Here is a 72,089-nt window from a genome sequence, read left to right as displayed (position 1 = left end):
TTTTTTTGTCTGCCCTGCTGAAGAAGAAACTTTCAGTTATGAATACTAGTGATAAACAAAATACCATTAAACCTAAATACGTCCTCAAATGTAGCCTAAAGCTAAGATTTCTGTGAGTGTTTAGCAAAATGTGTTTACAGTGCTAGATACAAAATGTAAAGTGACCATTATTCTGTTAAAATAATCTGGGACAAAATAAAGGCCAGATACTGTGGAAAATGTTTTAAGAGCCCATATTGAATTAATTTTAACTCAAACTAATTAACTAATTTACTTATAAATTATCAGAAAATTTATTCTAGACTCACCCATAGTTATGAAACCATATTAAAGTTTTCAAGTGAGTCAAGCTATATGTGAACGAAGCTGGACCCCAAAACATCCCTCACAACTCCATTAAAATGGATATGTGCAAAAATAAAGGATAAAACAGTTGTCCCAGAACTTACCTACAGCTGCTTTTCTGCTAGAGATCTTCACTGGAAGTATTCCTCCCTCTGACCCCATTTACCAGATCAGCATGGACTGATCAATAGGTTTGGCCCCTAATATTTTATATTACCACCCAAGGCATTGAAGTCAATAGTGGTGGTGGGGGGGAGTGTTTGACCTACCCAATGCCAATCAGGCATCATATGGGGATGGGGAGGCTAAACATCAATGCTGACAGTGTCCAGCAGGGGGCAGTAAGAGCACAAGGGAGAGATACTTCCTGTTGTCAGTGCTGGACCCAGACCCAGATCTAGCACAGCTCACAGCATCACCAACCTGCATTTGCAGAAAAAGTCCTGCACAGCCCCTGGCTGTAGCATGCCCAGTAAGGATGGAATATTCAAGGAATTTAGCTGCTAAAAATCAAGTCTCTACTGATCATGTGCAAAGTAAGATTTTTTTTCAAAGTCTCATAACTTTGCCAGATTTGAGCAGATTTCCCCAAGGATGGCAAAAAGGCACATCCCTGACACACAGTCCATCCCCTTGGCAAAGTGAATACTACCAGGCCGTATTTATAATTATGTAAAGATATGTAGTATCAACCTTAAATCATTTTTTAAAAAAGCTAACTTTCATTGGCATATTCCCCAGCACTCTGGGGCAGTTCAAAGCAGCCAGTGTGCACTGGCTACTTAAGGTGGGTTTAGAGCTGTTTTCCATCACCAAAGCAGCACAGAGCAGTCCAAGCGTACTGATGAACAAGGCCCTTAATTTGCATTTAATTGATCAATTTATTGTCTTACAGGGCTGTGATAGTGAGACCCCTTTCCCCTGTGAGAAGGGGAAAGCAGGGATGAGCATGGCACGGAGAATCTAGTACTTGGGTCCCAATGTACTTTACGAGTTATTTTGCTCCTGCCTCAGTCCCTGTGGCCAGGCCAGGCACCAGCTACATTCACCTGTCTTTCTTTTTATATTAGCTTTTGTTTCATTTGCATTATGTTCCTGTCTATCTGTGCTTTTTCTTTTAAAGTTTATTACCCAGCACCACATTCCCAAGACCATGGTAGTTGTAATTATTTGAACTACCATTAAAATTAGGCTCAAAATATGAACCAGGGGTGCAAGCTCACCTCCTCAGTACAGCTCACTGGGGTGTCTCCACTGCTTGAACAGTATTGTCCCCAATTTCTTGTTACTTGGCTATTAGTTGAGCAATGGGCACCAGTTGCTCTATTTTCTGCTATTCACAATTAATGGACATGGGGGTCTGGGTGCAAAGAGATTATTCACCAGTGACTCTCATTCAGGGTTGTCTGTCACATATCTTCTGTTACATTCTCCTTAGTCTGCACACATGGCCATAGGACATAGGTCCCAATCTGAGTCAGAGAGGTTCGGTTTGGACAAAATTCATCCAGGCTCCCCGGCATGGTGTTGTCTCCACATAAAAGTTGTGGTATCCCAAAGTTGTGATGACCCCAAGCAGTATCACTTCCTTCACTCTCTGTTTAATGACGAGTCTGGCCCAACTTCCCTCCTTTGTGGTCAGGTTTATTTGTGCCACACACTCACAAAACCATCTGTTCTTGATTCATTTAAAGCAGGCTGTGTTTATTTCATCTCCGTGTGTGGCCATTTTCACAATGGGATGCTGCTGCTTATAGGTCCCATTCTCTATTGTACCCATACTGTCAACATAAACCAATTCTTCAGAACCCAAAATTGGCACAGTCAAATTATTAATTTCATGTGGTGCCCAAGGTCCAGGATCTTCTAGCCTTGCAAATTGCAAATTTTCCTCTGCAATGTTATGAAATCCTTTTTTCCACTAGTGTTGTCCAGGTAAGTGTACTGATTCACCTGATCACTCCTTCTGTATTATCCCTTCTATTCCCTGCATCAGATGCAAAACAAGTTTGGCACCATATATGCTGCATGCAATTGCCTGAGAGCCATTAATATTATTCAACAGATTACAGTACTTACAGATATATCAATGAGTTTAGTGAGTAAATGTTAAGGTTTAATTTTTTAATGACTGCAGAATTGTATAGGGCGACCCCAATGCCTGTGCCATCCAGTATGGTTGCCACAGTGTCCCTTCTGACTCTACGGTTTCTGTAAAGCACCATTTTCAACTGATTCTATGGTAGAGATACTTGAGGTTGGGGCACGGGATGTTGAGTGTTATTTATTATTTGTCACTAAAACAGATGGGTTGTATTTACATGCATGCCCACCAGCCATTCTGGGCCTAATAAAGTAGAAATGATTTGCCTTAGAAAAACCCCAGACTTGTTTATATGTGACAACACTCCAGAGTCTCATTTAAAAGCCCCAGACTCATTTATATGCTACCATCTTTAAAGGGGTCTTTTTGGAATGTATTATAGACCCATAAACTCTCAAAGCATACAGCTCCTTCCCCTTGGCCCACAGATATCGTTCAAATGAATCCCTTGTAGTTCTCCAACTGCCACCAATACTGCCCCAGTGTCTGAACAAGACAATTTTTTTAGAAAGGTGGATTGATTTTCTTTAGTCTTAGACAGTGGTCTGTATATGTTTTTTGTTTTTTTTACTGTACAATTGAAGTCTGTTTCATTTTTTCGGTGGTCATGGGACCAGGGAATTAGTGATTGGAGTATTTTTAAACTTCATCTGAAGAAGTGGGTATTCACCCACGAAAGCTCATGCTGCAAAACGTCTGTTAGTCTATAAGGTGCCACAGGATTCTTTGTTGCTTTTACAGATCCAGACTAACACGGCTACCCCTCTGATACTTTAAACTTCATGACTAACTCTGCACTGTCCACACTAAGACATACAATGTTGTAAGCCTCCACCACTTCATGGTTGCAAATTTGTAAGACAAAAAGGGAAGAAGCCATTTCTTGCTTCTTTCTTTACTTACTTATATGAGCTTCGAGTTGGCTTGTTTGAGCCCATCTTTACTTTTTACTTTCCAGGTTTACCAAGCATACAGAAGGGCAAAGTCAATTTAAAATTACTCATGGACTGTACCACTTTGCCTTTCTGAAAGGGTGGTAGGGAGCCTGATAGTGGATTATGACTTTAGATCCCACTTGATCCTTGGTAAGGTCACCTTTAGCATTGACCCATATCTTGCTTTTATGCACTGTTGCCTTGTTGGTCACCACACTTCTTACAGTTTTATTAAAATTGACTATAGAAATGTATTGACATATTCCTAGCAAGAACCACCATGTTTGTTATTCTGTTTTACATAGCCTGAACTCTAGTGCAGTCAGAGTCTTTTTTTATCCTATGGGAAAATAGGTTTGATTCTTCCTTAGAATACTATTTGAGTCATGTTGTTAATATTTTTTTCCACTTTCAAACAGTTTTCTTATTCTATATAAAGTGATACATCTTGTGTAAAGCTATGCCTCCAACTGTATTACTGTAAAAATGGTTTTTAAATCTTCCAAGCCACAGCACCTAACAAAAAGTCATCTTTCTGAAGGGTGTTGCAAGTGGACAGATAAGGCAACAGAACTGACTGTCAATTACTAATGGAAAGAGTTCAAACAAATTCTGTTTTGCCTGTTCTTGTACCTACTGTACCTACTGACTCTGTTATTCCAGGAGTCACTGGAGCACATAATAAGGAGATATCTGATGTGTTGGACTTCGCTGCCTTAGGAGCTGTTTTGACGGGTTGTTTTCCAGTTGCAGTTCAAAATATCATTTGAGATTTAACAGAATGACAGTGACCATAGATGTTCTTTGCTATTTTGAAGATATTTCAAGTGCTTCATTTTTTTTTAAATCTATAATGTAGGACAGAGCTGAAGGTGCACTAGCTAGCAATCACTGCCTAGGATGCACTTTTCTGATGCTATGTAGGACACTGAAATCAGTGTTTGGGTAAGCCAAACGGACAACATTTGTCCATGCTATCCCTTTTGCTTGCTTCTTGAGACTATGATCTAGATGATACCCTCTGAATTTATCCTTGGAAGGGATTAAAAGAGTAGGAAACCCACAAGAGCTATCCAGAAAGAAGGCAGCTGATCCTAAGTGGCAGTATCTCTCTTCCGTCCAACTTTATGGAAATCCATCTGTATACATTTTGGAGGGGCATAGCTAGAAAGGGACTGTGTGGAACTGATCAGATCCTTCCATTAACAGCATCTCCTTGGAAGCCCATAGGAAAATATGTGCAAGCATTAATGCTGACTATGGCTTAATTCAAATTCCTTTGGTTTAGAAATTGCTTTGGTCTAAGGCATTGCAGTAACTCTGTTCCTCCGCAGACACCCTAGATTATGTTGTATTTTCCTACAGAATTTAGGAAATTTCTGAGGCCTGGTCTACATTACAAATTTAGGTCATTATAGGCTGCGTTAAGTCAATCTAATAATGTATATGTGTACACTACCGAGTCCCTTCCGCCAACCTAAGTGGCCATTAAAGTCAACTTCTGTCCTCCACCTCCACGAAGGTGTAGTGCTTGATTGAACATCCACAGGTCAACATGGGGATAGTGTAGACACTCCGTTATGTAATTCGAATGAATTGGCCTCAAAGAGGTGTCTCCGCTGTGACCACTCTGGAGAGTACTTTCAACTCCACTGTACATCAGCCAGGTACACAGGAAACAGCCCCTCCCCTGTTAAAGCCCTGGGAACTTTTGAATTTTCATTTCCTGTTTGATCAGCAATGAGAGCTTGCCAGCACAGCTGATCATGTAGACTCAAGGTTGCAAACGTGCTCCAGCATGGAGTACACAGGAGGTGGTGGATCTTATTGCTGTGTGGGAAGAAGAGTTTGTGCAGGCAGAGCTCCGATCCAGCAGAATAAACTTTGACATTTATATCAAAAGCATGTGGTGTATGGGGGAGAATGGCTGCACCAGGGACATGCAGCAGTGTCACATGAAAATAAATGAGCTTTGACAAGCATACCAAGAAGATAAGGGAGGCAAACAGTCATTCTAGTTCTTCCCCACAGACATGCCGCTTTTATGAGGATCTGCATGCGATTCTTGGCAGCGACCCCACCACCACTCCAAAATGTTCCATGGATAACTCTCAGGAGCCCCGGGCAACCTCGAGCAACAATAAGGTGGATGTTATTGAAGAGGAGGAGGAGAATGTGAGGCAGGCAAATGGATGATCCATTCTCCCCAACAGCCAAGAATTATTTTTAACCTTGGAGCCCATCCCTTCACAGGACCAGTTGGCAGCAGTGTGATGCTGGGGAAGGCACCTCTGGTGAGTACACATTTCCAATCAAACTGTAGTGGTTACATGCTATTATTTTTTACGTATAATCTGAACAAAAAAAGTAGGTGTAATGGGTATCAGTGGCCACTCCAGCTATGCAGAGAGTGCTCTCCAAAAAAGACTGTTTATGTGCACAGGGGTGGCCCAGGAATCCTCCATGGAGATCTCTAGGAAGCTATCAGAACTGGACAATACAGGAGAATGAGTCAAACAGTGGATGTTTCTGAAGACTTTTTCACTGATATCTCCCATTGATTTCCATGGGATTCAGACACACCTTGCTGGGTGACTTCATGATGTACTTCTCTTTTTCCCAATTGGATTGTTAACCCTGATATCCTAGAGCTTCAGTTTATAGTTCTTTCTGAGGATTTTCAGGTGCTAGAGAGAGCCTGTATTTGCTAGATTGGTAAGAGGATATACATAATATATACATATATCTCCCCTCGCCTTGGGAATTAGGTTGGATCCTTAGGTAGGAATGGTTCCAGAAGGCGTAGGCTTCATCTGCTGGGCAGTCCCAGCAATGTGTGGGCTTTCCAGGGCCTGCACTTGGTAGCTCAGCTAGTCATGCAGGCTCCTGATCTGGCTCCCCACTGGCTATTTGTGTCTCTCAACCACAGTAGAGGCAAGCAGCCTCTGTTTCATGTCCATAGGCTGTGTCTCTGTACAGCTGTCTATGGGAGCCTGTAAGCCAGTGGAGCTCATTTACCAGCATGTGCACCAGAGAACCACAAGATTTTGATCCCTTTCCCTCAGAGCTTTGATTTTATTTCTTCAAAGAAATTTGTTTAAAATAAAATCACTATCTCAGTCATGTCCTTTCTCTTTTGGGGTCTTCTTCAGGAGCCTAGCTATACTCTGAAACTCTCACACTCCTTGCTAGCCTGCTCCCTAACTAGGAGCAAAGGCAAGCATCTCTGCTCCTTTTTTTCTCTCTAGCCTGCTCTTTATGGATTACAATCCATAAACCATTTACCCTGGAGTCACACATGAACTGGATGATATCACTTGATTCAGGAACTCCTACAGGAGCCTTCCTACCTTACATCAGCTCTCACTAGCAACTAAGCTATTTGCTAGCTCTCATGAAGAACCAGGTGATCTTCAAGCTATCACCTGATCCCTACCCTCAGAGCACCAGCTGGGAGGCATCTGATTTGTCACAGTTAAGGGCTAAACCCAATGCCCTTAAGGGACACTTTACCCAATGACAGAGCTGCTTTTCTCAAGCCTCTAAACTGTCAAAGGGGCTACACGAGAAATAGGGAACATGCAGTGAAATTGAAAGCTAGTAAATTCAAAAAAAAGGAAATACTTTGTCATGAATTGTGTAATTAGACTGTGGAAATTCATTAGTCACAGGAGGTTGGTCAGGCTAACAATTTAGCAATGTTGAAAGAGATTGGACATTTCTATGATTAAGAACACTATTCAGAATTATAATAGGTAATGCTTAAAAAAGTTTGGAAGGGATTCAGTCTTAAAGTCAATTTCTAAGTATCAGGGGTTAGGATTATCCCAGATCTTCCTAGTGCAGTGTCTCTGATGCACCTGGTGCTGGCCACTGTCAGAGACAGGATACTGGATTAGATGGGTCTGATTTAGCATAGCAATTCCTATCTTCCTATGTTCCTGAGATTACTTCAGCATTAAGTGTAAGAAATTTGGAAAATCCAAAAAGTTAAAGGTTTTTAAGTAAATGCTAACTGGACCATGCTACCTGATATTTCTTCTGAAATGTTCTCAATCTTAGCATTGTATTAATATTAAGGGATTCCCGCCCCCACCCCAATAAAGCAGCCAAATTTTTTTCATGTAAATAGTCCAATTAAAGGTGAGCAGGAGCCGATAGTTTGTAAACTTTGTTAATTGCTTTGGATCCTTCAGGTAAAAGACACAATTTGTATTACTACCACACTAGCTAACACTTGAAATGTGCAGTTATTTAAGCACATTTACCTTATTATAACCAACACATAGCATGAGCCTCACTACTGTGGAACAGCTTGCAGTATTGCTGGTTGGATGGTTTGCTACATACAATTACAGGATCACCAAGCAAGAAATTAACTTAAATTCCCATGCTTAAGTTTCTACAAATTAATTACATGAGTTTCATACAAAGAAAAAAAAAAGATCATTCGAAACATCTACAATCTGCTATTGATATATCAAGTGAAATCCTGGTCCCACTTAAGTCAGTGGAAGTTTTGCCATTGTCCTCAATGGCACCAAAATTTTACTGTCAGAGAACAAAGATCATACAATGTATCTTAATATGCAATGAAAGAAAATAAAAGAAGCTTGAATTTCATGACTGAATCAAGCTAGCCTGACAATATGTATAGAAAACTATCCTAAAGTAATATAATCCAAAATATTTGACTTTTACAATTTGCAACAAAAACTTCTAAGTAAAAGTATATTAACTGACAGCATACAACATATTGTCTCTGATAGCGGGGGACTGGACTCAGTAACCCAAGACATCTCTTTCCATCTTATGTCCTATGCAGTTTCATGCATTTGTTTAATGTGAGAATTTTATAAAAGTTAGGCTAGAGAGAGGAGAAATCTAATAAATTAATTTGAAAATGTGCTTCTTCAAAAAGTAAAGTGTAAAATGTACAGAAATATCACCTTCTGTAACAATTCTGATTCCTCATGGATTCAGAATCATAACTACTTACATTGGGGGGGGGGAGTTTTAACTACTTTTTACCAATTATGGAAGACTGGGCTGAGATTTACTGCTTCTCAGGCTTTGTCAATAGAATTGTCCACTAAGTTCCAAATGTGTGGCCAATTTTTGCCTCAGCTACATATGTTCAACCCATAGAGGCCCATTAGTTACACCTGTGTAACCCTACTAAGGAGACTTATCAGGTGAACCTGAAGGTATAATTTCATACAGTCTTTACTACTGGTGATCATGAAAGAGAAGGAAAGAACCCAGCTTGACTTTCAGATCACATTATGCATTTTCAGAGTACATTTGATCTGGAAACACTGACACAGCAAACAAGAAATTTTACAATCTCTTGTGCTGGCAGAACCACAAATAACTCTGGATGTTTCCTTTACTGACTTATTTCTTCTTCCTGTTAGAACTAGAAGCAATAGTGATAAAATGCTATGAGAAAAGTTGCCCTCAGAAAATCTGCATGACTAATGATGATCAGGTTTGGGAAAACATTGGAACCTTTCTGATCCAAACTGAACATCCTAAGCATTTTAGTGAAGCATCACTAGAATAATAGTCAATACATTTCACTATATTTTCAGTGCTGGATTAAAACTGGGTTATGCTGTATACTAAATGTATGTTTATTAAAGATAGTTTACCTTGACACTGAAACCAGGATTTGGGGATGGAAAATGGCATATATTACTAAATTCAGACACTCTTACTACATATTAGGTGTGCACTAAATATGAATCATTCCTGAGCTGCCAGACATCACTTAGGGCATGAACAAAACTCTGCCATTCTTGTCTATCATGCTGGTTACTAGAATGGCTACCTTGTTGTGCTTCTCTAAATTAACTTTGTTATGAAGATACCTTTTTTTGCCTATCGCACAATGCCCACTCTGGAGGGCTAGTGGACTGCTTTTTGTGAGGTTCCTATCAGGCTAAACCTCCTGCCGGCTTGGCTCTCAAGGTCATTGGAACACATGCCCCACCACGTCAAGGTGCATTCCCCAGGGAATGCCGATGCACATTGCCGTTCACTTATTTCAAAATCCTATGTAATGAAACTACACCCACGTTACAAACTCCCTTAGACTTGATAAGACAGGAAGGAGTCCTTTAAGCTGCTTTGTTATGGAATAATGTTTGGAGAAATATTACCTTCCACTTTCTGTTTTCACAATAAAGGAGGTGAAAGGGGTCTCTGAGTTTTAAGTGTTCAGGTATGGCTAACATTTTGAGGGTCACTCATCGTTATTTTGTATATCTTGGATTTAGTTTTTCTGAACCTGGGTCAATGGTTTTTTTTCCAATCCTCTGCTTGAGGCTGAGCCTGAAGTACCTTTCACAGTTATGAACTAGTGAAAATATAATTAAAGCCTGTTGGAATTGCACCAGACAGCATTCACCCTGTGTTCTTGAAAACTGAAAGAAAAGGAAAAGTAAAGAGGTCAACCCTGTGACTCACTATGAGCCATCAACCTTAACTGGATGTATCTGAAATGTAAGGGAGCTCTCTGGTTCTCAGTTTCTCACCTGTTCCTGTTCTCTTTCCACCTCTCCTCGCACAACTTACTTGCACTGTGTTATGCAGAGTCAAGAAAAATTTAATGTGGAATTAGATGTTGGAGCTAAGCAGATATGATCCCATCAGAAAAACAAATACGGATCCTAATTTCAAAAACACTCAAAGACTTGTAGTACAAGTAGTAGTACAAATATTTAGATAATCAAAGCCACTTCTATTCACGGACACCCAACATGTAGTTTCTGGCAGGTTTCCTGCAAATTATGAATAGGCACATCCAATAGGTCAGACATTCCTAATACAGTTATTCAGCAGTGATACAACAGGGCTGACACTGGAAAACAAAGGAGTGGGACATTGACCAAAAAAGAGGAAGAACATTCTGCATTATTTTTGTGCTGAAATTATCCTGCTGTTTTTTCCATTGGTCTGATTGCGCAGTGAAATTTGTGCAGTTGTAAATTCTTTTGAAGGCATCATAGGTATTTTATTTGTCCAGTTAGTTTGATTCTGTGATGCTGAATATCTGACCAGTGTGCGATAGACTGCATCTTTGTGAGACAAAGCAAAGAGCCCCAGACAGCTCTAAACGTAACTTATCTTCATAAAATATATATATATATATATAAATAAATTGCAGCCTTCAGCTATGTGTGTGTGTGTTGGTGAGAGACAACACTCAAGGCCAGTTTTCTCCTTGCATTTTTTTTCAATCCTCCAGGAACATATGCACATGTACACACACACATGTGCACAGACACACACAAACAAAAGCAGACAACCTATAGGGGAGCAGAATGTACAGCAGAACTGATCTAGCAGCACCTTTACTATTGTTAATGTGCTGAGGCATCAGTAAGTCTGGTACTGGTAAATCACTCTTCTTGAATAAGAGTAAGGGATTCTTAACATTAGTGGTGTAATGCCACACTTAGTTATGGCTTCTGCTTGCAGAAGAGGAATCAGCTGTGATGTCAAATATGCTCAGGGATATGCTTTATTGTGGAGTGACACGTCTCTTTCCAAATGGGTGAGACGTCAAGGAAATGACCAAAAAGATCTTCCTCATCCTGACGGGGCAGATGAGCATGGCTGGAGCACAGCTAAATACAGACATGCCATGAAAATAATAAAAAATGTTGTTTGCCCAAAGAGAAAATAACTTATTCTTATAACAGATAAAGGGCCACATTCTGATCTCTGTTATCCTGGTGTGAATCCACAGAAACTGTAGCACACCAAATCTCAATAACACACAAAGAGAATCATACTAGCCCTGATTCTCTCCTTGGTTACTCTGCTGTAAATATGGAGTTAACACATCTAGGTTTCTTCTTAAGCTACTGTAATAAATTCCCTGTGTGTAGTAAAATCCATGGATGAAACCCTGGCCCCACTGAAATTATTGGGAGTTTTGCTATTGGCTTCAGTGGGGACAGGATTTCACTCCATGTGTATAAGGACATGTGTGTGTTGGATTCACATGATTCATCATTACCCAAATTGTCTGCTCAGTAATATGCAGGCTGGATTATTTAATGTTTAAGGAGGGCAACGGTATTTAGAAGCTCCAGATTCAGAGATATCTGAAACATAAATCTGGGACTACTCTATGTTGTATTGTTATACACTTTCCATGTGCAGTATTTTAAAATTTCATCCCTAATAGTCAACACTGTAGACTATAAGAGATAGTGTTTAGCTTGAGGCATGATGCTGGGGAAGAGTACAGCTGAATATAAATGCATTGTTTGAAAAGGGATAGTAGAATAAGGGTGACTACTTAGATGAAATACAAAAATGGAGATTGCTCAAGAAATACTAAGAAGCAGGAAAAGTCACGCAGCAGTGATTCATAATAGTCCTAATTCAGCAATGCATTTAAGCAGATGCTTAACTTGAAGTATGTGTTTAAGTTCATCCCTATTCAGCAAAATATTTAACTATGTGCTGAGAAACATGCTGTATTCCTTTGTATACCCCATTGGCCAGAGCCTCATCTGGTGTAAATCAATAACACTCCATTAGCTACAGTAATATAGACCAGCTAAGGATCTGAACCTATATTAGTTTAAAACAAAACAAAACAAGATGATAACAACAACAACAAACAAACAAAAAAAGGGCTCAATCCAGAAGACAGGCGATTGAAAAGAAGAAACACTATTACAACCAGTGAAAGACAGATAAGTTTGTTTCATGGAGGATTTAGATATTTTGAAATTTGTTTATTATCTGATTTTGAACAGCCCCCCAAATGTAGAAATTCACCATGAAAAGGATATTGGATCCCTGGCTCTGAGGCAGTCTGTCTGATGGCCTGTCCTGGAGCCAAGGACCTGAGAAGTTCTGAGGTCTGTAACGCCAAAGCCATTACTCTAAGTTGTCCAATGAAACAAAAGTCCAGCTGGGTCTTTTCCATAAAATTGTTTATAAATGTCATGAAAAGTTGAAGACAAATAGACCGATACAAGAGAAGCCCCTAAAAGAGAATAGGTGTTTAGCAATTTGCTCGCCCTTTTTAACATACTCAGAGGAGGAGGGCTCCCCAGCCACCAAGTCAGAATCTTTAGCCAGGTTCTTTGAATATTCACCTAATCCTGAATAAATAAGAAGTAATGTATGATGTAGTACAGGGATCGGCAACCTATGGCACACGGCCCATCAGGGATATCCGTTGGCGGGCCGGGACGGTTTGTTTACCTGCAGCATCATCAGGTTCGGCCAATTGCAGCTCCCACTGGCCACAGTTTACGGTTCCAGACCAATGGGAAGCGGTGGCCAGCACATCGCCCGGCCTGCACCACTTCCCACAGCCCCAGTTGGCCTGGAATGGTGAACTGCGGCCAGTGGGAGCTGCGATTGGCTGAACCTGTGGACGCCGCGGGTAAACAAACCATCCCAGCCCACCAGCGGATTTCCCTGATGGGCTGTGTGCCAAAGGTTGCCGATCACTGATGTAGTATGTTAATGTTTTATTGTAACTTTGCCTTAATAAAATGTTTCACAAATAAACAATCCAATTTCTACCTGTCTAGGTTAAAAGAACTGTCATACGGGGTCCTAGAGACTCCTGGTAAATTCATGGATTGATATGACAGGGAGTTAAAAGACTCTAGAAATGGGAGGAATTATTTATAGTAGAAATCATTGAACTGTCTTTCAATTATTAATGGGAAGAGGCTGCCACCTCTTATTGGACATTGTTTATCTGGCGGCCACTTAATAGGAGTGAAGGGGGAGATGGATGGACTGTAAGGAGTGAGTTTCATCACCATGACTGCCATCCCCTCCTTATCCTCAAACCCTGGGATCCACTATGGCAACATTGGGCCTTCATCTTCCTGACCCTAAAAGATATCCTGACCAGACAAGGCCAGAGAGAGGAAACCAATGACATCACCACCACCACAAGTTTTGGCTAAATGCTGACGCCATCTGGGATATGAGAGTTTGGTTCCTGCTGTCACCCACTTCTTCTTGTGACCTTTTCCTTTCTCATCTTATTTCTTCTTCTTCTTTCTGTCTCCCTCTCTTTGATGTCTGTTTAATAAGACTTTGTCTTAGCCAAGACTTCACCTTTTGCAACACTGCTGTGAGACCACGACCAGGGGGGAGGCTAAAAGTGATGCCTTAAACAGCCCAATGCTTGTGGAAATTTGCTAGATGCTGAATGGCTGTTAAGATGCTGAGTGGCATGTGCTGTGCTTGCATTTTTTTCCAAAACTGAGCTTACAAGTAAGAGTCAACAACAGAGGCAGAAGTTGCATTTTCTATCTTTGTTATTCTCTGCTCTGTCTTTTTGTGTTTGGTTGTCTTGTTTTGTCTTCATGGAAACTGGATCAGACTTTAACAACAACAGCTCCATCTCAATTAACTTCTTCTTCTTTCCCAAGAAACAACAGTTAATACCATTGCTGATACAGGGGTGCCGGAACAAGGGGGCCCACGAGGCCATGGCTCCCACTTTCTTCCAGTCATAAGAGTGAGCAAAGGGGGAAGAGTGCAAAGAGGAATAACAGGCAGGTGAGGTCTTAGGGGGAAGAGATGGCATGGGAGTGGGGCACTGAAGGAGGAGGTGGTGCAGGGGTGGGGTCTCAGGAGAAGGGGGTGGGTCCATGGGGACAATGGGTGTTGCAGGGGCAGGGCCTTGCAGGGCCGCCCAGGGGATTCAGGAAGGACCCCCCGCCGTGGGTCTTTGGAGCACTTTGGCAGCAGGTCCCGGAGCAGAAAGACCCCCCGCTGCCGAATTGCTGCCGAAGACCCGGAGAAGAAAAAGCTCTGGGGGACCATGCCCCACAAAAGTTTTCTGGGGCCCCCGGAGCGAGTGAAGGACCCCGCTCCAGGGGCCCTGAAAAACTCTTGTGGGGGCTCCTGCGGGGTCCAGTGCCTGGGGCAAATTGCCCCACTTGCCCCCCCTCTGGGCTGCCCTGGAGCCTTGGGGGAAATGGGCACCACAGGGGTGGAGTCTTGGTGGGGGGGCTAGGTGCTGACTTCCCCTCTGTAGGTGCTCAACCCCTCCTGCCACTGTCCCTGCCCTGCCTCTGGCCCCACCCCTGCACCGCCCTCGCCCCAGCTCCATTCCACCCCTTCCCCAAAGTTCCAGCCCCACCCCACCTTTTCCCACCCAGGCCCGCCCACTTCCTACCCCAATTCCCCTTCCTCCAAGTCCCCACCCCTGCCCTGCCTCTTCTCCACCTCCTCCCGTGAGTGCACTGCGTCTCCACACCTTCCCTCCCTCCCAGAAAGTCCTCAGCACCAACAAACAGCTGTTAGGCAGACTGGGGATGGGAAGCACTGGGAGGCAGGGGGAGGAGCGGGGACGTGGCACGTTCGTGGGGGAGAATGAGACGAAGAGAGGGGAGCTTGGCTGCCAGTGGGTGCAGAGCAAATTTTTCCCCATGGATGTTCCAGCCCCGGAGTACGCACAGAGTTGGCGCCTATGAGGGGGGGCGCAACACAGCATGGGATGCAAGGCCACAGTACTGACCACTTTTAGGGTGCTTCTGCAGCTCCTGATCTGATATCATCTAAAAGACTGTCAAATAAGGATTGTTTTTCCATATATAAACTCTCTACAACTAAAAGGAAGAAGGAGTATTGTTAAGATGAAAACCTTAATCAACTTTTTACATTTCAAATGCTTTAACTGTTTTTTTCCTTTTTTCTATGTATTTAGTAAAAAGTTTAAGACACAGGTGTCGACTTTCATTTTTCCCCAGGGGTGCTCCACCCCCACTCCACCTGGAGGCCCTACCCCACTCCACCCCTTCCCCAAGGCCCCACCCTTGCCCTGCCTCTTCCTGCCCGTCCTCCACCCCCTCCTCTGAGGCTCCATCCTGCCTCTTCCTGCCCCCAGCCCTTCCCTTCCCCGCACAAGGAGGTGGCTGGTGGGTGCTGAGCACCTACTATTTTTTTTCCATGGGTGCTCCAGCCCCAGAGCACCCGCGGAGTCAGCACCAATGGTTTAAAAGATTTTTAATAGTGGTTGTTACACTTAAGCCATTGATAACTTGCCATAAAACTCTGAACACATTTAACTGTTTAATATTTTAACTGTGAACAAGTGTTTCATTAACATCTTCTCTCTTGTTGGCCCCAGGAGCCCTGTGCAGATACAAAATTTGTATCCACATCTGATCCATGATCCATGAACATGGTCAGCAAATATCCACATCCACAGACGTGGATAGCCACATATATAAAGCAGATATCCCCAGATTTGCAGGGTTCTACCTGAGACACCCTGCATTTCAACCGAACTTAACTCTGAGACAGTCCACTTGGTGGAGTCCCCCACAACTTGCAGATATTGAAGTCCTGGGCTGCCTGACTCTGGGGCAGTCTGCCTGGCAGCCATGAACTCTGGGAGCAAGGGAGCTGGGGCCACTGGCAGCCGGGGCTCGCCAGCAGCCAGCCAGATGGGCTGTTGGGGAACTAGGTTGGTGTACTGGCAGTAAACCTGCCTGGCTTCCAGCTGAACTTCATTGAAATTGAACCATCTCTGAGAACATCTCTGAAAACATGTTTCATTGGAATTTTTCCAAACAGCCGTAATTTGCAGAAAATCAAAGTCTTAAGAGGACTAACCTAAACAAGTATGATAACTGCAGACAGTAAAGTTACATTGTGCTCGTGAGACACAGAATCCCAGAAAACACTCTCAGAATATATAAAAGATAGCTGGAGCTCATCTCCACTGAAAAACATGGCAACAACCTATTGAAGCAGAAAACTTACAGACTTATAACTTGATCTCATGGTTACATTAGTACAAAACTGGAATTTGACAGCACAGATAAATAGAATAACATACACATTGTCATGGCTTGGGATTAACACAGAACATTCTTATTTGGCATTATAATTTAAAAGATATAATGCAAAGCTTAATGAAATTTACTCTATAAAAGCATGCTAGCAAATAAACAGCACCTTAAATATCCATGAAGAAAAGAAAGTGAATAAATCAAAGGAAAAATATGACTAATCATAAAACAAACTGGCAAACTGTTATGGATGTACAAAGATTGTAGGGTGCCTAGCACTGATTGCACTGGGGCCCCCTAAATGCTATGTAACATATCCGATAGTTTGCAGTGTTGGTGAAATCAAGAAAAATACCATGGCTTAGCAGGATTTGTGCAAAGTGAGAAACTCCCATAGGCTTGGTTCATCTGTGCATGGGTGCTGGGCCTGGTGCAGAGACCAAGGGGGAACGACTGGTGCTTCCTCTGACCTGGGGCTGCAAGGGGCTGCTGTGGCCTGGTTGCACTGGCCATTAGGGGCCATTGCAGGAGCAGGAGCTCATCTGTATTAAAATTCCAGCCACATATGCATTCCTCAGGACATGCCCCTGTTGGCAAAGGACCTCGTAAGCTGACCTTTGCCATCAAAGGATCCACTTATGCCGTTGTGACCCTCTAATGGCTGGCTATCCTGGTTTTAGGGCTGTTTTGCACCAAGCAGACAATCTGACTCTAAAAATGTACTAACATTAAAGTCCTGGCATACAGCGGAATCAGCCTGAAGCCTCAACATTGGGAAAATATTTGCTGTTTCCCCCAACTCTTTCATCAGATTTTCTATTTCAATTAGTTTTTCTCTACTAGCCTCTGTGTAACTTTGACGTGAGTACATTGCATGCATGGTGTTCTCAATTCTGCAAAACTCATGCTATGCACTGTGCTATTCTTCACCCTTTAATTGCGTGCACACATTATTTCTCCAGCTCTTACCTGTTATGGGTTTCTTATTAGTTTTTATTTCTTTTAAATAGTGGAGTTACCACTTATCTTCTGATTAAGAAGCATAACCCTAGTTCAGACACACTTTATATCCAGGTTTTTATCACACTGCTTATTACCATAAGTATTGACACAAGGGGCCAAATTTCAAAAAGTACCCTACAATTAACTGCAGATGCACTGTGTGATTTTTTTAGAGTAAATTACAGTTAAACACACAAGTCAAGTCAACACCCAACAACATAATTAGCACATATCTATCTGAGACTTTTTCCATGGAAAAAATAAATTGTAGGTTCAATTTTGGAAAATGATTTGCGGCCCTATTAAAAGGTAGTAATTGAATCATGAAACTTGATAACTTTACCCTATAAAATTTTTGCTCTCACAATCCTCTAAACTTTCTCTTGTTTTTTTTTTATTTTTATTTTGCTCCTTATTTTAGGTCGTCAGATATTTTAAAGGTTGCATCACATATTTGGTTCTTAGTAAGTTGAAAAATGCTTAAAAAATAAAGGAACAAAGGCTTGTCTTTAAAGTATAATGCAAACATTCAAACATCAGTTAGCAAAACTTCATACAGTATCAGAAGAAGTGATGGCTAAATTAATACAAACAATGATCTTCTCTGCAGAATCAGTGCTTTATTATTCTCCATTATGATTTCTTCTTCTTTGCTTCATATCAGGAATATTTGCATTACAATTGCTCCAAGTCTCTTTGGCTGTGCAACTCTGAACTGAATCCTGTTAGTTGAGAGATATCAATGGCAAACCTTTCAAGTTGAAAGTACTTTTTGTATTCAGACTAATGGTTCTGTAATGTGCCATGATCAGGCAAGCAGAAAAGATGGGTATGGAAATACTGTCTTTTGTTGTTTGTCCCCATTTGGGAATGTCTAATAATCCATGTTTCAAAATATCAGCTGAAACAAGAGAGAGTCAGCAGACTGAATAGTTACTGCTCTGGGTATTATGAACATGTCTGGGTGAAGATATGCATAGAAATGCTTTCTCCTGGTAGCGAGTTATTGAAATGCCACATGATGAAACAGGCAGCTAAGATAAACCTATTGCTGCATATAATAATGTTCCATCTGCCAACATTGACAGTCTTTGTTATCTGTGCCTTTTCCTTGCACAAGGGTTTTGCAACAACTTTGATAGCATTATTATTATTCTACCCTAGATACATTTTTCATATGCATATATTAATAGCTGTATTTATAACAAGGAAAACATGAGCTTCACAGCCATTTTGCATACACTTTTTAGGTATATTTACATATGTGTAGTTTAATGAGTCAGCACACCATATTGCTTGTATAGAGATGAAAGACATGATTAGCATCTATGCTGTTCCCCTCCCAGATGGCTGTCTTTCATCTAGCTAGCTAAGAGACCTTTTCATTTTTTTAACATATTCATTACTAATTAAAGTATGTTAAATTGCTTCTCAAACAAAGATTGACCTCAGGAACAGGGAAAATCATAAACATAGGATTAGATCCTGCTCTCCATACTCACACGAGCAGTCCCATGGTTTTCCATAGATCTATTCACATGAAGAAGCCAAGCAGGAATTGTCCCATGCTGACATGCAGTTAGGCAGCATGCAGACTGCATTATAATTAATACACCTCTGAATGTTCATTTTCTTTTTCTGTGTATGAACTGTAACCAGTGTAAATGTATCCTGCTGCCTTACTAATCACTGCACTACTTAGATTGACATAATTATTTGGTTACAGGTTCAAGGTACAGTAGGATTTTTGATGTTTTTCCTAATGTGAAGTTAGTGCTTTTCAGAGATTTTTGATTAATATGCTTGACACTGCAGAGGAGGCAAAGCATAAGGAGTGGTAGTACAGATTTTTCCATACTTGTGATGCATCCAATGTCCCAGTGCACTGAGCGAATCTTACTTTAAGTGTGTTAGCTACACCTTGTTTTTATGAATAGTGTACTAGTCAAACATGTTCATCTGTTTTATTTTTTGCCAACTTTTCCATATTGAATGGCCTATAGAAAAAGTTATTGGCTGTCAGGTCTGATGTGCTTTGTCTTTTGGGCATGCAGTCAATTGCATAGAAATATGTGTTTTTATAAAATTGATATTGGAAAAAAATGATGTTTTTAGTCTTTTCTGCAAATGATTAAAGAAAATGTGCACTCGTGTAAAATGTTCATGGTAGGTTAGAATATGTTCTATAGAAGAAGCAAACAAGCTAGAGTGAAAGTTATATTTCAATCTCTCAAAATGTTTTCTTATTGTAGGTGCTGCCTGTACAGGTCTTTGCAATGTGATAATCTTGTTCACTCTGGAGAGAGCCATGGAAAAGGATGAATTATATTCTCCAAAATCAGCTGGATAGATACCTGGTTTAGTGTAGCAGCCAACAGATTCTCTTCAGATAAGCATTTTGCCTCAGAAAGGTTTTCTGTCACTAAAGAGAAACAGAAAAATAATGATACCCTCTTGAAGATTTGAATAACAGTGTTTACGTGGTCTTAGAGAGAGTGGACACTTTAATTAGACATCTGAATGCAAGGGAACATTGTTTAATTTAATGGAGGGTAAGCAGCTGCCTATCACCAGCATAAATTAAATTTGCTCTTCTATTAAATGCAACCCTTAGGTTAATGTGATATTAAGGTTCCACAGTTTGTTTTTGTTTTTAAATGCAGAAGTACAGTTTAGGTTCTACAAAAACATTGGCTTAGCCATGATGAACAACTGTACTGTGTCTTGACTCATTATGGCCTAATTTATGCCTGTTGGGCACAACTCCACATTAGTGCTACAGTGTCCCAGGGAAGCACTAGAAACATTCCCCCTTACAGGTACAAAATGCCCCCAGAGCTCTCCAGTGCAGAGAAGGAGTGAAGAAATTGCTTAGCCCTTTAAGGAGCACAACCTATTCCCCAAGTCTTTTCCTGTGGTTAGCATCCTGGTAGCAGTCCTGCACAGTGCAATTCTGACCAGCCCTTTTGGGAGGTCTTTACTTCCTCTCTCCTCATAAAGGCCAGATAGACTCTAAGCCTGTGTTACATTTCTATATTAGGTTATAAACTACCCAGATTGGAAACGTGCTTAAATTTTCTACCTATAAAATGTCATGTCCATGTCCTCTGCTATACAAGTAATCCATATTTGATCATTCACATTAAGTCATTGTTCTGGGAGGCTTTGGCTGTGTGTGTGTTTCAAATGATGATGGTCTGAGGAGGCTGTTTGGCTAAATCACAATCATCATGGTTAGAGTTTACAATGAAATCACCAATCCCCTTCTCCCTCCCCCATTCTTCTTCTTCTTCTTCTTCTTCTTTTTGTATTCACATTACATACATTTGCATCTTCAAATATTTCCTGATGTTTTGTAGCAGACAAATGCTAAAATAAGAGTTCCCCATTTGAATTATTATTGCCCACCCTAACACAAAACATGAAAACTCCACCATCATCGCCTGGATACACCACTGTAGAATATGCTGCCTATGAACATTACCCAACCATGTCAAAAGGTTTTTGTTCAAACTTTCAGCAAAACAAAGTTCAACTTCATACAGAGCCCAAGCATGGAAAAATGCACACCAAAATAGTGACTATGTGAGTGTATGAACAATTCTGTGAGTGAAAAATGGGAATATAATATAGCTTTGCAACCTTAATTATAGACTATTCTATGTTTCACCATCAGAGGTTTATTCTACAGAGAATTGTATTTGTGGTAGTTATATATTCTCTGGTGTAACATGAACACATGCACAAGGAGCCATCTATGACAACAGCAAAGTTCCTGCTTTCTGGTCTGTCCATATCTCCTTATTTCCCCCACCACCTTTCTGCGGTTCAGTGTCAGTGCAGTGGCTGGGCTATGTTCTAGCCAAAGCTGTGGCTCCATCCAGAGGAACACCCATGCTGGATAGATTTCAAACTATTTTATTGATTTTCTTATATTTTTGGCTGGTGAAAGGAGGTCTGGAGTCCCCTATAGCAAGCTGGGAAGGAGAAGTGGCTTGAGAGAAGCAGAATATTAAGGGGGCTTGTCCCAGAGGAGCTTGCCACAAGCTGGGGGCAAAATGTGGAATGCGTGGGTAAGGAGGAGAGGAGCTCTGGTCAGCCCTGGTAGCAGCATTCCTGCTCCTGTCATGGGGTTTCTCTGATAGAAACAGAAAGAGCTGCTACCACAGAAATACTGTGACAACAGTTACAATCACCACTGAATGGATGGAAACAGTTTGTATACTAACAGCTGTGGAGTTCCCTAATCTTATTGTTGGTAGACCACAGAAGCAGTAACAGCTGTTGTTTTCAAATTGTACTAATAGGTTTCAACTCATTTTTTTTGCTGTAGAAAATGCTGCCAAAACCTCAAGATATGATATTTGAAGGATTCAAAAACCATAAAAATGATTCACTAATGGACATATGATTATCATAATCTTTAGTGCAAAAATATTAGCTAGGATACAAATCCACATAGTATATCTTGTGGCTATATTCACCACTTATATATCTCTACATTGACTATATGGGTCTGATTTATCACTGCCTTGCAGCTTGGGTAGTCAATTCAGCCTGTGTAAAGGAAGTACAAAGAGTGTGTAAAGGCTTCCATTCTGATGTGATAGAATTGTATCTGACTGCACAAGATGCAAGGCAGTGGAGAATCATGCTCTGTGCACTTCCCAGTGTTGTAATGTACTAGCTCTGTTTGTGCGTTAGTCATTATCCCCCTAGTGACTGACCAACAGAGACACTCAGATGCCTATTATTACTACCCCAGCTTTTATATGCATGTTGATGTAATGTCTCCCTCTAGTGTTTGGCTAACAAAGGACATACTATACTACCAACTAAGGTTGATGATATTCCTTATGTCAAGAGCTCGAGACCTGTGTTTTTGGACTGAAGAGCTAGATTTTTCTCTTAGGTCCTCAGAGGAGTATATCATTTATCTACTTAGTATGTCTATTTGCAGCACAGAGCTTAATTACAGACAGGTGCCTGACTGCTGGATTTGAACTCCTGTGAACCTCTGATACTCTGGATGAGCATTATTGAACTGAGCTGGAATATGTAATGTACTTCCTTTTTTTCAAGAAGAGACAGGACATATTACTACAACTAGCTAAGGGAGTTCTCCTTTAGCTCAAGTGCTAGTGGCCTTTGCTTCTGCCACTGAAGGACCAAGGTTCTACTCTGCCATGTGTGCATATGATTATTCTAGTAATTGCATAATGACTGCAGCACAGATTACTTCAGTGGCTGAAGTGTCTATTCTGTATGCTAAGAGGAATGCCATAGGCAGAACTTTTCCTCTCTGAGACAAATAGCTGCTCCCTGTGGCTGGGGCTCTGTGGGGAAGGGGTTGTGGTGTACAGGGAGATGTCAGCAAACCAGTAAAGTGCCTGAACCTACTATTGCTTATTGCTAAAAGCAGCCAAATCAGTAATCTTAGCTTATCCAAGGCGGGAGGGAGTTTTGGGTGCCGCAGAAAGGGCAGCTTGACCCCACGGTCCTTCCTGATAAGAATTGTGTTAAGTTGCTGATAAATGCATTTTATAAGTGCAGGATAGGCCCCAGGAATATCTATTGGGGCCTCAAGGCTGCAAACTCTGGGAAAAAACCACACCTGGTTAATCAATAATCAGAAGGAAGCATGACCATTGAAACTATTTGCTTAACAAGTTTTCTTTAAGGGACATGGCATTCTATTACTAATGTATAAATAAGGGGGAAAGTTTGAGGTAGCGGGACTCTACAGGACTGGACTCTCCCTCTGGATGCATCTTGTGTCCCCCACTGTCCGATGGGCTGCCGCTGTGCCACTCAAGAGCCACACTCAGCTTCGGTAGTTATCGAGGGTTGGGGGTGTTTTACTAACCTGTTGCGGATGAGTGTAAGTGCTTGAGACTAAGTAAAGTTTAGCTTTAAGTGAAAGCACTCTTGTGTTGTCCTGTTTGTTCCAGGCATCTATCGGTCAGACGGTCGTGTCTGCCCTGATTTATTTCATGCCACTGCCTCACACAGAGTAAAAGTTACCAAGAGCTTTGGGTTGAAAGAACCCCAGATAACAGTGAGTGGGATAAGTAAATGAGGGAGCTGACAAATCTCCATGTCAACATCTCCTTCAGACCCACCAGATTGCTATATGGAAGTTCATTAGGGAGTTAACATAGCCAGGTCCCTTTGGGACCTACTCCTGATCAGCTACAGCCAGTTGTCTATTCTGACAGCGTGGGTCCCACAAGAGCTATGCTGCCAGAAGAAAGGGACCAGGAACAACACAACAACTCAGAGGAAAGCCACCCATGCAATTGGAAGAAGAGGGATGTAACTCTTCCTTGTGAATCCATTTGCCCTCCAAACTCTGGGGGCTCCCTAACCCTTCCCTAAGAGGAAATGATTTCTAGGTAATTCTACCAGATAACCTTGGCTCTTTGCCCCAACCCTGCAGGCTTCTCTGTAGGAAGGGGTGATCTGGCCCATCATGTTAAATCAGAGTGTGTGCCTCACATTTCTAATCATATGTAAGAATTATTCTCAAGCATACTCAGCTGTGTAAGATCAAACAAATACTGCCCTAAAGGTTATGCTGTAGCTGTGTTTCATTTTGCTCACAACAAGAATGGCTAAAATAAAAGCTCATTTCTTTCTCTGAGAAGTAAAACCTGAATTATCAACTTCATGTTTTATACCTTTATTTTCTTCTTCCATACAGCTGAGAGTGTTTAGCATATGAAGCCCCAAATGCTTATTATTCTTTTGTTGTTCTTGTTGTTGAGCATCACGGTTGTGCATGGCACTTTAGTGACAAATAAAAGACCTCGTCCAAGTAGTTTCCAATCTGTGGTCCAGATCATGCATGAGCAGACACAGGGGATCCACTCACATGGAGCTCATTGCCTGATCATAGCAAAGGAATTGATGACATCAGAAAATGGAACTGTGCGGGGAGATGAGGTGCTCAGAGACTACTGTGATGAGTGTGGTATAAGAACCTATATAGAACAGAACATAATTTCTATACACCAAAAGCTATCAAATATCTCAAAGTATACACTATGTTGTTCCCTTTTTAAAAGCAAAGATTATTTCTTAGGTTTAGGTTTTTACTTTTTTGCGAGTTTCCCATATATGTCTGAGGGCAGAATTTGAGCACTAGAAATAAGTGTGCATTCTGGGAAAGTTACATTCAGATGTAATTACCTCATGTCTAAAGTCAGTGGTGAAAGTAGATAAAAGGGAGCTGCTGTCTAAAATGAGCATTTTATCCAGCCTCTCTTAAATTTTTTTTGACATCTTGGAAAAATTGTCTACATAATTTAAAGCAACCACCAGATAGCTTCCCATTACACAATCAGCACTTACACAGCTCCTCTCCATGAGTCTCTGCCATTGGCAATATTACAGGGGTAATATTTTCACATAGATGAACTGTCCTTGAACAATGTACAGTGTTAGACATGAATTAGGATGTCTCTCCATTAAGAATGCAGGTCCTTTCCTTTCAACTATTTGTCTACAGAAGATATACTTATTATAGATACTGCAAGGAAAAACCTACAGTCCATTAAAGTTGGATTTCCCCTATTTTCAGCTTACGTTATTTTATGCCACATTCAAGTCTCTTTTGTTTCCCCCCCCCCCCCGTACTAAAATTTCTTATTACTGCTGTTCCTGTGTAATAATTTTGGTTCATAGTATTTGAGATGGATCATCATTCGTAATTGAAGATCAATTACGCAAACTCTTTGTTGCAATGGTATAGAAGTAGCAATAGACCTATGCATAAACCTCCATACGAAGCAGGAACCAACCACACCTCTCCACATACACAAAAATAAGCTAACTATGGGAAAATGAAAGAAAGCTCATGTCAGGGTTCCCTCCCCACTCTGAACTCTGGAATACAGATGTGGGGACATGAATGAAAGACCCCCTAAGCTTATTTTTACCAGCTTAGGTTAAAAAGTTCTCCCAGGCACAAATCCTTTCCTTGTCCTTGGACAGTATTGCTGCCACCACCAAATAATTTAGACAAAGATTCAGGAAAAGGGCCATGTGGAGTCCCTATTTCCCCAAAATATTCCCCCAAGCCCCTTCCCCTCTTTCCTGTGGGGGTTGAGAATAATATGCTAACCAATTGGTACAATGTGAGCACAGACCAACCCCTTGGGTTTTAGGACACTGCAAATCAATCAGGTTCTTACAAGAAGAATTTTATTTTTAAAAAAAGTAAAAGAATCACACCTGAAAAAATCAGGATGGAAGGTAACTTTACAGGGTAATAAAAAGATTTAAAACACAGAGGATTTCCCTCTAGGCTCAGCTTCAAAGTTACAAAAACAGGAATAAACCTCCCTTTTAGCATAGGGAAAATTCACAAGCTAAAACAAAAGATAATCTAATGGATTTCCTTGCCCTTACTTACAATTTTTATAATCTTAGATGTTCATTTCAGATATGTTTTCAGGAGATATATTTCCTGCCTGGTCTCTCTCTCCATCCAGAGAGGGAACAAACAAAGAGAGCACAAACAAACCCTTTCCCCCCTCCCCTAGATTTGAAAGTATCTTCTTTTCTCATTGGCCTTTTTGGTCAGGTGCCAACTAGGATATTTGAGCTTCTTATCCCTTACAGGTAAAGATTCAGTACAGCTACCCAGGAGGGATTTTATGCTACCCTTAGCTGTATGTTTATAATAGCACAGTAATACATTTTCACCAGTCAAAGGGATCTCTGGTAGGCTTAATTTTATACCAAAGTCTTCCTGGCTGGCTGTTCAACCTGTTTATCTGCTGCCCATCAAACAAGAATAATAGGTCTTATAGAAGCATTCCTCTAACTTTATTAATGCCCAGTCTCAATTAGCTTTCCAACTGCATCACTCTCTGAGGTCCCTACTTTTGAAACTGTGGTTTCTAGGATCAAGAAAAGTCGCTAGGTCTCACCCTCTCCACTGTGACTCAGTCACCCTTTAATGTGCAGTTCCATTTGGAGGATGCTAAATTGCAAAGCATTACAGATCACAAGAGAATTCAAAGTGAAAGTTCCATGACAGGGGAGGCTCAGCTGTATCCTTCAATCAATACTTCTGAAAAGGTGTGGGCAGAGAGTACAGGGATATACAGAGGATGGCAATCCTGGTGGCTGCAGTGGAGAAGACTAAAAGGAGAGTGGAGTGTCTCCAACCAAACTGATCCAGACCTTATATAACCTCTTATGACTCACTTTTATTTCATCTAAATCCATTTGCACATCTGTAATAATTATATGTTATGATACATATTGGTATTTCCTTGAACAGTGTTCTTCACACTATTGCATGTGTTTTTAAAAGATGTTGTGGCTGGAGAGGAGGAGATGAATGTTTACAAATAAAACCAATGAATTACCTTTTCACTCACCACCTCTTATAAGAACTATTCGTTCCAATCACACTTTCCTAGAGTGGCAAGCTATAAAAGTATTAGCAAAGTGTAAGAACAAGACCATCTGACCAGGATGGGGCTTCACAGTGACACTGGTTTAATCCCATGTGTCCACTTGTCATTACTGTCCAGTCCTGATCTTTCTTCTCTTCTCCAACTACCCGCCCCCCATCAAATATAGCTAAGGTCTTGTGTAACATATTATGCTATGAGTCATAATTTGGGGCTTGTCTCCACATTTTGAAGAGGCTTACACTTGTATAGTCCAGCTACTTATATTAATAGGTAGTTTTCAAAGTTTTTATTAAAAGTAACTTAAGGCAGTCATTATGAAGTAAAGCAGTATTTGTTATAAACAAATGAAGCTTTTGAATTTCTTTGGGAGGTTGTAATAAATAATCCACGTGCATAACTAATTCATTGGTGAGTGGTACAAAGACAGAGAGTGACCTGCACCGTACACACACCAGTAGGTTACCTATAGTTTTGTTGAAAGAGTCTACAAGGGAAGCTTTATCCAAGTGAAGCCTTGAAAATACTGTTTTATAGGGACTAATTTCAAAACTGCTCTTGGTAGAACTTTGTTCCTTATGATGGTGTTTGTAATTCTAATAAATACCCTCATTATTGTTCTATTTGATTTAACAATTCTGAGCCATATATAGAGTATTGATGCAAACACCTAAATAGGAAAACGCTTGCGATCTCAGAGTATGGAGCTTATGTTTATCAAAATAGTTGAACAAACTTGCAATTTTCCCATGAAGGTTATTCGATTCTTAATTGTGTGTCTTCAATTCTTCACCTAGAAATCTCATCCATATTCTACTCACAATGAAAATAGTATCAGATATGAGTTTGGACTCAGCTGGAACTATTGTCCAGCATTCAATATATGTAATCTAGGTGGTGCTGAAATTGATTCTCAATTAGTCCCACTCCATCATCTTTTGTAGAACTGTTATTTGTGTCCTTTCCAACCTATTTATTCATTCTGTCACATGATGTAGTGTTAGAACAGTTATAAAGGACTGGGGCATTAATTGTAGCTGGTTTGTCAGATGAATGCCAAATGAAAAGCTGCCTTCAGATGATTGCTTCAGGTAGATGACAGCTAAGCATCAATAGGCTAAAAGGTCTATTCTCCTTTAGAGTACCATAGCCCTGTCATATAATTAAAAATATTGTGAGGTAAGTATGATATACATGTGGGCTAATTATGTAAAAAATTATATATGATTTTAAAAATAGCTCTTTGAAGTTAACTATGTCATAAAGGCTATTCTAACTTATTTCATCAACTGCACAAAATGTACTGGCCTACATTCCCTGCAAAACTTCATATATACAAGCACACTTTTATGTCCACTAGTATAACTTTAAAATAATATGCACATTTTTTCAGATTTTGTAAATTACAGATGGTTATGCCAAGTCAAAAATCTCTGAAAATCAGGTGTATTGTGCAAATGTTGATACAATAGAGAATAAACTTCATACAGATAAGATGCTACAATAGTTACCCATCCCATCACAGACAACACTGCACAAACCATTTTAACATGTTTATTACCTGTACCGATTTGTTCATAAACCCTGATGCTAATTTTAAGTGGGCAGAGCCACTTTTTGAGATAACGCTTGTGAATATTTTGAGGTAATAATAACAGGTTGTCTGAGATAGCTGGGGACTGGACTTGATGACCCAGGAGATTCCTTTCAGTCCTAAGTCCCTAATACCTTGCTCTTATAGCATTTTTCAACAGTAAATCTCAAAGCACTTTACAAGGAGGTACAGTAAGACTTTCCCCACCATTTCCTCTCCTCCTTACACAAATTGCTGGCACTGTTTAGAAAATCACAATGCTACTCACTTACACTAATTACTCTTATCTATTTGGATTTATACAACTGCAAATAAAAGAGTGCTTATCTCTATGTTCTATGTGCCCTTAACACCATTAATCACTTATAATAACCCAGCATAACTAAAATGCAATGGTACAATTCAATATAACCCACCACCGGCAAGCCTGGCAATTTAAAAGCTCATATCACCCTCAGACTCATTTTAAAAACAAATTACTTAGTCAGTGCAAAATAACAACTACTTTGATTGTTCCCCTTTGTACAAATATTTTTGTGGTTCTGGATGGTTCAGATAAATTTCCCCACTTAACTTCTGCATACTTGGGGTGGTGTCTGTTACCTGCTTTGCCAGGCCCTGCTACTGTTACCACTAAACTTCTTTTTGACTTTCCTCATTAGTCACAGCATACCTGGCTCTCAGAACTAAAAGAGCATGTTTACATTTTTTATTTTTTTTTAATTTGGATGACATTTTTCATGGAGAATTTCAATATATTTGCACCAGTTTTACTATCTAATGTGTTCTGAGGCTTCCAGAAATACTATGCATTCTCCAGTGAGGCCAGAAAGTAATGCCAAGGTACATGATGCCTGATTTAATGAAAAAAAATAGGTCGCTGCAAAATGTCTGCTGGCCACTGCTGCCGACCAGGTGTCAAATTTGCATCTGCCTAAATTCTCCCTTCAAAGTCTTCTTTTATTGTCAGTGGAACAGACACCACAGGTTATGAACAAAGTGATAAACAAAGGTCACTAATTATGAACAAAAGTAGGGGGCGTAGGCCCCTTTCAGCAAATGCACATAAGGACTTTCTGACTAGGGATGGGCTTAAACACGTATAAGTTAAGCCCATACATAGATATTGTCATAAACGCAGTCTTACTTACAGGGCTTGAGGAGGTCTCAAAAGGTTCCCAAAAAATCAGATAAATGTCTGAATTTTGGATGCTTACCTAAAACATATCTATAGACTTTGAGGTGCTCCTGTCTCTAGAAAGTATTTTATCTCTAGTCATTTTGTCCACAGCCAGAATTCAGACTTGCAGTTTTTAGGTTGCCAGTTCAGTATCAAACATTTGCTGTGCTAAATTTATTGAGGCGCAAAAATGGGAAAGGTAGCATTTTCATATTGGATATTGAAAGGAGTTCCATCTGCGGTTTCTTTGCCAAAATAAAGCTAGCTAAGCTATAAGTTTGGTTCCATATGAACGTCTTGTACTCTAAAAGAGTTCACCCAAGAATAGATTAAGGTGTGCATATAAGGAATCCCATTTTAAGGAGATTAAATATATCCATCTAAAATTCACCTACAGTTTGCAAACTTCTGCTAAGATTACCTTCATCTCGTCTGACATCTTGCCTTTTGTCTGCAAGAATTCCCTGAATCCAAATTTCTAATAGCATTTCTTATGGTGAACTGCTCTTAATCAAAGCAGCTCCAACCTCCAATTCAGTCAATAGTAGCCTTTCAATTGACATGAAAGGGAGTTGGATCAACCCTCCCACCCCCAAACAGTATGGCTTTACTTCTTATATTTCATTCCATGCCCTTTAGCATGTGGCAGAAAAACCAAACCATTGTCAGTAGCAGAATATGTCAACGTTTTCAATATTAATTTATATTTCATTCCCTCTCCAACTAAAAAAAGGTTTGTACTCTTTCTTCCCTCATTTGGAACTTGGAGAATAATTAAAATAGTCCCTAGGGTAAACAGTGCAAAGAGATATTTGAACAAATTCACAATAACAAATCCATTGAGGAAATCACAGGGTCTTCTCAGATATTCCATGAGGAAAACCAAACCAAACCAAACCAAACAAAACAAAAAAAAGGCTTATTTAATCAAATTAACTATTTGTTGTGAGCCATTGGCTTAGTTGTACTTAATAGCTAGCCTGTTGAGATTCTCTCTCAAAGTGCTTATCTGATTTTTATTTTTAAAAAATTAATATAATTAGTTGAATGTTTAGGAGCTCTTTGTTCAGCCAGGAGTGCTTTATTCTTGGTGTTATTTTAGTTGAATGACGTGGCATTTAATCAACTGCTAGATAAGTAAGTTCTGTTTTTGCAAATAGGACTTGAACATTTTCCAAGAACTTTAGTTTATTATTTGTTCCCAGGAAAAAAACTGGCACGTAGTTAAAGAGGTAATAAGGTAATAATTGGAGATATACCAATCTCCTAGAACTGGAAGGGACCTTGAAAGGTCATCTAGTCCAGGTATTGAGCTAATTACATTTCCTTTTCCTTTTATCCCATTTAGTGCAATAACTAATAAACAAGTACCTCTAAACAACAGTATACTTTAGTATAAACTATGGTCCAGATGAATAAGTAATATGGCCCTTACAGGATTGTCAGGTGGCTAAAATGAATGTCTGTGTGGTCCGTACTGAAGATCAGTGAAATACAAGAAGAATTTCAGAACCTTTTACATGGCTCCATATTAATAGTATAAGGCGGAATTGATGTTATAATAGCCAATATTGTATAGAGTTGGCTAACTATCCATTGCAAATAGTATCCATTAGAAATGTAGCTCCCTTTTTGGTTACTAAGTTAGCCACACATTAATCCTGATCTACTAATGGAGGGCTGTATTTTCAACAACATAAAGGACATGGAAAGTCCATAGGTGCCTAGCTCCCACTTGTGCCTTTCAAAATGTCTCCAAACAATTGGACAACAATGAACAGTGAATAGGAAATAATGAATATGTGCAGATGGTAAAATACCTGATATGGAAAAATGCTAAGATTTGTGAAACTTTTAGAATTCAGAAACATTTTCTCAAATATACAGTGGCTGTTGAAATACTCTCAAATAATGAATCATGTCCCCAATCTAATGGCCCCAATTTGCTGCATCAAGAGGCTGGAGGGGAAAAAAACACAGGTAAGTTACCAAACCCTAAAATACATCTCAATTTAATAAGGCTGTTTGTACTTGCCTCATAGTGTATTCCCATTGGTATATGGTAAGTGCTCTTTTCTAAAAGTAGCTGTATATGCTCTAATGCAAGAGTTGTAGAAATAAATCATTGCTTTGCTTATATTAGCAGACAAGTTTTGTCTGTAAGATAATTTATTTTCTGTCAGTCTATAGTTCTTACCCTTTCTCCAGCCTACTGTACCTTTTAAATAAAATTTCTTTCTTCCATAAAAATGATGGAAATCAGAGTGTTCAAAGTCTGAAACGTTTAAGGGTTCCTACTTTACTTTATAAACTTCAGTTATGGTGAACTGCAGGCTCACTGGTCAACTTAAAAAACAAATAAAGTATACTTAAAATTGCACATAGCATGTGTGTAGTAAATTTGAGCTGGAAATAAATAGTCCCCAAAAACTTAGTCTAAGAAAAATCAGTCTTTAAGACAAGTATAATCTCACAAGAATATATAAAAAACTTCTTAAGCATTAATGTGACTCAGAGAGAGTGAGGTAAAGGGGGAAGAAAAAAGAATCTAGTCCTCAGTCTTTTCTACTTGATGAAAAATATATCAACACACATGCACACTCCCCACAGAAGCTACAGCTGGCAATAATATAAAATGAAGTGCTCCTAGCAAAAGGCACCATAGAGGAACAAGGAGCTCATCTTGCAATGTTTGCATAATCTCTATGATTAATAATAAAAATCTCAGAGACCAAAACCTAATTTAATTTCTATAATAAACTTTTCATGTTTGGAAAGTTTCTCCACTTGGGAGGCTCTGTCTCTCCAACTTTCTCACTCATCCAAACACACAAGAACATTGCTGTTAATTAACTCATAATTTACTCATATGATGCCTGAGATAATTATTTTTTTATTTATATATCTTTGCATATTAACATCATCTTCTCCACAAAGGTAGCACAGAAATTTCAGTTTATGCAAAGAAGGCTCCTGAATCCAAGATACAGATAAAGATTAGTAATATTTGATTGAGGGAATGTTACAGATTAATAAAACATTCATCCAGTGCTTTCTGGGATCTTACTTGCACAATTACTTCAACTTTATTTGGATGGATATGTGCTCTGTCAATTAAGTCCCATTTTATTTATCTTCATTAAACAGAGCCATACTAATTCAATTTTCAGATGCTAAAAAACAAGAGGTATTTAGAGAAGCTAGCATTATGGACAAGACATTGAAGATAACTGTATTTTAACTAATGCACATGGATTGGAGTCCCTCCATACTAAAAATATATTGTTGATAGTGTAGTTTCACTAGCTGGTTAGTCTTTCATTCATATGAACATGAACATACTGTTTTAACCTTTCAGAGGGGTAGCCGTGTTAGTCTGTATCAGCAAAAGCAATGAGGAGTCCTTGTGGCACCTTAGAGACTAACAAATGTATTTGGGCATAAGCTTTCATGGGCTAGAACCCACTTCATGAGATGCATTAGATCTCATCAAATGCATTAGGGTGGTTGTGGCCTATTCCCAACAGTTGACAAGAAGGGGTGGGTATCAACAGAGGGAAAATTACTTTTTGTAGTGCTAATGAGGCCAATTCAATCAGGGAGGATGGGGTTTTTTTGAATGTTACAATTCTTGATGTCTGATTTGTATCCATTTATTCTTTTATGTAGAAACTGTCCGGTTTGGGCAGTGTACATGGCAGAGGAGCATTGCTGGCACTTCAATGTCCAGTACGAGAGCACTTAAATTTCCCTGGACACTCAATAAAAGACTTAAAAGTAGCCATTCTTCAACAAAAAAAATTCAAAAACAGACTTCAATGAGAAACTGCAGAACTGGAATTAATTGCAAACTTGACACCATCAAATTAGGCCTGAATAAAGACCGGGAGTGGCTGGGTCTCTACAAAAAGTAATTTTCCCTCTGTTGATTCTCACACTTTTTTGTCAACTGTTGGGTATGGGCCACATCCACCGTGATTGAATTGGCCTAGTTAGCACTGACCCTCCTCTTGATAAGGCAACTCCCATCTTTTCATGTGCTGTATATTTATACCTGCCTATTGTATTTTTCACTCCATGCATCTGATGAAGTGGGTTATAGCCCATGAAAGCTTATGCCCAAATAAATCTGTTAGTCTCTAAGGTCCAACAAGGACTCCTCATTGTTTTAACCTTGAGGTCTAATTCCTTATGGTGTTGATCATCATGATGACATCTAGGTAAATGGGATATATAGCTATCTCTGGGGTATTACATTAATGAATCTGCCATTGGGGAGATCTAGAAACCATTAGTGCAATGAGCTCCCTTCCTACTGGAGATTTTATGTGTTATTTCTTCTCATAAGTCACTTGCTTGGGATGCCAGAGTCCTGAAGTGACTCCCAAACCTAGGTCCTTTCGCATGACAGTGCAATCAATTACTACTGCACCACCAACTCAGCCCGATAGATCTTATTGTAATAGCAGAAGACATCACTACATAAATTTTCAGAATTCATTGATGTGAGTTATTTATATAAGAATTTCAAGCTGCAATGATTTATACAGTGTTCAGAAGTCAGGCATTTGGGATCCTTTTTTTTTTTAATTTAGGCCCATGTTTCTTTCAAATGAACCTGTCTAATTTTGGAAGCCCAACTTGAAACGTCCAAAATAAAATATGTTAGGCTGAATTCTCTAATCTGCCACTGTGACCTTGCACTATGCAGCAAACAGGTGTCAGAGATTTGCACTGGAGAATTTCCCCTGCAAAGGGTGAATATTTGACAGTCTCCAATCTCTTCTCTGCCCAGTCCATGAGCTCTGAGCAGAGGCTGGGTGCAATGCCTCAGCAAACTAATAAACTTTAGGTGGCATAATTGAAGGTATTCTCTTTTAGTGTTCTTCATCCCTTTCAGGAATTGTGCTTCTCTAAGGTCACAGACAAGTATCAAAAAGACATTCTATATAAATGTAGGGGAAATGGGCTTGAATGCTTCACACACAAGTTGATCTGTCACTGGAGACAGGAAGACATCCCATCTGCCACTGGTATAGAACTGCATAGTTAGATACCTAGGGTGTATGCAATGTGTGGTGGTTTACACCTTCCTCTCTCACCCAGCCCTGAACACTTTAACTGTCAGAGGCAGCATATCAGTCAATTGTAGATGTACCAATGAGCGGTTCTGATATGATGAATTCCAATTCCCAGTTGTTTGCAGATGATTCATAGGGAAAAACTTACCTAACACCAAAAACATCCCCAGAACCCAGCTGTGCTTTTGTAAGATAAGATTTCAACATATGAAGGTGTGTACATTTCTGTAATCGTATCTCAGATCACCCTTTTACTCTTAAGTACTTTGGGCCATATTCTATTCCTAGTTACACTGGTGTAATTCTGGAGGAACTCCATTAAGAGCAGAATTTGGCTCTATATTCATAAATCCTGAACCATAACATCTGTAGCAATGCATATTTTAATTGCACTTTAGATGTGACAGACGTACAGATAAGACGATTGTACTAACATCGATGAAGGTTTCAGTCTTTTCTTTCCTTTGCTTTCAGAAATGTCTGAGGCACATTGAGAATAGTAAAAAATGGTGCAGATTGGTCCTGAGTGTTTAACCTAAATGTACAATCAACACACACTCTCTCTCTCTCTCTCTCTCTCTCATATCTTATCTTTTGCAAAGGCATCTCACAACTGGATTGAGGCAGGAAAAATGATCACTGATTAATGGACAGAGAATATCATGCAACATACCTTTCCTTGGGGGTGAAGGTAACGTTTGGAAACAATTCCTGCTAGATTTTAGATAAAGTTCTGGGAAAAGTAAAATGAAGGTCCCTGGAACTTCAAAGGTATAGAAGCAGATGGAATAGAATAAGGATTCTGAAGCCCAGCTGAACTGTGCAGTTTCTTCACAGTTTGATATGATATACTAATTCACCAAGAGCTAAATCCTGTACTAGGCTCTGCTGGTGTGTAGAAAGGGGAAGAGGTAGTAAGGAGCTTTTCCACACACCTTCTGACAATTCATTTACTATTTATACAGCAGTAGATCCCAAACTATGATACATGGAACATTCACTGGTGGTCTGCAGACAGCTGCTATGTCACATGATGCTGGCTCACCCCCTTGATTCCAGTTCTTTCTACAGTCACTCAGGCACTTCAAGTGTATGTATGCATGTAGAAGTAGCTGGAAACAAGAGGCAGAGCCAGTTTAGCTGCACATAAACAATTGCTATAGATGCCAGATAGATGTTGCAACTTTGTGAATGTTGTTATGATTAGAGCTGGGTGAAATTTTTTTGGCAAACAGTAAATTCACTGAAAAATACATTTTTCTAGGCATCGAAACTATTTGAGAATTCGGGTTGAATTTGGCATGCAGTTTTGGTTGAAAAACATTTTTAGAAATGTCAAAACATGTAACAGTTTTGTTTCTTTTCAAAAGTGTTGATTTGAATCAACATTTCACTTTAAAATATGATTTAGAAACAATGCTTGAAATATTTCATCCAAGTAATTTTTTTCATTTTGTTAAGAAAAATCAAAACAAAACAAAAATCAGTTTATGTTCAAAATGAACAACAAAAAAGGCAGTTTGGCTTCTGAATGGAAAAACCAGTTATTCATTCAGCTCTAGTTTTGATCAGATGGATAGGCGTTCCTTACATTCCCATCCACTGGTATACATACATACGTGCCAGCAAAGGCCACTCAGGATGGGAGTTCCTCCGGATTCAGTTTTTAGTCCTCTTCTTGTCTTCTGTACTCCTCTGGACTGTTAGGCCACTTGAAATTATCTGCATACCCATATGCAGATGATATTGCATTTGTATCACATGTAGTAAAACTGATGTATTGACGGATGAATTCAATGAGGACATAGAAATTATAACTAGATGGGCAAAGAAGCATACATTCAAGGTGAATTCAGGAACAACAAAGTTTATCTACTTTATCACAAACTGTAAGAGGTTCAGCTACAGTCTGAAACTGACACTGGATGGAGAAGGTATTACCCTTGAGAATAACCCAGATACCTTGACATGACTTGGACACAGAATTAAGGTTTGGATCACAAGCCAGAAAGTTGGCAGCCAAAGCAAAGAAGACACTGAAACCTTTATGATCTATTACCAGCACCAATTGGGGTTCATGTATGAAGACATTGAAAACAACATACTGCTCAATATTTCGCCCACTATTTGAGTATGCCTCACTTCTCTAGTCATGTGCTTCTCCCAGGAACCTTGCCAAGATTGACGTTGTGCAGCTACCTGCAGTTCACATGATAATTGGAGCTGTAAGATCCACCCCAACAGCAATTTGTCAACAAGAATCTGATGTTCAACCTCTTGAGAAGTGTAGAAAAGAACAGCTAATTCAGTATGGAAATAATCTTCTTTACCTATCTGAATTCCATCACTGTTCAGGCCTGTTCAGAAACTGGAAAGCCAAATCAAGGCTCAAACAATCATCTTGTTCTGAAAGGTGTGTAAAGGCTACTGAAGAAAACCAAAGCATTTGATGAGGTTAGGAGGGGAGAGTGTGTGAAGAAGTGTGTATGCCCAATAATTCCTCCACATGAAACTATTTACTTTAATAAATGTCTTTCTTTTGGAACCTTGCTTGAAGGAACTCATGGACTAGGCGACACTAAAAATATTGCAGAGCAGACTATCCAATAGTATTAGTCACAAGGCAAACAGATGTATGTGTCACTGATAGTTCATTAGTTATATCTTTCAAGAATGGTAATTTAATGACTTCATCCAGTGACATAATAGAGATAGTACAAGAAAAAGCATTAGTTTGAGATATATCAGTTTGAATTATATGGCTGAAATTGAAAGCTATTCTCACTGTACTGCAAGAAATAAACAGAGAAGAAATAAAGGTGGACATTGTGACTTGAAGGAGGCAGTCCTCAGTTCCTTTAGAAGAAACCAGAAAGCTCAACAATGCACTTCACGAGGAGGCTTGGAGGATCAGAGAATGAGGAAATACATTTTTTTTTCAATAGATTCCATCACATTTGGTATATACAGGAGTGAGGTAGCTGGTGAGCTGGCCAAAGTTAGGTTTGAAAAATCAGGCTAGAATGATAAAGGTTGAGGTTATTGATACTTTCTCAAGGCAAACATTGATATGATTGATATCAAAGCATCTTGGGAAATAATATTCACTATCATGAGCACATGGACAGTGCACACTACAGGAATGAAAATCAACTGAGTTGGGACCACGATACAGCAACTCTGCAAGATGTGTCAGTGTCACAACCAGGACATGAGCAGTCATATCTAGTGCTCAGAGTAGGGGTTGGGTGTCAGGTTACAGACAGCAATTGAATAGCAAAGTCAAGGACAAAGGGTTGCAAGCAGGAGTATAGAGTTTCTTGCAAGAAGGATTTGGAGCAGAGACAAATAGGCTGTCTATTGCTCAGACAGCTCCTATTCATGGCTTCCTGGTTTAAGGGCTGACAACTACCTATGCCGATGGGAGAGCTTCTCCCATCGACATAGGTACTTCACCTCCCTGAAGGGCAGTAGCTGTGTTGATGGGAGAAGCCGCCTGTTGACATAGCGCTGGCTACATCAGGAGTTAAGTTTGATTTTCCACATCCCTGAACAACATAGTTACATGGACATAACTTGATAGTGTAGACCAAGCATTAGTACTGGTACCAACCAAACAGTGGGCTGTGAGGTGCTGCCACTCAGGTCCTATTGGGTGATTTGCCCTCCTAAACCCATCCTCAGATGGTCCTCCCAATGTAGTTTAGCCTAAGCCTCCTATGAGAATGAAGAGGCATCAGACGTCCAGGGTCCCAGCCCTGTAGGTGCTTACATTGAGGAGCAGGTTTTAACACCTCCTTGTGTTTTTTGAACGCAGTATTGTAAGAAAAGTGATGTTCTTCAGATTTGACAACTTGGGTGTGATGACAAGACAAAAAAAACAACAACCACAAGCACCGCTGCTACCTGCAATTTGATATGAATTGTAATGTAACTGCTAGAAGACAAAATAAAAACCTTACTGTCAAGAACCAGAGAGCAAAATACTCAAACTGAAAGTTGTTTTGAGTCTATACTCTGTTTCATATTTCATTTTTACTCTTACAGGGTTTATTAAACTTCTGCTGTCTGTACACAAATATAATATTCACATCCATTCCCCTGAAGAGTAACTATACTCTGCCCATCAATTTTTGCAACAGATCAGTGACTAAATACTTAAACCATAGCATTACAGAATGTACAGTAGGATTATCCTTACAGACAGTAAGTCCAAAGCTGGAGGTCTTGATAAAAGAACTGAAGTATGTTTTCCATGAATACTTTCCATCAAATGTCAAAAGGTACAGTGGATAAACAATGTTTTTATTTTGGATAAAATGTATCACTGTGTGATGCTAGTCTGTGAATTTTTTTTTCTTATTGTATATGTTCATCAAAGAGTATGTCTACATCAGCAACTGTACACATGTCCAAGCATGAGGTTGTGGCATAATCTCCTGTTGTCCACATCTAAACCCCAGAAGCACATGTCTAAAAGTGAATGGTGAGCGAGTAACTAGCATGCCTGAGAGGTCTGATAAGCACATGCCTAAAGGCTTCAAATGTTGTCCAGCCTTTAAAGATGAAATTGAAAACTGGCAACATAGCCCCTGGAATGAACTGCCAGCAACCCCCTTTAGATACTATGATAATTTTAAATTTTGAAAAACATTAGTACATGTATCTTACCATCAGTAGTCTCTGCTCCTTCCTATTGGGATCCAAAAGTGGTCTGAGAATCAAGGATAGTCTAATAGTCACATTCCTGGAATCAGTATCAATTGTGGCCTTCTACAACAATCTTATGTTATGTGGGGGGATTTCTCAGCTTCTTGCAGAGGAAAAAAACATGATATGCTTTTCTTTGAATTGGCTACACTTTTGGTTCCTGAGAGGGAAACCATTCTGCCAGGAGGGCAAGAGCTGCACTTCAGAGACAGAAGGAGAAAGACTCTAGAAGAGTTGCTCACGAGGAACCAGGAGCAGTTTGGGTTCCTCACAGTACAGAAGGACCTGGCTCTTCATCAACTGATGAACGAGCTCATGAAGCCAGAGGCACACCCTAAGTAATGGGAGCATTCCCTGATGGATAGGCTGATAGACCTGGTGACCAAATGAGTTTGTGATCCACCTCCTGATATGGCTACTGCACCTGTCCATGAGCCACCACATTTTCGGCATCCTCTGGCTGCTGCCCAGGGTGATGCTGAGCCAGAGGACCCAATCCCCTAAGTGACCAGGAGTAGCCTGAAGGAGTCCCAGGACCACACCCTCCACTGGCATTGAAAACCTCTCACAGGGATATCGAGAAGTGTCCATCTCCCAAGCCCAGTGAAGGAGATATCCCCAAGAATAATTTTCTCTTGAAAGAAACTATTGTTTCTTTCACTTGTGTGTGGACCCTCCTTTCTAAGTATGCTGAACATAAGATGTTTTCAGGTTTGGGATTGGGCCCCACAATTCACAGCACAGGAAATTGAATGGGCTAAATGTCTAATGCCATCATACTGCAAACACTTTTCGGACTGTCCCAAATCCACCCACCCCGCAGGTTCAGAAATATAAAATATCCCAAGCAAACACAGGCAGGATGGGAAATTGCTGTTAGTGTTATGTGCACTGCAAGTTTTCAATGCTGCAGAAGTCTAGAATAAAAAAAGGGGTAGAACTAGATGAACGTCTTTATGGCCTAGTACATATGCAGAAAATAGAAACACAATTCCAGTGCCAATATAGGCAATGACCGCACCTGCCACTACCTTGTGTATGAACAACCCCTCCCCATTCCCCCCACCATCCTGAAATCTTTAAAATTTCAGTTGTAGAAGGCTCTATACAAGCCACTAAATGCAGTTAATGCCACCGATAATGGATAGTTTAAAAAAAGAATGGCTACTTATAATGACCCCAAAAGCAAATATTGATAAGATCATTAAGAGAGATTGAGTGCTCCCCATAACAGAGGTTTGTAAGTGTGAACAGTGAAGACAATAGCATTGCACAATGACCACATTACAATTTCGCTCCCACATCACAAACCCAACCCAAAGTCATTAATCCTGTTATAATTGTCTGTAATGTGTGAATTGTCACAGGAACAAACAGCTGATGACCTTTGTCTATAGGGAAACAAGACCCTCACAAAGTTATATAGCCCCACACTTATGAGACAGAGTTCCATAATGTGCTTTTCCAGCAGCTGCATAGCATGCGAAGGTGCCCCTGGACACAGGAAGATGTCACTGCCCTGCCCTTCCCCACCGCCACTGTGCCAAGATATATACACATATGGCATCTCTGATTTCCCTTGCCAACTGAGAACCAGGACCAGTGTGCATGTGGGTGGGATCCAGATGCCTGTACAGAGTTTGTAAACCAGATTTGTCCTGAGCCCACTCAGGAAGGAGGCGCTACCCTTATCCTCACACATGTTATAGAGTGCGTGGCAGGAGACAATTATAGGAAAAGTGTTTACCACACTTGCATCCAGACAAGTGCATACAAAGTGCGAACAAGATTTTAGCCTATCAAATGCTTACTCCACAACTATTCTTTAGCTACTGAGTGTTGTGTATTTGGTTGTCATGGTTTTTGTTCCTATGGCAACTGAGTTAGATTATTAGGGGATAGCCCAGCCGGTTTTGGCCGGTTGGGTGAGCTCTGTGTCTGTAAATAAAATGGTAGTTTTGTTAGCTGTCTGCTGTCTGGCCTCAAGTGATTTCTTCCTAAACCGGCTGCCCCCAAGGATATAACAAGTGGCAACGAGGGTGGGATTCCGGTGCTGCTCCAGTAACAGAAGGAAGTAGAAGTCAAGGTAAAGAACAAACAAACAAAAAAGCTGCTTGTTTGCACTGACTGTGAAAGTGAAACTAAAAATCATGGCTACTCTGACCAGGCCACTGGAACCTTTTGATGAGAATATAGAGCAGTGGCATGTGTATACTGAGCATTTTGAGCTTTTTGTTATTGCAAATGACATTACAGAAGCGAAGAAGGTACCAATATTCTTAAGTGTTGTAGGGGCTAAAACCTACTCCCTGCTACGCAGCTTACTACACCCTGTTAAGCCAGCAACTAAATCTTACAGTGACATTGTGGAAATCCTGGGGTCCCATTTTTCCTCAAAACCACTGGTAATTGCTGAAAGATATAGGTTCCACAAAAGAGACCAAAAGGAAGATGAAACAGTTGTACAATTTGTAGCAATTTTAAAAAAGCTAGCAGAACACTGTGAATTTAAGGAGATGTTAAATGATGCCCTGCGTGACAGGTTAGTGTGTGGCCTCTACAGTGAAGCTATACAGAAGCACCTACTGACAGAGGCTCAGCTTACATTACAGAAGGCTGTTGATATTGCTTTCTCCATGGAACTGGCTACAAGGGAGGCGCAATACATCGGTGCATCCCCTAGGGTGCAAAAAGTGTCACAAGAACCAACCCACAAAACTGTGCAGAGTCAAGAATGTTACCGCTGTGGTAAGCCGGGTCACCAGGCATCAGAATGCTGGTGTAAGGACCTGGTGTGTCGACACTGTGGCAAAAGGGGACACATTGAGTGTGCCTGTAAACAAAAGAAAAAGAGGCCTGTGGTCTGGCCGACAAAAAGAGGAACCCTGCATACCCTAGAGCAGACCCAGGATGATCAAAGTGACACCTCATTGCAAGAGGAAGTGCCACTGCATGTTTTGTCTTTGGCAATGGGCTCACATGAATACTGGGTAACCCCATTGTTGGATGGCAAACCTATACGCATGGAACTGGACACTGGTGCAGCCATCTCGCTGGTCTCCGAGACTGTGTATAAAGAAAAGCTACAGCATCTTCCGCTTAAGGCAACAAAAACTGTTCTGAAGACGTATATGGGAGAAGCTGTGCCCATGTTGGGCACTACTGATGTTAAGGTGGAGCTCAATGGACAGGCGGCTAAATTGCCACTGTTTGTGGTGAGAGGTAACTACCCAGCCTTAATGGGTAGGTCTTGGCTTGGGAAGATTCAACTGAACTGGGCAGAAGTGCACCGGATGACTAAAGAAGAAACCAGTCTAACCCCTATACTAAGGAAACATGCTGCTGTTTTTGGAGATGATTTGGGAAGTATGAAGGGAATCACTGTGACATTGAACATTAAACCTGACAGTCCACCAAAATATCTGAAAGCCCGAACTGTGCCATATGCCATCAGGCCGAAAGTCGAAGCGGACCTGGAGTGCCTGGTCACCAATGGAGTCCTAATACCAGTTACCCATAGCTCATGGGCCACTCCTATCATTCCAATAGTGAAGAAAGATGGCTCTCTCCGGATTTGCGGTGATTTTAAAGTCATTGTCAACCCAGTGTTGTGTGCAGAGCAATACCCGCTTCCCCGCATTGATGACCTCTTCGCAGGCCTGGCTGGGGGACAAAAGTTCAGTAAGATTGATCTGAGTCAAGCATATTTACAGATGCACGTCGATGAAAAGTCCCAAGAGCTGTTGACTATTGTGACTCATAAGGGGCTTTATCGATACTGTCGCCTACCCTTTGGAATAACGTCTGCTCCCGCCCTGTTCCAGAGGGCTATGGACCAGATCTTGTGTGGCTTGTCAGGAGTTCAGTGCTATCTGGATGATATCCTGGTCACTGGAAGAAATGAAGAGGATCACTTAAAGAATTTAGAGGCTACCCTACAAAGACTGGAAGAGTATGGCCTACGAGTTCGCAAAGACAAGTGTGAATTCTTCAAGCCCTCTGTTGAATATTTGGGACACATCATTGATTCTGCAGGTCTTCATAAGGCCCCTGTAAAAGTTAAAGCTATTGTGGAGGCTCCCCCACCTCGAAATGTAAGCCAGCTGCGCTCGTTTCTAGGACTACTGAACTATTATGGAAAGTTCATCTCACAGTTAGCCACACTGCTAAAACCACTTCATAAGCTCCTTGGGCAGAACAAGGCCTGGAAGTGGACTGGAGCCTGTGATGTTGCATTTAACAAAGCTAAGGATGCATTACTAAATTCTGAAGTTCTAACGCACTTTGATCCATCCTTACCCCACAATTGGCCTGCGATTCCTCCCCTTATGGAGTGGGAGCAGTCGTGTCACACATTATGACTTCGGGAGAAGAGAGACCTATTGCTTTTGCTTCACGCACTCTAAGCAAAGCAGAAACTAACTACGCCCAAATCGAACGTGAGGCATTAGGAATTGTTTTTGGAATTCGGAAGTTTCATCAGTACCTGTTTGGGCGAAAGTTTACTCTTCTCACAGACCATCGACCTCTGACGTCAATTTTTGGACCCTACACAGGCATTCCCCCATTAGCTGCTAGTCGTATGCAACATTGGGTATTGTTACTTTCAGCACACACATATGAAATCAAATATCGGAAATCCACTCTGCACGGCAATGCAGATGGCCTCTCAAGGTTGCCTTTGCCGGTCAAACATCAAGATAGTGCCCAAAAGGAAATCTTCTACTTTGAACAGGTAGAGAATACACCCATCACTGCTACTCAGATAAAGAAGGCAACTCGCATTGACCCAGTATTGTCCCAAGTTATGGACCTGGTGATGCATGGAAAATCTCGACAAACCTCTCCGGTGTCACCCGACCTTGTTACCTACATGTCCAGGAGGACTGAGTTATCGGTCCAATCTGGTTGTTTGTTGTGGGGGAGACGTGTCATTATTCCACCACCACTGAGATCACAGATGTTAGAACAGCTACATTCCGGTCACTGTGGAATAGTGCGCATGAAGGAAATTGCACAAAGCTATTTTTGGTGGCCTGGATTGGACAGTGCTATTGAAGAGAAGGCAAAAGCTTGTATGTCATGTCAGGGTGTGAGGAATGCACCCCAGTGGGCACCCCTACACCCATGGGACTGGCCTGAAAACCCATGGCAACGTATTCACATTGACTTCACTGGCCCCCTTGAAGGAAGCATGTTCTTGGTGGCAGTAGATGCCCATTCTAAATGGCCAGAAGTCTCTATAATGCAGTCCACCATTGCAGAGAGTACTATCCAAAAACTACGAGGACTCTTTAGTCGTTTTGGTCTGCCAGAACAACTTGTGAGCGACAACGGACCGCAGTTCATCTCTCAGGACACATCTGCAGTTGAGTGGTCTGACTTCACCACTTCTGGTGAGACACCGAATCACAAATCACCTGTTTCTGACTGTTCTCCTCCATTACTGCTGGCGGCTGAGAAACCCCTTTGCCCAGCACGATCCAGTTTGTTCTGAATCAGTGATCTGTCTTTTTCTTTATTTATTTCTCCCGCAATTTTTGTATCATCTCCAAACTTTATCAGTGATGATTTTATGTTTTGTTCCAGGTCATTGACAAAAATGTTAAATAGCGTAGGACAAAGAACCAAACCCAGCTGGACCCCACTGGAAACACATCCACTTGATGAGAATTCCCTGTTTACAATTACATTTGAAATCTATTAGTTAACGAGTTTTTAATCCATTTAATATGTGCCATATTAATTTTATATTGCTCTAGGTTTTTTTTAATTAAAAAAAAAATTGGTCCTGTGGCACCAAATCTAATTCCTAACAGAAATCTAAGTATCATACATCAACATTCTTAACTTTATCAGCCAAATTTGTAATCTCATAAAAAAAATCGTTAGTTTGAAAGCTCTATTTTCCATAAACCCACGTTGTTTTGTATTAATTACATTACCTCATTTAATTCTTTATTAACTGATTCCTGTATCAGCTGCTTCGTTTTAGCCTATAATTATCTGGGCCATCCTGTTTACCTTTTTTAAAAATTGGCATACCATTAGCTTTCTTCTAGTCTTCTGTTACTACTCAGTGCTCCAAGACTTATTGAAAATCAGCATTAACAGTCTAGCAAGCTCTTCAGCCAGCTCTTTTTAAAAATGCCTGGATGCAAGTTATCTTGACCTGCTGATTTAACATTGATATTAGGGTATGGTTTTATGAACCAAATTAGGAGTGTGTAGGTGGAATCCCCCAAAATAACACTCAACACAGACACACTGTAAGGAACAATATAATTTCGCACTGTTCAAAACAATATTATTTCTGGGGGGAAAAGTCCCATTCTTCTCCCTTCTAGTACAATCCTAATCTCTTCAGTAGCTTGGCATTATGATCCTTTCCAGTGTTTCCCACCTTGGCATTCATGAATCTGCCTTCGTGGTTCACTAAGCCTTGAAGAACAAGTGAATAGCAACATTTTGGTTCACATTCTCACTTGCACTTTTTGGTGGACAAAGTATTGGGTGAAATCAATGGCCTCTGAATACTTTGGAAACCCTATACTCTGAAATCTAGCTTTTATTTCTGGAACTTTTCATATGACAACCACCCATCGGTAGATCAGTGTTAACTGCCTTGTGAATCTACGCAAGCATAACACTGACAGTGGACTTTCCAACCAACCATATTAAACTATGTGCACCAGTGTAGGCATTGTCAAAGTTAGATTCCATTAGCTGGTGTCAGCTGCGCTGAAATGGCAGAACTTAAAACTAAAACTGGTTCTGACAGAAATGTACAAATGAACCACAGTTTTTGAATTCTCACTTTTAAAGGAACAAAGTCTACTTTCAGTTAAACTGATTAGGCTACAATATATCCACTGACTTCCATAGAGTTACTCTAGATTTATCGTGGTTTAAATTAGTAGAGGATTTTCAATGTTTTCATGTTTTTGAATATAATGTATTCTCTTCTTCTGAGTTAACAGTTCACTAACTACATACATTTTTCCCCTATATCTGAGAAATATTTGGGATTAAGTTGCTGTCTATGGGAAGGCTGAAAATGATGTCCTCTACTAATTATTGCCTTATTTTCAAATTGGATTCACATTTGATATTGCAGAGAGTGAGTATACCTGGTGTGAAGCATTACCTGACAGAGATAGCTTCTGATTTCCTAAGTGACCATCCAAAATAGATAGAGAAGATGGACTGACAATACTGGATAGCACATTTCAGTAAGCGAAGATCTGTTTAACATCTTTCTTTTCTTTTGATGTTTGCTCTTATCTTATGTTGGCAAAAGAAGCTCAATTCATTGAAGTTAACAAGAAAGGATAAGGGATGACTTGATCACAGTGTGTAAGTACCTACAGGGGAACAAAAATGTGATTTTAGGCACAACAAGATCCAGTGACTGGAAGTTGAAGCTAGGCAAATCGAGACTGGAAATGAGGCATAAATGTTTAACAGCGAGGATAATTAACCACTGGAACAACTGACCAAGGGTTGTGGTGGATTTCCCATCACAAGCAATTGTTCAATCAAGATTTGACATTTTTCTAAAAGATGTTCTCTAGTTCAAACAGGAGTCAGTTCAGGGAAGTCCTATGGCCTGTGTTATACAGGAGATCATACAATATCACAGTTGTCAGAAAAGATGATAATGGTCCCTTCTGGCCTTATAATCTATGAATAGACAGCAAGAGCTACACCGAGAGTCAAATCCTGCCTCACACAATGCTGCATTGTTGTTAAGCCTCTATTTTGACTCAAAGGGGCTCACAGTCTAATGGACCTGATTCAATGGGCCTGATGTTTAGGTTGTGTAAAACATCCTTTGCCCCTAAATTAATATCTGAGAAATGAGGGGGAAGAAAAGGGAGAGGAGGAAGATATGACAAGTGAAGCAGCTGAATTTGCTAAAGGTATGGATCTTAAATATAGATTTATTAAGAATTAATACAATAAAAGTAATAATAAAGCTAGCTCTAAATACATCAATGCACTATGGCAGCATTTGAAGGCCAAGGAAATATGAACTAACACAATGTTTTATTGTAGTGAAGCACTGAGTTTCTCATAGGGAAAGCAGAGAAATGTGAATCAAATGGAACTGCTATGTGATGGACACAAAAGTGGCTAAATTGAGAACAAAGAATAATTATGAATGGCTAAGTGTCATGCTGGGAAAAGATGTTATGTAAAGTCCTGCAGGCATCTGTTCTGGTTTTGAAAGTGTTCAATATACACATCTGAGTGGTTGGGAGGGAGGAATGGAGAATCTACTAATTAAATCTGGGGAGATATGTAGCTGAGATGAGGAGAGGACACTTTAGAGGAGATTAAATTGCTGTGTGCTATGCTCTTGATAAATTGGAGCAGCGCTGGAAATCAGTAAATTGAGATTCAATAAAAAACAACATACAGTGATTCTGGAATAATTAAATGCATGTATATAGAATGAGCAATAGGCAGAACTAAAACTGAAAGGAGGAGGGGTGATAGCATATGATAATCTGAATAGGAGGTTGCAATGTGATCCTTTCTTATTTTAACTGAGTGGGTTAAAAGCAGATTCATATGAAAAACAGACAATGGGCCTGATCACACATTCCCACAGGAAAACTGTAGGAAAGAACCTTTAGGAGGAAATTTCACAAGGTTTTCCTTCCAGAGTTTCTTCCATATTCTTCCATCAAAAGAAAATGGTTTGAAAAATCAAGGATCCAGCACCCAAACTTCAAAGATACTTCAAGATCCATATAGATCTGAGGACAACCACTGAAGTTATCAGCTCAGTGGTTCTGTACCTCCATACTGCCTCCTTGATGCGGCAAACATTAATTGGGGCACCCCTCATCCATCCTTACAGAATTTTCCCCCCCATCAGCATGGGAAGATGTCTGTTGGCACGACACTTCCTGCAAGAAGCCACTCCTCCTCTCTCCATTGGGCCCTTTCAAACCTTGCACCTTTGAGAGGACAATTTATTCTACTGTAAACATCTAGCTTGGGGTTGCAAGTTGGCCTTTACTTGGCATTTTTTAAATTGTCTTTAGACTATCAAATTTTCTTTCAGATCTTCAGGGGCTTTTATGCAACTATTTGCCAAAATGTTAATTTACGTTTTTGTAACCCTGTTTATCTATCTAACCTAGCTATGCAATTTTCACATTATTTCCTCTTCTATATTTTACATATGCCCATGTCTTGGAAAGACAACAGAATTTGCAGATATGCTTTAAGTAAACACTAATATAGATTGACAAATTGTTTCCAACAGTAGCATAACAATTTCCTTGTGAAATATAGAAATGAGGTTGAAATTAGAAATCTAGGTAGGAATTATATAATTTAAATGTCAGTAATGATTTATTTTCTGAAAAAATGAATGTAAATCTTTGTCTTTACAAACATATCATTAAATGTTACTGGTAGCTAGTTTCTCATGAGTAACTGGATAATTAGAAAGATTTGCTGTGTACATAGAAAAATAACTTTTGTACGTAAATTCCCTCAGCAGGATTTATTTTAATAAAAGAATCAGATTGAAAATAAATACCTTCTTTTTATAGCACAATTACTGCCAATGATATATTACTGCAGTGAACTGTCTAATTTCTTTTTAGTCTAACATCGTATTTCATTGCATATTCTTTCTATTTAATATGCATAGTGCTGAAGTGCTGTTCAGTGCAGGAAAAATTGTTCATTGTTTGTTACTAATCATTAGTTTGGACTTTTTAATAACACAGTTTAGATGTGCTTAAGTTATGAAAATTATTAACTTTGAAGCTTAGAGAATGATGGCTCATGAGGAGGGGTCTTGGGTTGCCTTGTGTTTAACACGGTGATGACACCCAGCTCTGTGGCTCCATCTCATCTGATCTGGCTGATAGGGTGGAACAGTCATCTGCATGACATCAAGATTTAATGAGAGCTACAGTGAGTGCACTTAAAAATTAATTCAAGTTGTAGAGATATTACTAGTTCTAGCGGTATCCCTCATTTTAAGTACAGGAAATAGCTTTGAAACCTCTACTATCACTGACACCACAACGAGCTTCTTAAATACTCCTCTAGTAACTGCCTGAGGATCAGTTCTTACAGGGTTGAGGTTGATAATTTAACAGAAGCAAAGTTGTCAAAGACAATGGGTCAGATTCTGTGCTTTGTCTCTAAGAGGTGGAGCACAGATCTCAACCCCTGCTCTCCTTAGGCTCCAAGGTGGCTTAAATCAACTTTGCACCATCCCAGTCCTGGGCTGCTCCATGGCCCCTGGAATAAGTTAGACAGATCCAGGTGCCTGTCTAAAAGGTATGCCGACACACTCCTTTTAGCAGCATATAGAGTGTATACACTACATGTCTCCTTAGCACTGGTAAAATAGCAGTGTGGACTCTGAGGCTCTGCTTAGATAGGTAGAGTAATGATACGCCTGAACCCTTGGGGTATGTACCCAGATATGTTCCATACATAGCTTTCTATTTACCAAAGCAGTGCCTCCCTTATCTACGCTACTACTTTTAGCAGTGTAATCTTCCATTGTCTCCCTGCTACTGGAATCTGCCATGGGCAAAAAAATAAAGATAAAAAGCAGATGGTGGGAACCATATAAATGTTTGGGAACCACTGGGCTACACCACTGCCTAGAATCTCTGCAGTACTGCACAATGCAACCTGACTCCAACATACCCCTCCCACCTATACCCCTGCCCTGGCCTACCCCCTATGCTAGGGCTTGTGAGAGCATCCCTGAAGGACAGACACACTGCTGTCTTCCACAGTGTCCATTCTGGAGGAATCCTGTCCTAGCCAGATCTGGAGATTTGGACCCTTTTACACCACTTTGGCTCTTTTTACCAGGAATAAAGATAAAAAAGCTGGAACTCTGGGGAGTTCATTCTATATCTGCATCTCTGATTGAGGAGGTGTGATATTATGAATGTAATTTAATATCTCATTGAAAGGTGACAGGGTCAAAAAGAGTTAATTAACTCACAGACTGACCTGACCCATGGCCGAACTTTAGAGACTGGTTAGGGAAATATTTTAAATGAAGAGCTTTGAAATGCAAGCCTGCATTGTTAGAGATAGAAGGGTAGCTGTTTGCTCAAGTCTTGTGATGTAAGCAAACAATTCTTGTCTTTTACTATAGCTTTGATTCAAAGATAAAAAAAGGAGTATTAACATTTAGGAAGACACTTGAGTGAAATAGTATTATTGTCTATATGTCTCTTTGAAGGTTGTGGTAACCTGTATCTGAACTGTTTCATGGATAAATTATCCTGTGCTAATTGCCATGATGTTTAGGAGAAGGAAAGTTAAGCCTATTGTTTTCTCAGGCCAAAAGGCTGCAGGAAATGTATAAGAACCCTGGGACAGGATCCTTCTTCATATCAGATCTGCTTTGGGTTTCAAGAGGAGGAAACCTTAATCCACAAGAACTGAGATCCCCAGTCACTGACTGGAATCACCCTGAATATGGACATGGGACTATAATCTATGGACTATATCTAAAAGGACTTTTGGCAGCCACAATCTTATCTCTGCTATGTATCTGAACCTCAAGAATTGAATTCAAGTCTGTATGTATTTTGATCTTTTAGCCTACACTCTCTCTCTTTTCTTTTTTAATAAATTTTAGCTTAGTTAATAAGAATTGACTATTAGCGTGTATTTTGGGTAAGAATAAGTTATCATTTGGTCTGGGACTTGGTCCTTTGGGATCAGGAGAACCTTTTCTTTTATATGATGAAATAAGATTTTCAGAATTTATCATCATATGTTTGACATGCGTGTCTTGATGGAGGCCTGAGGCTGGGTACTTTAATGGAACTGCATTGTTTGGACTTCTAAGCAACCAGTGAGGTACTATAGAAGCTGTTTTGTGCTGGCTTGGTAAATCTAAGTATTGGAATATCCACTGGCTTTGGGGGTTTGTCTGCCCCGTTCTGTTTGCAGTTCACCCTAATTGAGTGACCTCAGCTGGCTCCCACAGGCAACATCGCCACAAGAGGTGCTTCTGACATTTATTACATGTTTGAAATTTCAGGACTTGTTACAACTTGGGCTTCTCCTGGACACTGGGGTCACAGACATATCAGGAACACTTTTTCTCATGCTCCAATACGTCTGTTGGTCTATAAGGTACCACAGGACTCTTTGTCGCTTTTTCTCATTGACACCTTTGTTCAGATGCTTTCCTTGCCACAGTTATCCATCCATCCATCTTAGCATTTTCAACAATAGCATTCATCCCTATAGTATCTAAGCATTATCCATACCTTGACTAGATCACTCTAATAACACAGAGAGCACATTACATATATATTGTGTCATCTGTACTGGCAGCTTATTAGTTTCTAGGTTTTCAACAGAGATGAAGCATGAAAAATTCCAGCCCCCCGATGGGCTTTTTTTAGAAAGTTATGAATAAGTGAAGGTTTTGGATTCTATATTGGAAATACTTCATATTAGTGTCACTGCCAGTGACTGCTAAATAATTATAACACCATAATTTACAGATTCAAAATTATGTCTTAAGCAAGACTCTTAAGAGTTTATTTTGTCAATCAATTCGACATGGCTTATTTACACATCATTGTTCAAAGACCTGAGATTTACTATAATTTTTATTTTTCATCTTTGAATACCCACATTAAAAATAATTGCTTTGGAGAAAACACTTTAAAATCTTAGTCATTATTTACATTGTTGCATAGATGCTGAAACAAAAGTACTGGCATATAGCATTAAAATAGATCGCTTCTTCTTCACCAGATTCATTATAAGGATAAAGATAAGTAGTTCACTGTAAGGATTTCATCAGAAAAGCCAGCCCACTAAAAGCATATATTTTTAACATGAGTTCGTGTGTGTTTGAAATGCAGGGTCAATTTGCACACGCTGTTTTTCTAGAATCTCTGAAAAAAATACTATATTTTCTGTAGGTCAAATCCTGTCCCTAGCAGCCATCCTGTGTAATCAGGTTGTGCATTTGGGAGATCTATGATGGTGGGGAGCCAGAGCTCAGATATCATTGTGATAGGTGCTGTATAAGCAACTCAGGCCAGATTTTTTAAAGGTATTTAGGCACCTAAAGATGCAGAGAATTGCCTAATGGGATTTTCAAAAGCTCTTAAGTATCTAAACTGGCCTGCTCTTACAAAGGTTCTTCACAGCCAAATACAAGATGTCCAGTCTCCACTGAATTTCAGTCTGCAGCATGCAGGAAGTGTGGCCAGTTTATAAGGCTTCCCACACCCTGCACTACTCTACAGTGCAGAACCATGCTGGTTCCAATGGGGACAGGGCCCTCCCTTCGATTGTGAACAAACTATGAAGTGTTACAAACCTTTGGTTCTGTATTCTAGGCTTGCTAACAGTCATTTAGAATCCACTCTAATGCTGGAAATGAGTTAAACTGAGTGAGCATATTTTTAAAGCACGTTGTCTGCTTCAATAACTCTACTTCAAAACTGACTTTTTGTAAAGGATATTGGAGTTAAAAGCTTTCATTGAGTTAATATCAGTTTCAGTCTTTGACAGGAGACAAAAATTTAGACATTATTCCAAACAGCGATCACGCCCTCATTGTGATAGATTCTGTTCATGGATATAACCAATAAGACAATCCCTGCTTTAAAGAATTTACAATCTAAGGCCTCTCAAACCTTACCATGTGCTTAATTTTGTGCATTGTGAGTAGTCAATGGGAGTAAAATTAAGCATGCATATAAGTCTCTGCAGGATCTAAGTGTATAAGAAAAAAACAACAGGCAGTTGCAATAAACAGATGAAGCAAGTACAAGGTAACAGTAAGACAAGTAAATGAAGTGTAATAATCAGTAGTAAGAGCACACCACCTGCCTAGACTTTCGCAGAATTGTATGGCTATTATATCATGATTTTAAGGAAGCATTTTAAGGAAGATGATGTAGTGGTTTAACAGATTTTTTACTTGGAGGTCCTTCCAGGCAAAGGGGGCTGCATGCAAGGAAGCACAGCCATGCTTTTTGGAAAAAAATGACAAATGGTCAGTCAAGACCCTCTGGCGGCAGCCTCGCTGTCCTCCTTCTCTCCCCTCCGCTGTCTGTTTCCCTGGGCCGCTTCCCCTACAGCCCCTTGCACCCGCTAGGCCCTTCTATTAGTTACATGGCTAGATGGCTCCTACAAATTCTGAGCATGCAAACCTCTCATGCTAAGAGGTCCTCTCGAAGAGGATGCCGCCGAGCAGGAAGCAACGCGGGTCCAGAGATGCCAATGGAGGGCGGAAAGACGGACGGAACACCACCAGGAGGGGGCGCTCCTCCGGACAGCGCTAATTCCCGGAGTCACCAGCAGGAGGAGCCAGGTGGTGAGTCCCACCCCATTAGATTCAGGCTGCAGATTGCTGGAAAAAAAATAAAAAATACAGGCTCATGCAGGCTGTTAGTTTCAAGCATTACTAAAAATGCATAGTTGTAATTAGGCAGGTTTGTTCTCTTCTTCCCAGGCTGTGCCATTGCTGTCTGCCTGGATTTACACTGTATTAGGTTTTTCCCAGTTTCAGCTGTTCTCAGTTACGTAACTGTTTTCTCTAGTTCAAATGATCATTTCAAGGACAAGCTGTAACTTAATTGTATATGGGATGTGAAAGTCTCTGTAAAGCATATGATATTGCCCCAATCCATTTTTATAACCACTGCATTTCTGAGGCTAAAATTGAAAGAAGCAAAGTAACATCCAGACAAAATATTATTTATTATCCTCAAATATGGTCTGTGCTCTTGGAGCAAAGGCTTGGATTGCTCCTTTTTTTAGATGTATCGGTTTGACTTCCCTATCCTTACTGTGCTTGTAAGATAAAGTATTGTCTCAATTCATGTATTCAGTTTGGGGTTTTTTCAATATGTCTAATAAACCCTGAGCACTAGAGCTCTGCAAAACTCAATGGATTTGTTTTTTGGGGAATTCATGGAAACAATTTTTCAAGTTTTACTTTGAGTTCACTGCCACACATGCATGCACTCCACCCCTGCCCGTGAGTCTTGGTTTGCATTTTGGCTTCAAATGAAACAGTTTTAAAGTGAAAGTTATTTGTAACTATTTGTAGCCGTTTTTTTTTTTAAAAATCCCAGTTTAATCACGCAAAGCCAAAACATTTTGTATGATTTATAACAAAAACGATAAACTCAACCAGGTTCACGTGATTTATAACCTATATCACTTCAGCCAAAGCTTCTCTAAAAGGTTTATAAACCTCAGCAAATTTGGGCCAAAACCTAGGATTATAAGAAACGCTTTGCACAACTTTTGTTAAGAGCTATATTATTTGACTGGGATTTCCAAAAGCATTTAGTATTAGCCTAACTCTGCTCCCAGCTATGACAGAAGAGTCAGTGGTAAACTCACATTAACTTCATTGGGAGAGTTGTTAGGTCAATACAGGGCACTTCTGAAAATCCCCTTTTATGTTTAACCAGAAATTGGGTGTGATTCCCCAGTGCTTTGCTCCTTCTGTAGTCATTTATGCCTGTGCAAAGTGGGTGTAAATAAAACAGCTGTAGAAGGTACCAGGCAATCAGGTGTTCTGTCTTTTAGCCATTTTTTGATATTTCATATGTGTCTTTTTGCTATTCACATTCTTATAAGCTCTCAAGTCTCCCTGTTGCTGCTTTTCTGATTTCAGCTCTTGCGTTTATTTAAAAATGAAAGTTGCAAAACTGAAGTGTATTTTTAACTGAGAGTTCGTTTTAATTCAGGGATAGTTTTTAAGCCCACACAGTAGCTTAGTTTTTCAGCTCAAACATTTAATCTTTCTTAAAGGTGCAGTAGTACAATTTGATATATGGAAACTGCAAAAAGCTTTCTTTAGAAGAACCATTACATCCTACTGTGAAGTCAAAAGAAAAGCCTCGAACAAATTTCTGACTTTAATATAGAATTGCCATGCTGAAAGGAAGAATTCTCTGGAGCACACGATTGAGTAGAAAGCTGTTAAATCCACATATAATCAGAGACTTATTGAACAAGTCATTTTTGTTCTTGTTTTTGTGCCAAGGAAAGGATTTCTGAAAAGGGGTAAAAGGTTCAGATAATGCTAGGCACAATGTTTAGGGAATGTAATTCAGGACCCTTAGGTAATTCCAGCAGCTAAATCCAGTTGGCAGAAAAGATCTTTTGGCACCAGTCAGATTAGCTGAATTGCCTCACTGCATTCACTGAAAACTGAGAGACATTGGACTCTCAATTAACTTTCCAGATTTAAGGCCAGAACTATAGAAAGTAAACCCTGACCAGGGAATCAGTAAAGTTACTAAGAGCCTAAGAAGCTGAAGGTCTTCTCAGAGTTTGGGGAAATGATATAAATCTCAGTGACCCATTGTTCAAATATTAGATATATGTATTGCTATAACCCTTAATATATTTTGTCACTTTAATCTTGGTAAGTACAGATGCAGAGGTTAATATTCTGTCACAGTGCTCTGTAACTCCTCTACACGAAGAGTCACAATTTTCTGACAAATTAGAACTGCTAAAGTATCCAGGAAAACAATAACACCCCCAACACACCAGCCCCCAAGAAACATGATTTTTACAAGCTTCATTCTATCAGCCACCACAGTCAAGAAGATTTGATTGTCCTTTACATTTTTACAATGCTTTTTGTGTTGGCAAGAAGGAATTTTCTTTGGCCGATGCTTCAGCAAGTGCGTACATCACACGCATGCACACAAACCAAAAAGAAACTTTGCTGTTGCAGCTGTCAATTGACAAAATAGATTTTTTCCCCCCTATACAGTCATTGACAAATGATTACGCATTCTAGTCTACGGAAACTTGGAGACCCCTTTCTCAGCTAACTCTTACTGCAGTCAACAGTCTGATGCTCTTTTCTTTCAAAGACTTGGCTTGAACTGAACACTTTCATGTATTAAAATAAATCCTTGATTCCTGTCTTTGTGATACCATTTGCAGTTCACCTATGTTTTTGTTCCTTTTATTGCTATTTCTCTGTCTTTTCCTTGATATGCTGAGCCACATGAAGGAGTCCACACGTGGGGAAAAATACCCATTGATTGCAAGATGTAGCTAATTTTTATGGTGTGATCCAGCTCCCATTGAAGTATTTACATTGATTTCAAGGGGAGCTAGATCAGGAATCTTTCCTTCCATTTCCATGAGAGATGGACACTGTGAGGCAGATGCTCAGCTGATGAAGCTGCATTGAAGTCAGTGGTGGAACTATGACAGTTTACACTAGCCGAGGATCTGCCCCTGTATCTGTCTGATACGCTATGACTGAAGAGTTCTCCAATATGCATTGTGAACCTTTTACCATTGAGGATATTTTTACCTTACTGTGTATAGCTCATGCTTGCAAACTGACGGTATAAGCTACATACAAAATAGTTACATTAATGTTTTTGCATGAATACAAAGGAAACAAGAAAGGTGAAGATATTGATCTCATGGCATGCTTACCACTGCTACCTGTGATTTCACATCCTCCAGCTATATAAGGTCGATTCATACCTCAGGGAAATTTCTCATGTAGATATGTCAGTAATATTTTAAGCTCTGAGCCTTTCCGTCCCCCTTTTCACAGTTGTCTATTCTGCTGTCGGCCCATTCAAACTCCTCTGCTGAAGCAGGGGGTGGAGGGAAGCATTATGCTCTTCAGGGCCAAGACTGTTTCTTTATGTGTTTATAGAGCACCTAGCAAAATGAGGCATGTCCTCTAGATGCTATCATAATACAAGGAGTAAGTGATGCTAATAAAAACTTATACTGCATATATATTTAATATTGTTAGGGCAATATTGTCAGCTGCACAGCTGAAAGGACAAAAAGTCAGAAAATGCAGAAGTAGCAATATTATGTCAGCCTTGTTGCGTATCCTGTATGTTGTTACACATTTAACAAGAAATATACAATCATGCATATATGCAACGTGGATGAGTTCATGTTTCTTTTGAAACCTAAGGGCACAGTCCTACACTAAATCAATAGCAGCTACCTTGTCCTCTTTTTTTTGGTTCAACTATCCATTGTGTCGTAGTATATGCTTAGATTTTAAATATGTTGGGGGAAGGGCTGTTTTCCTATCATATATATTTATGTTGCCTAGCACAATGGAGCAGCCCCCCAAGCATAGATTGGTACCTCTAGGCATTACCACAATGTAAATAATGAGAAAAAAATAAGTAGCACTGGGTTATTAACTTTTGCATTTCCTGACTTTGTGATTTTTGGCTGTGCAGATTTCATGAGGCATTAGCACCGCTTTCTAACCTAAGTTTTCAAGGTGTTTTTAAAGAAAAACAAAACAGGCATGGTGGAAAAGAGAAATAATTGATCTATTAATCTTGAAGGGCTCACAAACCCAGAAGAACTTGTCGGATCCTTAAAGCTCTTCAACTTTTGAGCTTACAAATTCTGCCAGCTTCTGGAGATTGTAATCTTCTTGCCATGCATGTATTTATTCATGCAGCTTGTGGAGTTTATAAACTTCTTGCTCTTGAAGATAGAGAAGCACAGCTTGTAAATTTCCACAAACCAAGTAGCGTAAATCACATTTAACTATCTGTACACTCATGTGGAGTGCATCTGTATTTAAATGTGCATCTGTATATTTAAAGATATTTCATACAGTGCATGAGCAAAGATGATCCCAGACAAGAACTCTGGATCTGAACACCTGTGAACTTTGATTTAGCTATTTGAGGTAGCTGACTACAGCTCAAGCTATGAAGATTGTATTGTAAGGTAACAGTACTAGAACATTCCTGAAAAAGAATAGTAGGCTGCCTTTTCTTTTTAGGTTTAGGTAACTTCTTATTCAGCTAATTGATGCCTGTTCCAAATTTGCTAGGGCAGGTTAAGCACCAGTAGCATAAAAACACCCCAACTTAGTGAGTGCCCATGTGTACTGACTATTTGAATTATTTCTGGGTAGCTTAACGCATATTTATTTTCTTCCTCTCAATGAGTTGCTTTTTCCCCTTTGCAACACTCTAACTAAAAGCAACTTGCTGTCATAGGATGTCAAAAAGCTTTCTGTGGTGGGTTTATTAGTTAAATAAAGCCATCAACCTTCTGTTGACTGATTGTAATGGCAGTTCAGTTTGAACATTACTGAGCACAGCTACTCCAAAGGAGGAGACAAATACGTCAATTTTGTTTTCTCCTCTCATCATTTTAAAAGTATGGCTCCCTTGAGAGAAGAGAAAGAAATGTGGTAGGAATGGTTAGCAGTGTCATGTCATTCCTCATGATACCAATGCCCCATTGCCATGCTTTACAAGCCTCATAATACAACAAATTTAACATATATTTAAAAAGGCAAATTATAGGCAGGAAAAAATGATTCTGATATGTTGGGGAGGTGCTTGTTACCCAGGGTTCTTTCAACCCGAAGCTCTTGGTAACGTTTACTCTGTGCGAGGTGGTGTTAGGAAATAAATCAGGGACAGAAATGGCGGTCCAACTGATAGATGCCTGGCACAAACAGGACAACACAAGAGTGCTTTCACTGAAAGCTAAACTTTACTTAGTCTCAAGCACTTAAACATGTCCGCAACAGGTTAGTAAAACACCCCCAACCCTTGATAATTACCAAAGCTGAGTGTGGCTCTCGAGTGACTCAGCAGCAGGCTTCTGGTGGCCAAATCTTCCATCTGCTGGTGGAGACCGCAAGATGTATACAGAGGGAGAGTCCAAACAAGTCCCCAAAGAGTCCAGCTACCTCAAACTTTCCCCTCTTATTTATACGTTAGTAATAGAATTACATGTCCCTTAAAGAAAACTTGTTAAGTATGCAGTTTCAATGGTCAAGCAAGAGGTTCCTTCTGATTATTGATAAACCAGGTCTGGTTTTTTCCAGAGTTTGCAGCCTTAAGGCCCCAATAGACATTTCTGGGGCACATCCTGCTCTCCTAAAATGCATGTATCAGCAACTTCAGCACAAATCTTATCAGGAAGGACATGGGGTGAAGCTGCCCTTTCTGTGGCACCCAACCCCCACCCCTTCCCACCTGCCCTGGTCAAGCTGAGACTGCTAACTAGGCTGCTTTTAGCAATAAGCCAGTGTGGTTTCAGGCACTTCACTGGTTTGCCAAAATCTCCCCATACAGTGCTGACTTAAAAAAGAAAAAATCCACGTTAGAAAAAGGTTTTGCCATTTAAGGCCCCAATTCTGGAGTCTGATCTAGGAGGATAGATCTGCCTATTGACTTCAATGGGATTCTACTGGGGTAGAACTGTCCAACCCTGCAGATCAGATTTGAGGCATAAGCAGCCTAGTAAAATAAACATAACTGAGGCAAACCCAGTTCAGTTTCCTGTTCAGAACTCCAATATGTAGAAGACAGTTGGACTTTGCTTCTATTGTTGCCTATCAAACTTGACTAATTTGAAGTCAAAATATAATGTTAGTTGTATATTTATTTCAATTAGCTTTTTCTCTCACTGTTTAAATTTGGTGGAGAGCTTTCTGTTGATGTCCATCCATGAGTTAATAGTTACTACATGAAGATCAATTACATCCTTTTCATTTCCAAGTAAATTGTCTTTTTGTTACTGTGACTCTTTCCAAATATTTTTCCTTTTCAACAGCATGCCTCTTTTCTCTTCCCTGGGGCATTTGTTGCCAATATTAATTGCATGTGCTACTTATAAAAACAACAACAAAAAACACATACACACCTCAGATTTAATATAATAGATGCATTATTCATCATTTTAAAAATAATTCAATCCTACTAGATACATAAGCAGCTCATTAGGATATGTGATTTTATTTATTTACTATTTAAAAGATCTTTCAGATGATCTGGAATGATCAAGTTGTGGGATAACTATCTAGATAACTATATGCTTATTTTGGTAGCCTTGTCCTCCCCTCACACTGTACCCTCCTGTTTGTCTCACTTGTTAAATTTTGTTTCAAAGTTGTTTGTAAATTCTTCAAGGGAGGGCCATGTTTACTTGTCCCAGTCCTGATTGGGGCTTTTGAGTGCTACTGTAATGCAAATAGATATATTCTAGTAATAATACAGGTCAAGGACAGGTCTCTTTCCACTATTCCATTAGGTCATTTTATCCCGTCACACTTTCACAGAAGATTCGAAGGTTCAGTTTGGGGAGGATTCCCAAAATTTAGATATTCAAACCTCAATCAAATTTCTGAACCTATGAAAATCCTTCCTCACTCCTGTTCATTCCATATATCCCTCGTCCTACACACAGTAACTGCACAACAGGCTTAAATCAACTTCAGTCTTGTCTTCCTGTCTTCTTCAGGGCTGATATCCCATCCAGCACTATTTAAACGCCTAGTGTAGACCAGGCCTGAGATCCTACTAATCCAGTTCAGACCTATAACCAACTCTCCAGTCCAGGGACATAACCCCTCAAATCTAGACCCATATTCCTTTATGAATTGCAATTCTAACAGAATTTTTCTTTTACAATGTTCCATATTCCAAATTTGGCACCATTCTGGACTCTTCTGCAATTTTCTTAAACGTTGTGTCCCAGTATGCGCTGTGCACCTCTGACAGGCAAAGGCCATATTGGAACAAGAAGGTAGGGGTTCTTTATCAAAGCTCTACATGCCATCCCAATGTAGCGGAATAGTTCTAGTAAAACAAGCATTAGTGCAGTAGTTAACAAAACAGACTTTTACATTGTCATTATAAGGCTTCATATTTAACACCCAACTGTGATTAATGGGAGCAATTTCACACCTTTATTATGAATACTCTTTCAATCTGTCTGATTTTAAACAGAATCAGGCAGTACTGTATCAATTCACTTTTTGAAGGTTGGTGTCAACCTTCCAAGGGCTAGAAACGTTTAGGAAATCTAAACCTGTGTGGAAACTGCTGTGTCTCCCAGAGAAGCTCTGGAGAAAGGTATCAGCCACTCTCGGCTCAATCTAAGCCCTTCTGAGGGAAAAACCGGGAAGTGCAAAATGTGGAATAAGAAAATTACAGAATTTCTACCATGCCCGATATTCTTTTAGTGAGTCTGGATTTGGGGGATAAAAGTATGAAAAGGTTAACCATAACCTCGATGAGGCAGGGAAACCAGAGAACTGGATTTGAGGAGATGTGAACTCCAAAGGCCAAATTCTGTTCTGTTACATTGATATAAATCTGGAGTAATAGCACTGACTCGATGAGTGCAAATAATTGTAGATAACTCATGGGCAGAAATAGAGGCTACATTTGTCAAACAAAATATTCCAGTTTTCTGGCTAAACTATAGAACTGAGATTTGAGTCACTATGATTTTATAAGAAACTTGTTTGTCCTTTAATTTTCACATTCTTGGGAATATATTTATGAAATGCAACTGAAGAAAGTCCATTGACATGTACAGTCTGTGGAGGACTTACACACTAGATCCTTTTAGTAATTTAATATAGAGTCCTCTGTGTTTGGTTTCTTATTTCATGAATTATTATATAATAGACAGAACTCAGACACTGACTCATAAAAATGCAGTGCCAACAAGTTTCTATTGGGTACGCAGTATGTCCATTGAAATGTTACTGAAAATCATTAGGTTTTCTTGTTACATTGTAAAGTTCTCCAAACAATAATAGGTATAAGAGTTCTTACTATGTATATGTTTATGTATATTTTAAAAATTTGCTTTGACAATAAAATTAGTTTTTCCCCCTAAAATCTGATAATTTTAAAACATATTCCCTATCAAGAAAGCAGTTTAAAATTATTTCCCAAATAAGACATTGATAACAAAACCTAATCCTTAGTGGTTCTGGTTAATTTTGGTTTTCTAAATCAAGCTAGGTTTAACAATGTAGTATATTTTCTGTTACAGGTAAAAACTGTTGTGACTACAATGGGATTGTAGTAATGCAACTAACAGAAGAATTTGGTCTCATGTTTTTTTTAAAAAAAATACTTAATTGTCATTAGCACGGTCAAATAAAACTATAATACTGTATCTGCATCCCATACCAGAGAATATCTAGGACATATCACTTTTGAAGTCTTAGCAAAAGGGAAAACATGCTAAGTTGGAACTATACATTTTATTGTATATTAAATTAATTTTCTCTGATAGAAAATCTACAACCAGAATGGATAATTCCTCAGTAGAATTTTCAATTCCATCTCTTATCCAAGAAATGAATTTTTTAAAAATTCCATAGTAAGATCTGAGTAGATGGTTTAATACACTTTGATAGCAATTCAATAGCTGTATCTGAAAGGCCTATTGTCTGAAATTATTTCCTAGTATGTGACGAGATTAATTTAGAATTCATCTGAGAGAACAAAACTCAGTCCTTCTTCAAGAGCTACATCACCTCTCATATTGTACTTTCTCCATAGTTGTGAGTAGTCAGTCATCATTTGAATCAATGTCAGAAATCAAGGTCAGGATAGTCATGGCAATATTGCTAATGTGCTCTAGTGGTTTTCATTATTTTGGCAAACACTCTAAAAAGCATAATATATATCAAACAATAGAAATGGGGTATTTATCTGAAAAGACCTATGTTTTCTGTATCTTGTCACAATATGAATAGCCTGAAGTGCTTGAGGATGAAATATTTAACCATATTTCCATATGGAACTTCAAGTAGTACATTTCATTGCTGTGTTACCTCAATCTAATGAGCAACAATAAAGAAACATTTATAATGTAATGCATATAGATAGTGCCAGAACTTCATTGGCAGGGCAGGAAGGGTGAGTAGAGAAGTGCATGTTCTTGAAGAAAGGCTCTTGTCTCCATTCAGAAGGAAGTCACTTCATTGTGGATCCCTGACATCAACAAAATTGAGAGAGATTATGGACTCTAAAATCCATGACTCCCAACCATCGCCTATCAGAGGCAAGTATGACATGGTAACTTTCTGGGGACAGATTTGTTAAATTTAATTCCCCCCTCCATACAGTTTTTATTGTGGAAGAGTATGATCTAGTATGATAGTAGTTCAGATTCATGACCAGACTGTAAACACAAGATCCTGATCACCCTAAATTCATGTTGACATCAGTAGCAGTAGAAGTTACTCAGAATCTTGTAAAAAACGGGCCTGTAAGTTTGTAACCTTAAACAAATTTTCTTTAGTGTAACCAATTCTAGTTAGTTCAGACACACTGAAAGCTTTTCTGAAAGACACTAATATAGAACATTTATTTAGCACAAATCCCATTCTGATTTGTATGTATTTCTCCTTTACTGATTATGATGATGGAAGATCGTATGAGTGAATATATGACATTTGGCTTCGAAGAGACAACGTCCTGACAAGACGTGAAAGAAAATAGAACAATGGAACTCCAATTCTGGGCAGTTACCTTACCTGAGCAAGCAAAGAAGTTCCCAACACTGTTACATAGGGAAATTAATAAAGCCACCAGGAACACCAGTGGCCCACAGCAGCGAACCGCGGCCAGTGGGAGCCGCAATCGGCCGGACCTGTGGATGGGGCAGGTAAACAAACCGGCCTGGCCCGCCAGGGGCTTTCCCTACACAAGTGGCCACCCCAGTTTGAGAAACACGGTTTTAAGTGCTCAGTGAAGGACTCCTTGTATTTCCCCTACATAATGTTACATTCAGATCATTGAACTTCCTTTCCAGGCCAAACACCAAATACAGGTGTGACATTTCACTCCATATTCTTTATGAAAATATGTTTATGATATAAATATGACATAACTGAGATACTTTATGCAAGATGGCTCTTGTAAGATACCATTGAAAAGGTTTTAATTTACTGAATGTGATTATCCAAATTGTATGCCTGCATTATTTCTGTATCTGAAGTTAGGAATATTGACTATGTATCTGTATTTCAACTATATTACTTTGGGTGATGCCTACTGCTAACACTTCAGGTACAACAATGGAAAAGCCAAACAGAGCTGATGACCCATCAGCAAAGACAATGGACTGTGAAAAGGCTTGGCCTTCCTGCAGACACTCCATACTGCACTGACTCATGGACGCCGTGATGCTACAGAGTCAGGTGGTCTTGTCACCTGATACTAAACATTACCTAGGACTTCTTGTAATTTTCCATGGAAGGGAAGGGGAGTAAAGTTTGGGAAACAAAGGATTCCTGACTTATGTAAACCTTATTTAATGATGGGGAGGAAGTCAAACAGGACTTCTCCTCTCCATGGCTTGTCTTCCCATGAAGAAAGATTGTTAAATCCACCTGAAAGGAAGGGAAGGCGGCGGGTGGGGGGAGTCCAGACTGTTGCAGGGGTCCCATCTGAAAAGGAATAAAACTATAACTCTGAACCACAGAAACTTTACAACCTGCCTAAAATAACATTTAGGGTAAGAAATTAAATTTTGTAACCTATTTCTTAAGTATGTTGAGCTTAGCTTGCGTATTTTGCTTTATTTGGTCAGTAATCTGCTTTGTCCTGTCTGTTATATCTTGTATTCACTTAAAATTCACCTTTTGTAGTTAATAAACTTACTGTTTGTTTATAATATAACCCAGTTTATGTAATTTCTAACTGGGATTGGGGGAGGAAGTTGTGCATATCTCCCTGCACATTGAAAGAGGGGGCAAATTTCATAAAGCCTTTGGGTTTGTACCCCTTAAAGGGAGTGGGCACCAGAGTGTTGGGGATAGCCCTTAAGGCTGAATCTTTCCAGAGTGGATCTCTGACTCTGTGCAGCTGGGTGTGGTCCTGCCTGTGTGCTTGGCTGGAAGAGGCTTGTGAGCCTAATCCAGGCTGGCAGAATAGGGAAGGCTCAGTTAAACCCCAACACATCAGGTGGCATCCCAGAAGGGGGGCCCAGCCATCACAACTGGTACCTAGAGCTGGTCAAAATTTTCAGACAGAACATTTTTCCATTGGAAAAATGCCATTTTGTTGAAATCGACAATTTCTGCAAGCGTGTGATTCTGATGAAATTTCATTTAAAAGAAAATGGACATGAAGCATTTTGATCTTGACACATTCTGTTTGTCCGTTTTCAGAATGAACTATTCCAATTTTTCAAACTATAAACTATAGTTCAATTTTTCAAACTAAATTTCAAATTATAAAATTTCAAATAAAGTCAAAATGAAACATTTTTATTTACCAAAAATGATTTTATTCAAAAATGCTGCTTCATGGGAAATTTCAAAAATTGATGTTTCATTCCAAGTCAGAATGAAAACAAATTTTGAAATTTCAGTATTTCCTGTGAAATGGAAATAAGAAGATTGGTTTATAATTATCCTTCTGTGTTTACAAATAATATTTTCTTGCTAATGGATCAACTACATCAGTCAGCATTTTATCGAGGGGGGGATCCTTCCTTCATTCCACTCCTTTCTGCCATCCTGGAAGTGCGAAGAGGATGGAACCTGCCCTAGTTTCACCTGATGGGAATTTACCTGGCATGGGAGAGTGTCCCCTTGCCATAAAGCAGGAAAACCAGCACCTATACCATCCTGTCCTGCAGCCTGCTGGCACCGGAAACAAAAAGAAAGTTTGGACAAATGATGCCGCAGTCCAGCTATCCTCAGCAAGCAGACAGTCATCTGGGGATTGTTGTCAGCTCACGCAGATTAGAGCAGCTCCAAAAATCATCTATCCTATGCAGGGGCTGGACAGAGAATCACAAAGCTGTAACTGGCTACCTGACTGCTCCCCACACTCCTCTCCATGCCAAAAATGTGACTCTAAGACAAGTATTATTTTTCAGGAGCCAAAAACACTTCATACAAATTAAATTTTGCTGCCAAATTCAAATGGCCTTTTCTAGCACTAGCACCACTCTAATGCTTTGCACTAAATTCGGTCCACAGGCATGTGCACATAGCTCCCCTTCATACTCATGCACTCGCACGAGGGCAGTTCTGGATTTTTTGTTGACTGACGTCAGTTGTGTTAGTCCATTTGCTTTCAGGACATTCTGTAAGCAGTTAAGAGGTAAGAGAACAAATATCCAAATACCTTCAAAATATTTACAGCCTGGGCTGAGTATGCATTCAGCAGCAGGTAGGTGAGCAATGTTTAGAAATTTACAAGCAAAGGGGAAGAAGCTAATAGACTGTTAACACCAGCAGTAGGAGTCTTATACATATGGGGTGAGATGCTCACCCTCCCACACACACACTCATCTCCTTTATGCTGGGTAAAATACCAGAGCAGTATAAAGTGCTCCTAACAGCTTCAATTCCACACACGGAAGAATTTTCCCAGGCCAGGTACTGCAGAGACAGCCAAAAGGCTCTCTTCCAAGGGCTGCCTGACAAATCCCAGCAAAGTAGGCATGCTGGGGGCAGAAATGAAATGACATGGCCTGGGGGAGCACAGCACAGCAATGATTACGAGAAATGAAGTGGCCTATAGGACAAATTGGGGAGACTGCTGTCACTCTCTGGGCTCTATAAGGGTATGTCTACTCTGCAATTTAAGGTGTAATTGTAGCATAGCTAGGCACACCCATGATAGCTTTAATCTAGCTAGTGCTTTAATAGTGCTCTAGCAGTGAGGATGTGGCAGCAGTGGGCTAATGGCCCAAGTACCAGCCTGCCATGGACTCTGGGTATGTACGCAGGCTGCTATCCCATTTTTAAACTTGTACCATTGCATCTTCACTGCTATTGTCACAATTACACCTTAAATTGAAGTGTAGACTCTACCTTAGCCCTGGTCTACACTGCACAGTTAGGTCAAATTTAGCCACATTAGGTTGATTTTTATAATGAATGTGTCTACACAAGCAACCCTGTCCCGTTGACCTAAAGGGCTCTTAAAATCAATTTCTGTACTCCTTCCCGGCGAGGGGAGTAGCGCTAAAATTGACCTTACTAGGTCAAATTTGGGGTACTGCAGATGCAAATCAATGTTATTGGCCTTTGGGAGCTATACCAAAGTGCTCCAATGTGACCGCTCCGGACAGCACTTTCAACTCCGATGCACTAGCCAGGTACACAAGAAAAGCCCCGGGAACTTTTGAATTTAATTTCCTGTTTGGTCAGTGTGGCGAACTCAGCAGCACAGGTGACCATGCAGTCCCCCCAGAATCACAAATGAACTCCAGCATGGAGCGACTGGGAGACACTGGATCTGGTTGCTATATGAGGAGAAGAATCTGTGCAGGCAGAACTCCAATCAAAAAGAAGAAATGCTGATATATATGTCAAAATCTCACAGGGCATGATGGACAGAGGCTACAACAGGGGCACACAGCAATGCCATGTGAAAGTCAAGAAGCTCAGACAAGCCTACCAAAAGACAAAGGAGGCAAACAGTCACTCTGGGTCAGAGCCCCATACATGCCGCTTCTATGATCAGCTGCATGGCATTCTGAAGGGGACCCTACCACTACCCCACCACTATCTGTGGACACCTGCAAGGGGGGAGTGTGACGGGTTGGATCACAGAACCCCACCTTGGGAGCTGCCAAATGATATGCCAAGATTACCTCTGCCCCTGCCTTCCTGCCCTGTCAGCTTGGGACTTCACCACCCTGCCTGGTTTGAGCCAGACTCACTAGCCTGCTGCAAACCCAGACCCAGGTTTGAATCACATCCTCTAACAACTGCAGACTTACCTGAAAGCAGCTTACAGAAGTGTTCTTGTCTTTAACGCTCAGATGCCCAACTCCCAATGGGGTCCAAACCCTAAATAAATCTGTTTTACCTTGTATAAAGCTTATACAGGGTAAACTGATAAATTGTCTGCCCTCTATAACACTGATAGAGAGATATGCACAGCTGTTTGCCCACCCAGGTATTTACACATACTCTGAGTTAATTAATAAGTAAAAAGTGATTTTATTAAATACAGAAAGTAGGATTTAAGTGGTTCCAAGTAGTAACAGACAGAACAGTGTAAGTCACGGAGCAAAATAAAATAAAACATGCAAATCTGTCTAATCAAACTGAATATAGATCATCTCACCCTTAGAGATGCTTCAGTAAGTTTTTTCCTCAGACTGGACACATTCCAGGCCTGGGCACAATTCTTTCCCCTGGTACAACTCTTCTTCCAGCTCAGGTGGTAGCTAGGGGATTCTTCATGATGGCTCTCCCCTTTGTTCTGTTCCACCCATTTATATATCTTTTGCATAAGGCGGGAATCCTTTGTCCCTCTGGGTTCCCACCCCCGACTTCTCAGTGGAAGAACACTAGGTTAAAGATGTATTCCAGTTCAGGTGACATGATCACATGTCACTGTAAGACCCCAAGCCTTCATTCCTCCCAGCCTGAGTCACAGGAAGGCTTGCCTGCAAACAGAGCCATCCACAGTCAATTGTCCTGGTTGATGGGAGCCATCAAGATTCCAAACAACCATTAATGGCCCACACTTTGCATAATTACAATAGGCCCTCAGAGTTATATTTCATATTTCTAGTTTCAGATACAAGAATGATAAATTTATACAAATAGGATGACCACACTCAGTAGATTACAAGCTTTGTAATACTTATACAAATAGGATGACCACACTCAGTAGATTATAAGCTTTGTAATGATACCTTACAAGAGACCTTTTGCATGAAGCATATTCCAGTTACATTATATTAACTCATTAGCATATTTTTATAAAATCATATAGAGTGCAATGTTACAGGGAGTCTCACGTAACACGGAGGAAGATTTTGTGGATGAGGAAGAGGAGGAGGAGGATAATGCGCAACAGGCAAATGGTGAATCTGTTCTCCCCAGCGGCCAGGACCTTTTCATCACCCTAGAGCCAATACCCTCCCAAGGCGGAATCCCCGACCCTGAAGGTGGAGAAGGTACCTCTGCTGAGTGCACATTTGTAACTACACTACAGGGTTTAAAAGCAATAGTGTTTAATGTTTTATTTGCTCTGAAGACTTGGAATGCATTCGTGGCCAGTACAACTACTGGAAAAGTCTGTTAACATGCCTGGGGATGGAGCAGGAATCCTCCAGGGACATCTCCATGAAGCTCTCCTGGAGGTACTTTGAAAGCCTTTGCAGAAGGTTTCTGGGGAGGGCTGCCTTATTTCATCCTCCATGGTAGGACACTTTTCCACGCCAAGCCAGTAACAAGTAGTCTGGAATCATTGCAGCACAAAGCATGGCAGCGAATGGGCCTGGGTTTTGGTCGCATTCAAGCAACATTCAGTCTATATCTTTCTGTGTTAGCCTCAGGAGAGTGATATCATTTATGGTCACCTGGTTGAAATAGGAGAATTTTTGTAAGGGAACGGTAAAAGGACCCCATTCATGCTGGGCTGTTTGCGCTTGGCTAAAAGGGATCATCCCTGAGAATAGCCACACGCCAGGGGGAGGGGTGAAGGGATCATCCCAAATAGACACATAGAGGTGTTGGGGGAGGGGTGTGCTGCACATCCACCTGAAAACTGCAGCTCCCCTTTTAAATGGCAAACCCAACTGCTATTGCTTGCTATGGGAAAGGAGGAGGCTGCTGCAGTTTAAAAACATTTCCACATGTTATGAAGGCATTACAAGCCTGGAAACCGAATTCTGTTGCCCAGCCGTGTGTGATGTGTCACCATACCAGCAGGTGCTCAATATAAAAGGCAAAATGCGACCTTGTACCTAAAGCACATGTGCTGTCTGCTGTGAATTGCTTGATTCACTATGAAAGAGTCTCTCTTTTGTTCTCAGAAATGTATCATCTTAAATTTTACTCTCCCTTTTTATCCCCCCACAGGTGCAAATGTTTCTATGCTCCCCCTATCATCTCCGTCCCTGAGGTTATCGCAGATTAGAAGGCGAAAAAAACGCACTCGCGATGACACGTTTTCCAAGCTCATGCAGTCCTCCTGCACTGATAGGGCACAGCTAAATGCATGGAGGCATTCAGTGGCAGAGTCCAGGAAAGTATTAAGTGAGCGCGATAAGAAGAGGCAGGATGCAATGCTGAGGCTAATGGGGGAGCAAATGGACATGCTCAGGCATCTGGTGGAGCTGCAGGAAAGCTAACAAGAGCACAGACCACCTCTGCATCCACTGTACAACTGCCTGCCCTCCTCCCCAAGTTCCATATCCTCCTCACCCAGATGCCCAAGAATGCGGGTGGGGGAAGAGACTCCAGGCATCCAGCCACTGCACTCCAGAGGATGGCCCAAGCAACAGAAGGCTGTCATTCAAACAGTTTTGATTTGTAGTGTGGCTGCAATAAGCAGTGTGGCCTTGTCCTTCCCTCCTAACCTCCTCCCCCACCACACCCTACCCCACCCAGGATACCTTATCAGTTATCTCCCTTTTTTTAATTAATAAAGAAAGAATACATGGTTTCAAAGCAATACTGACTTTATTTCCTTTGCCAGCTGTGAGCGAAGGTGGGAGGGCGGTTGGCTTACAGGGAGTTAAAATCAACAAAGGGGGTGGGTTTGCATCAAGGAGAAACACACACAACTGTCACACCGTAGCCTGGCCAGTCATGAAACTGGTTTTCAAAGCCTCTCTGATGTGCAGTGCGTCTACCTGTGTTCTTCTAATCACCCTGGTGTCTGGCTGTTCAAAATTGGTGGCCAGGTGATTTGACTCAATCTCCCACCCCACCGTAAATGTCTCCCCCTTACTCCCACAGATATTATGGAGCACACAGCAAGCAGTAATAACAATGGAAATATTGGTTGCGCTGAGGTCTAACCTAGTCAGCAAAGAGCACCAGTGAGCTTTTAAACATCCAAAGGCACATTCTACCACCATTCAACAAGGACAAGTGCAGAGTCCTGCACTTAGGACAGAAGAATCCCATGCACTGCTACAGACTAGGGACCAAATGGCTAGGCAGCAGTTCTGCAGAAAAGGACCTAGGGGTGGACGAAAAGCTGAATATGAGTCAACAGTGTGCCCTTGTTGCCAAGAAGGCTAATGGCATTTTGGGTTGTATAAGTAGGGGCATTTCCAGCAGATCGAGGGATGTGATCATTCCCCTCTATTCAGCACTGGTGAGGCCTCATTTGGAGTACTGTGTCCAGTTTTGGGCCCCACACTACAAGAAGGATGTGGATAAATTGGAGAGAGTCCAGCAGAGGGCAACAAAAATGATTAGGGGGCTTGAGCACATGACTTTTGAGGAGAGGCTGAGGGAACTGGGATTGTTTAGCCTGCAGAAGAGAAGAATGAGGGGGGATTTGATAGCTGCTTTCAACTACCTGAAAGGGGGTTCTAAAGAGGATGGATCTAGACTGTTCTCAGTGGTAGAAGATGACAGAACAAGGAGTAATGGTCTCAAGTTGCAGAGGGGGAGGTTTAGGTTGGACATTAGGGAAAACTTTTTCACTAGTAGGGTGGTGAAGAACTGGAATGGGTTACCTAGGGAGGTGGTGGAATCTCCTTCCTTAGAGGTTTTTAAGGTCAGGCTTGACAAAGCCCTGGATGGGATGATTTAGTTGGATTTGGTCCTGCTTTGAGCAGGGGGTTGGACTAGATGACCTCTTGAGGTCCCTTCCAACCTTGAGATTCTATAATTCTATGATTCTGCACTTGCTCAGCCTATAGTTGAACTGCTTCTTACTACTGTCCAGGCTGCCTGTGTGTGGCTTCATGAGCCATGGGAGCAAGGGGTAGGCTGGGTCTCCAAGGATAATTATTGGCATTTCAACATCCCCAACAGTAATTTTCTGGTCTGGGAAGTAAGTCTCTTCTTGCAGCTGCTCAAACAGCCCAGAGTTCCTAAAGATGCAAGCGTCATGCACCTTTCCCGGCCATCCCATGTTGATGTCAGTGAAACATCCCTTATGATCCACCAGTGCTTGCAGCACCATTGAGAAGTACCCCTTGTGGTTTATGTACTGGTTGGCAAGGTGGTCCAGTGCCAAGATAGGGATATGCATTCCATCTATTGCCCCACCACAGTTAGGGAAACCCATTGCAGCAAAGCCATCCACTGTGACCTGTACATTTCCCAGAGTCACTACCCTTGATAGCAGCAGGTCAGTAATTGCATTGGTTACTTGAATCACAGCAGCCCCC

The 72,089-nt window shown here is 40.4% G+C and overlaps 1 long non-coding RNA gene across 1 annotated transcript; it reads right to left on the bottom strand.

The window, feature by feature from the left end:
- Positions 1 to 17,827: 17,827 nt before the first annotated feature.
- LOC120396510 lies at positions 17,828 to 46,353 on the bottom strand. The gene is made up of 3 exons (XR_005593189.1): positions 46,327 to 46,353; positions 19,541 to 19,608; positions 17,828 to 17,908 (listed from the first exon to the last, which is right to left on the bottom strand). It is a non-coding gene; the product is annotated as an uncharacterized LOC120396510 (long non-coding RNA).
- Positions 46,354 to 72,089: the final 25,736 nt, after the last annotated feature.

The sequence above is a fragment of the Mauremys reevesii genome, linkage group 2, assembly GCF_016161935.1.
Source record: "Mauremys reevesii isolate NIE-2019 linkage group 2, ASM1616193v1, whole genome shotgun sequence".
NCBI lineage: Eukaryota > Metazoa > Chordata > Testudines > Geoemydidae > Mauremys > Mauremys reevesii.
Note: the sequence above shows the minus strand (reverse complement) of the source record. Positions and strands in the feature narration are given on the sequence as shown.